A 72,089-nucleotide genomic window follows, 5' to 3' on the forward strand; every position below is an offset into this window, starting at 1 on the left:
TCTTAAGGAATCATACCAACGTTCCTAAAGTGAATGAGTGCTTATTGTTGGTGGTTTTCATGATGGAAAAGCAGAGCACTCTGGCCCATGTGATGTTTTGCAACTGCATTTGCAGCAAGAAGAGGCAGGCACAAGATGCAGGCACAATGCTCTTATATGGCAAACCTGCAGTCAGTCAAAGATACTGCTCTCTAGAATTCTCCTGTGATGACAGACATACTGGTCCTTCTTCTACCGCATAATCTCATGCCTAAGGTTTGGATGAAGGGAAGCTACTCAATTAAGATTCATTCCAGTTCATGGTACTGTGTCAGAATTGCCTGAGCCCATCTGTTATCTCTAATTGCATTCCACAGTGTGACTGGTTGTGACACCATCACTAAGTCCAGTGGTCATGCTAAGAAAACTGCTTGCAAAGTGTTCATTCAACATCTACATCTATTAGCAGGTCTAGGAAGTAGGCCTGATGTTGATAAGGATTTGTACAGTTGTGTAGAAAGGTTTGTTGCGCTGTTGTATCAGCCGTCAATATCTTTGATGACCTTTATGGACATTAGAGTGAAATTATTCCATCAAGGAAAAGCTCTGGATAAATATCCACCTATATACAGCTCCCTTGTGCACCATATATATAAAGCCAATTATCAAAGTCTTGTTTGGTGAGGTGCAATTGAACCTAATCCACCATTGTCATCACCTGACCAGTGTGGTTGGCAAGCTGAAAATGATGGTTATGTTCCTATCATAAACACGCTTGAACCATTACCAGCATGAATAGCAAGTTGCAAGTACAAGATGGAATGACAGGGACCAGTATGCTCATGCCAGCATGTTAATGTGCCATGCACTCCCAGCTGCAAGTGCTGTTTTAGACAGAATCTGTTTCTGAATCCATGTAGTTATTATACAGATTACAACATGCTATGAGACAGCATGTTGCAATCCATATTATAACTATAGAGATTCAGAAGCAGATTCAAATGATGAAAAGATCTGAAAAACTGCAATTACCCATTGTATTGATGTTATATATACTGTTATACTGTATTACCATTAGATTTGACTATTACATTTTCCTATTGCCTCAAGCCAAACATATGTCAGTGTGTTTTGTTGCCATTGAGTTATATATTTTGAGTATCTGACTTATCCATATTCTAAAAGAAAAGAAAATTTGTATGGTCTTATTCAATGTAACTCAAATAAGTAGGCTAGCCTGAGTTATAATGTTTTCACTACTGTAGACCTGATATGAAATTTGTAGTATAGAATTTGTAACGGTTTAGTATTAGGATATTGTTTACTAGGTTTTTTAATTACATTCAGTCAATACACACATACATGCTAATGTGTCAGCCATCTTGGAATTCAATCTAGCTACCACGACAGAAATGTTAATTGATCTCCTTGGTTCATACAATGTTGGTTTTGTCATTGGAATTAATTTTCTAACCCTAGTGGGGGCTGAAAAACTGACCCAAATGTGAATTCACAGTAGCCATCTTGGATTCCAATATGGCAGCTACACGCATTACTTGCCAAATTGGCAACATGACTTTTCTGACATGGGTAGACCACCTCTACCTGAAACACAATGTTGCCACTTGTGGCAATGAGTTGACTACAACAAGATCTAGACACTGTATTAGTTTCTAGTCAATTTATACCCTACTATTAAGGCTCCCACCCCAAGCAGGCCTCTGTTAGTCATAGTCAGTTTCAGATGTTCTGTCTGTGTCTGCCTCTCCCTAAGTCAGGTATTATTATTTTACACAAGTGGGGCTCTACTTTTTTGCCCAGTGGGCTAAATGGATGGTGCCTGATCTGTTCACAGACCAGATCTGACAAGTGGTCCTGATATGGCACCTAGAGTGGGTGTGACAGGGCCCAATCCCACCATGTGGAGGGCTTGGGGAGTGGTCTGGCCATGATCCAACCACACATGGGAAGGAGGCTTGGCTCAGCCTCACAGGAAGAAGGTGTGAATTCTTTCCCTAGCTGTGCAGAGGGAAGGTGTCACAGTCCAGCTCTAACCTGGCCAAGTGTGGGGAAGGGGCCACGGTCCCGCTCCAACCCACCATTCTGGCTTGGGAATTTTGTAGCAAAGGAGGGTGGCAGTATTACTTGTCACTGCTCCCTCCCTGCCAAATTTCCCAATCTGGGGGAAACCAGATAGGCTGGAAGCTATGGCTCAACTGGCCACATGTGATCTGTAGGCCAGAGGTTGAGCATCCCTGGTTTTACACCATTTCAAGTCCCTTCAAGCATGGGTGACTGGTGCCTCCTGAGACTGCGGGGGGGGGCAATTTGTGGGCAGCAGCATCGGTGGTGGCGACAAGCAGCAACCGCCTGCAGAAGCTGGTGGTGGCAGCATCGGTGGGGTGACGAGCGGCAACTGCCTACAGAAGCCAGCGGCAGCAGCATAGCGAGTGACAAGCACCCATAGAAGCCAGTGGCAGCGTCAGCAGTGGGTGGCAAGTGGCAACTGCCTGCAGATGCCAGTAGCGGCAGCCACCAATCTCAGGAGGGGCATGTGCTCCCCGCCCCCAATGTCTCCCCCTACCAGTCTCCTGTGCCTTTAAGTCTATCTAGTCCAATGGATCTCAACCTTTTGAGTCAAGACACCCTTCTATGGGCTCATGGCAACATTTAATAGGCTCAAGGCATCCCTCAGAAAATGCCAACCCTTAGTTTCCTTTCATTTTTTTTTTTTAACAACAGAAAAATAATAACACAATTCTTCTGTTGCAAAGACTTCCAACCACACCAGGGCAGAATGTTTTTGACACTATGGATTCCTCTTTGAAATCTCTGGGTTTATCTAGTGAATCATGTTTGCAGTTGTGGAAGTATAACATTGTATGGCACCCCATGGCACCACTTGAAAGGATTTGAAGGCACTATGCCATCCTGGTTCAGAATTACTGATCTAGTCTGTTTGGCTGTTCCCTGTAGGAGGATGAAACTGCAGAAGGCTTGTAACAGCACTGATTTTGTATTGGAAATTTGCACTAATTACCTCCTGTTCTTTTTTAATTCCTGCAGCAAACCATTGTACCATTTAGGCAGAAAATAATCAACAAGCCAATAAAGCTGCACATAATATTTATAAAGTCAGTACAATAATCTCTGAATATTCCATGGCTCCATTATGTCCATATCTTTACATCATAGTTGTTGCATGCTTTAGGATTTCAAAGCAGCTGTCACAACATGTATTTAGAGTTTTAAAAAGTCCCGTTTTAAAAAGTTTAAAGGAATTCTTGATGTAACTATTTGGCAATATACATTTTTCATTAATATTTACAAGTGAATATTATTTAAGGATATTCTCCTGAATACTCAAAAAAACCCCAATTCTGTACACACAATTGTGATCAGAAAAAAACATTCTGTTAGGTCATGTGAAGGCACCAATGATCATTAATTACTGAAAAAGTAATAATAAGCTGCATTGAATATAAATCATCATTTTAAAATGTAGCTGATTAATAAGAGAAGCTAAAGAAATCTATGAAATATCAGTGGCCAACCAAGTGAAAGATAAGAAGACATTTTTAACATGTAAAACTAAGAAAACACGCTGTCACATCTACAACTATTGCAGGATGCAGATAGTAAAACTATAATTAGTGAGACAAACTGAACTAGAATAATGTATGCATTCCATGTGATGCTGTGTGTGGAACAGAAAGTTTAGCATCCATAACAAAGAGGGATGCAATACAGTAAAGGTTTATAGTAAATATTTGTTAATCAGTAGGACAGATTGTTTGCCTTCAAGAATTTTGGTGAATGAGTGCATAACCAAGCTGTTACAAGGTAAAAGAGACCAGGGGTCCCTTTACAGTAGGGCACGTGTTCCTTGCAAGTGCCTGTGGATGCACTTGTATTCTGCAGTAACTGAAAGCTAATCCAAAGTAATGTATTCCTTTTGCACCGAAGTGTACACTATTGCAACAAGGATAGAGCATGAACAAAGGCAGTTTGTGGACAGCTCATTATGGATCCTAAATCTCCACTGAACTGTCCTGCTTATATGCTATTCCTTTAAAACAGTACTTTACAACCTGTAGTTCATGGGATCCAGCCCACAAAGTGCTTGGATCTAGCCCATGGCTGAACTGGGGAGTGCTGATACACAACTGAGCCTGGTGCACCCTCTTGTCTGCCCCATGCCGTGCAGCCAATTCCCCCCTACAGCATCTGTCCCCTCATCCACTACAGCAATCAGTACACACCATCACTGCCAAATTTGCTTCTTGCCACTGCTGTTGGGGACAGAAATCAGTGGTGCATAGTGCACGTGGAGGCAGAAGTGATTGAACAATGGAGGCAGTCAAAGGCAGCCTGGCTGCCATAGAGTGGGTGCTACAGAGGGGCCAGAGGTCCATGCTGATGAGGTGATAAGCAGCCTGGTCATACACAGCAGCCCATCACTCAAAAATATTGCCAATCCCTGTCTCAAAAGATCTGACTGAATAGGTCTCTTGTTTTTAAACAACTATTGGAAATGGGGAAATTGCACAGAGTTCAAAAACTACCAACAGAGTGCTAATTACAGACCCAGTTACAGGCCCTAAGGAGTTAGAAGCTAAAAAAAAACGTATTTACTGGATGCATCTACATGTTCATTAATGCGCAGTAGTTACTGTGTATTTAGTTTATTACTTGCTTAATGAAGTACTAACAAAATGAACAGTAACTAGTTACTACGCAGTAGCACCTGCACATGGTTTTTTGTGATGGTTACTGCGCAGCAGCCTAATAACACTGCACAGTAGCTTATTAGCATGTTTTTTTACCAGCATGTTATTGCTCAGTGTTATTAAGCTACTACACGGTGTCTCATGTAGACATGCCCACTGAAAATGTACTTAATGCCAGTACACACTTAATGCTTAATGGAAGACAAAACTTGCTAACATGTATCATCTTCTGATAAGACTGCAGTCCTTGTTACAGTCTACAGGGATTTCCCCATTGCTTTTTATGTGACATTTTACATGAGATTCTGTATATACACTACATGGTATTAAGAAGGCACATAATAGACAGATTAAAAATGAATTCACTTCCAGATCTATACTGCATCTGGAAGACTGACCATTTCAAAATGGTTTCTATGAAAAATGTAAGGAGCCAAAATACTAGGTATTAAGACAGTATCATGTTCAACTGCCAGTGCACTGACACCTTGACATTTGAATGGGGCAGAATGATTATATTCTGAGCGTGATTTTGAATATCACATTAGAAAAGAAATAGAGGTTCTGAAATATTTTTCATATATTTAAAGTCTATAAAATCCTTTTTGTGTCTAGGCATTTGATCAAAGAAGTGAGAGAAGTGAGATAAGGATGCCGTTAGTATACATTTGGGAATCTAAGCTCTTGAAACTTTTTTCTCATGATATGTAAGCTGTTCTCCTCTTCAACTGAATCCAGATGCCATTAGTTGGACGAAGAATCAGTTCTGCCACCAAGCCAAGCTCTTCTCTCTTTTGATTTGCTTCTACCCAAAATCGGCGTAAAAGGGTTGCGATGACAGTTTTCTCTTCCATCAGTGCAAAACGCTGGCCTACAGGGTAAATTCAAAGAAAAACAGCTGGAGTACAGTATTAACAGTCCCTACAACTGCACTTCAGCAGTTTTCTCAAAAAGGGGATGATTGGACCTCAGGTACTGTGGTTGGAGTGTTACCTCTTGTATGTCTCCTGGACTATCATGGGTGTGGCAAGGGTCTTTCTGGCCCCTAGCAGATATTAAAATAACGGCACGATACTGATCTGAGGAATTTTAAGCCCCATCACAAAAATTACAGATTCTGTTATGCCAGACACGCGTAGCAGGACACATGATGTTTAGGATGGAACATAAAATTCCACAGATCCCATCCCCTTGGTCAAGGCCAAACTGGGACCTGGAGCTATCCCCTACTTGATCCAGGGACTAGGCAGAGGGTGGCTGCATCTCAGACCTCAGCACTATCCCACACCTGATCACAGGTTTCAGGTGTGAGGGCTGTATCCTATGCCTCGTCCTGATGATCAGATCATTGGCACAGGGTATGCAGCAGCCCTGGGTCTGGCCATGTTCAATTCAAGGCATAATACAAACCAGCCACAAAGAAATTACACATTAAAAATGGTTCACCATTGTATCATACCATAAATCAGCTGAAAATGTAGCACGTTACAACTTATGGTGCCATTTACACATTAACCACATCATAAATGCTATGTCTTCCAAAGCCCATAGTGATATCTTTAATTAGACTAACTGCAGGCCCTCAGGAAGGGTAGCACATGGTTGAAATCTTGTCAAACCCTCTCTTCCAACAATGGAGTTGGTCCAATAAAAATTATCACAAAAACCTTGGCGTCAAGAAAAAAAAAATCAGGTGTCAAGATCAGAAATAAGTATGGACCAAAATTTTGAGATACTACTGAAAATGGAATTTGGCTTTTGTCCGAGTTTGCTTCCCTTACAGGGTTAACTTTATAATAAGTCTGGCTCTCCAGCATGATTGTCTGGCCGCAGCCTCAAATCAGCCTGGTCAACATGGTGCTCTTCCCAGCCTACCATCCTACAACTGATTGCCCAGACTGATCCAGGATGGCCTGAAGCCTCCAGAAGGCCATAACCCTCCAGTCACTCCATCACCTGAGTGGCTTGCTGACCCTTCACTTCCCCTTCCTGCATAGGAATAGGAAGTGTCTGGGCAACAGGGCTCAGCTTGATCCTAAACTGCTTTGCTGTTTTCTCTGGCTTGTGCTCTGACTGCTGTCTGTCCCCTGCTCTCCTGAAGTCCTGACTCAACTTGTTCCTAGACCCTGCTCTCAGACTGATTTTCTGGCTTCCTGGCCTAGCTTGGGCCTTAAAATTCTGCTCACTCCTCCTGACCCCGGTAGATACCTTGATCACCAAGTGGCCCAGACCTGGCTACCTATGATCTGGCATGACAAAGATGAGCTTAAAGATGCCAACTGCACACAGCAGGAGGTTCTGAGAACACCTCCAGAAGTGTACAATGACCCACAATCATCTATTTCTAAACTTTCACCAGTGTTAGGTACTTCAGAGAAACAGCGGAAGACATAATCTTTACACCTTAAGAGCTGGCTAGCTTTGGGAATTCAGTGAACACTCCAGTAATGACTACAGACCAATGAGGGGATGAAGGAGCCCTTAAATTTCCCCTTTACAAGCACTCATGATTTGTATATATGTCACAAGGGAAGAGATTGCCTCAAAATATTCCCCAGTAGGCATCTAGCTGACTTGAAGGTGATTGTGGTCTTGAGGGAACCATGTCTAGCCTCCCTAAGCCACAAGAGGAGTGAGCATGATGCAAAGTGCCAGTGAAACAAATACCAAGAAAAAGGAAACAAGGGTACTGTGGACTCTGAGAAACCCTATGAGAGGAAAGAGAACATTGTGAATATATCACAAATCTAATATGTAAGATACTAATGAGAAGTGCTGTGCTGCAGTTATCAAGCACTTGAGAGCTTCAGTCTCTATTACAATCCTAAAAAACTCTGATATGGGTACTGCAGGAAAGGGAGCACCACCTACACAGCCCTGTATATGGGTGTATTACACTTCAGCTTTATTCTGAACTACCCACCAATGCAGTTTCTAGGTCCAGCAGAGAAGGGCACATATGCATAGGGGTGTCTTCCAATACAGTTCTCAGGGAAGAATCGCTCAGGCCTGAATTCCTCAGGCTCTGGGAAAACGTCTTGTTCTCTGTGCAGTGCATAAGGAGAAACGATTATATCCACACCCTTTGGTACCTTATATCCATCTGCAAGGAAAAGGAACCACACTTGAGTCAAGTAAGTAGCTTTCAGGGAATAGATATAGGGTCCCCAAAATAGCTGATTACTTATGCAATGTATTAATCGAGGAGACGTTTATATTAACTAAAATAAAGAATACAAGCCCATAGCTAAAAACAACATACTAATCCAGGAATCTTGACTCAAGGTCCGGGCAAAGAATGGCACTGAAGGGAAAAGACGAAGGGCTTCCTTAACAACACACTCAAGATACCGTAGTTTCTTCAAATCCTCCATTGTAACATGACGGTCAGAGTCACCTATAGAAAAATCACAATACTTTGAGAGACACAAATATTCTAACTGGACTAAGTGTACTCACCCTTAAAAGGACTCTCAGATACTTTTAACAGCAAAAACTAAGCCATAACTCAAGTGTTGTGATTCAGGGTGAATTTTTCACTAAATGTTCTCTTTTTGTTCATGCTATTCAGCTATTATTATTATTATTAATTTATTACTTGTACTGTTTTTAGATGCCATAATCATTCACCAGGACCACACTGTGATCTTCAGTATGCAAATATAGAACAAAGAAACTGTCTGTCTCAAGAATTTTATCATTTAGATTCTAACAGCTAAGCAATTTCTTACAATTCTCTTGGAACTAGAGGTGTACCGCTATAATCAACAGCATATCAGATTGCCACTGCTAAAAGGAAAATTAACATTATTGGTAATCGGCTATTTTTGGCCAGCATAGCCAAAAGTGTCACTGATAAATGCCACATGCAGGTGTGCAGCTGCAGCATGCATGCAGCGCCAATCGGTAAGTCTGTGGGGTGGAAGGAGTACTACGGGGGATGGGAGGGGTGGGGGTGTATATCAAGGGCCCCCCCACAGTGAGGGAGGGAGTGGGGCAGGCGCTGCCCAGCCAGGGCAGTGAATGTGACCCTTGGAGCAGGGTGGAGCTGTGGGATTCTTGTCTGGGGGGTATGGGTGGGTCAGAAGGGCGGCTCCCCACTGCTATGCCTTCCCCAGGGGTATGCATGGGGGGCATGTGCCCCCCCCCCCCAGATTTGTGTGCAGAGCAGAGGCAGGCTGCCTGCTGCAGGCTTGGGGCCAGGGGCTGGCTGGCCTGTTACCGGAGGGGGAGCTAGCTGGGGCTGTGCTCAGGGCAAGCAGAGATGGGGTGGGTGGGGGTGGCACTGGGAGTAGGGGCTATGGGATGGGCTATAGCCACCCCAAAATTCTGTACAACCACTCCTCCTAGCACCGCCACCACCTGCCCCAATCCTGCCCACTCCAAGCGCAGCCCCAGCCCAGCCCCCCTCCCCCCCCGGGAAGAGGCTGGCGCAGCTCCCAGCCCCCACACAAATGCAGGGGGCACAAACCCCCCCATGTCCCACCCAGGGCTGTGTGCAGTGGCAGGAAGCCCCCCGCCCTTCCCTCCCTTCCACACTGAGCTGCCCATGGATGTGTCCCACTCCTGGCCTCAGGGTCGCATTCACCATCCTGGCTGGGCAGCACCTGCCCCTGCCCCGCTCCCTCCTTCACCATGGGGGCCTCGAGCTGCTCCCCCCCACTCCCCTTCCCTCCCCACTACCACTTCTTCCCCACAGACTTACCAGCTGGATGCTGCTCTCCAAGCTGCCTGGCTGCATTCCTGTAAATTGGCTATCAGATCAGTATTGGCCGATATGGCTGGTTGGTTGTTAGTATCGGCCAAAATAATCTTTATTGTTGCACCCCTACTTGGGACCCAATCCAATTGCCTTTGTTTTTATATTCATAGGACATTTTTAGCAAAGCCAATGGCAGAAGAAGTGGGTTTTTATTCCTTTGTACACAGCAAAGGGACGTGTGTACCACATACAACTATACCAATATCCAATAGAGGGTAGACATTTACCAAACACTTCATCCAATTCCATATCCACTTTCTTCTGGGCTTCTGGATAACATCCCAGTAAGTACATGACCCAGCTCATAGCAGCAGCTGTTGTATCATGCCCCTAAAAAGTACATATTTACATATATACTAAGATTTACATCGTCATTATGCATATAAACAAATATTTATACATGCAAGGCTTATGGGAGATGGCTAGGGCTCTACACAAATTGAGGAGATAGGCGGCTGATTTTGGAGGCAGACTGCAGAGACAGCTACCATTTTTGCAGTCTTATCACAGTGGGGTCCCTCCCACACCTCTGATTGGCTGCGGGGCCCTGGTGGCCCTGCCCATCACCACTGATTGGCTGAGACAGCTGTCTGTCATGCAGCCCCACCTCTCACTGATTGGTGAAGGGGGACAGACCCCTCAGCAGGGAGGGGTTGAGGTGGCAGCCATCTTGCCTGCTCCCCTTCATGTCGGCAGCTCCCTTCCCCCCCAGTGGGCTGTGCAGCTGGGCCACAATGACTGTAAGGACTGCTGGGATCCCAGCTGATCTCTCACACATCACCCAATTTCACGATGTCTGTGAAACTGGTTTAAGCAGGTCCCTAGAGATGACAGTGGCAAAGCCCAACTACAAAAATTTAAAAGTAATAAAAATATGAGTCCATTCCACAAAATACCAAATATCCAAGATACAACAGAGACAAGGATTGTTGTGGGTGATGTTTTATTGGACCATAAATGGCTGGGATAGACGTAGACAAGCTTTTGGGTACAGTAGTACCTAACAACCTGAGGAAAGGTACTGTGTTGTATGTGAGAAAATATTGTGGTATAACTGACATGACATACATGTCTTGACATATCTAAGAAAATTTAACAAGCAAGAAGCCATTTCCATACATCTGCCACTAAACCATTCTAATTTAGCCGAGTCAGCACTCTCTCTGCATTGATTTTTTTTTTTTTCAGGAAGATGTTTTCTATTGAACTGTTATCTTGTCTTAGAGATGAGGTGGTTGCCTGACTGCCTCTCTCTGGAGATGAAAAAGTATCTAAGATTGTAGAACATAAGAACCGTAATTTACTGGGATAGACTGTAGGTCCGTCTTGCCCAGCACCCTGTGTGTCACAGTGGCAGAGAACAGATGCTGAAAGGGAGAGCGAACAGGATATGACCAGGGGTTTTTGCACTGTTCCTCACCCACTTGCAGCCTCTAGCATTTAAGGTCTAGGAACCACTGTTTCAGAGGCTGTGCCCCTAACTCCCATGCTCAATAGCTACTGAATCATCTTCCTCCAAGAGTATGTCCAATCCCTTCGGAACCTGGTTAAACTCACAGCTTCCACAACCATCTTGTGGCAATGAGTCCCACACTTTAATAATATGCTGTGTGAAAAAGAACTTCCTTTTATTAGTTTTAAACTTGTTACCTACTAGTTTCATTTTATCATTTCTAGTTCTTTTATTGTGAGAGATAGTAAATAATAAATCCCTATTTACTTTCTCTTCATTATGTAGTAGTTTGTAAACCCTTATGTACCACCTCAAGTGTCTCTCTTCTAAACTGAATAGGCTTAGCCTCTTTAGTCTCTCCTTGAATGGAAGCCGCTCATACCACTAATCATCCTTGCTGCCCTTCTCTGTACCGTCTCCCCAATCTCTTCCTGGTGTGGTAACAGCTTCAGTTATTTTTGCCCAGGTGCATCTCTTTACACTTATCTACATTGAATTTCATGTGCCATCTAGTTACCCATTTGCTCACTAGTGCCAGTTCCTTCTGTAGTTCTTCACACCCTGCCTTGGTCTTTACCGCTTTGAATAGTTTAGTGTCATCCGTAAATTTGGCTACCTTACTACTCATCCCCTTTTCCAGATTGTTTATGTATATATTAAACAATCCCGGTCCCAGTCCAGATCCTGCCGTTTACTTCTATCCAAAAAATGACCTTTTATGCTCACTCTATTTTCTATCTTTAAGTCAATTTCTAACCCAAGAATCAATCTTCCCTGTAATCCTATGACTACCTAACTTCCTTAAGAGCTTCTGATGAGGAGCCTTGTCAAAGGCTTTTTGGAAGTTTAGATATACTATGCCAACTGGATCACCCCTATCCACCTGCATATTGATACCTTCAACAAACTCCAGTAGCTTGGTGATATATGATTTCCTTTGAGAAAACCACGTTGATTCTTCCTCAGGAAGGCATGTTCAGCCATGTGCTGAACAATTCTGTGTGTTTTATTATTATTTCTACCAGTTTTCCAGAAACAGAAGTTAGACTCACCAGCCAGTATCTGGGGATCTCTCTACAGCCTTTTAAAAATATGGGTGGAAGTAATACTGACAGTCTTCTGGTTCTCTATTACCAAGACTGTTTTAATGATAGTTTCCATACTACGGTTAGTAGCTCAACAATTTCTGATCTGAGCTCCTTCAGAACCCTAGGGTGCATGCCACCAGGTTCTGGTGATGTTCACTGTTTAGTTTACCAATTTTATCTATGACATCATCTATTGACACCTCAATTTGGGTCAATTCTATTGATTTGTCCCTAGAGAGGAGTGGATCTGGTGAGGGAATCTCCTTAACATCTTTCGCCAAGAAGGCAGATGCAAAGAATGTATCTAGTTTCTTGGCAATGGCCCTGTCATCTTTCAGTGTCCCTTTTACACCCTGATCATTCAATGACTCCCAGGGCAGCCTTCAGTTTATAATGCACTTAAAGCAGTTTTTATTATTAGCGTTTATGTCTCGAGCAATTTTCTCCTCAGATTCATCCTTGGCTTGTCTTATTATGGTTTTATGTTAGATTTTCCAGAGTTTGTGCTCTTTTTTATTTTCCTCATTAGGGTTTGTCTTCCATCTTCTGAAAGAAGCCTTTTTTCTGTTTATTGCTTCTGCAACTCTGCCACTAAACCATGCTGGCTTTCCTTTGCCTCTGCTTTCTTTTTATTTGTGGTATGCATTTGCTCTGTGCCTCCAATATGGTGTTCTTAAGCAGTTCCCATGCTGCCTGCAAGTTCTTCTCCTCCTTATGGCCCCTTTTAACTTCTGCCTAACTAGCTTCTTCATTTTGGTGTAGTCTCCCTTTTTAAAGTTAAAAGCTACTGTGGTAGGTTTTCTTTTAGTCTTCCCTCCTACCTGGATGTCAAACCCAATTGTATTGTGGTCACTATTGCAGACCAGCTCAGTAACACTTACCCTTTGCACTAAATCCTATGTACTACTCAGGACTAAGTCAAGAATGGCCTTTGCTTGCGTAGATTCTAAGACTAATTACTCCAGAAAGCAATTTTTATAATGTCGAGAAATTTGATCTCTGCATCCTGGCCTGAGGTTATACTGACTCGGTCTATTTGTGGCTAAATTGTGGCTAATTAAAGTCACTTATTACTACTGTGGTTTCTGCTTTTGTAGCCTCTCTCAATTCTCTTAGCATTTCTAGGTCACTGCTGCCATCTGGCCTGGGGGTCACCAGACATACTTTTTTCTACTGAAACACAGAATTTCTATCCACAGAGATTCTATGGTACCTGTCTTACCAATTGAAAAATCTATCCTATTTGATTCAATGCAGTCTATCAGGTAGAGTGCCCCTCTCCCACCAGTAGGACCGATCCTAGCATTCCTGTATAGTTTGCATCCTGGTATTACAGCATGCCATTGATTTTCCTCATTCCACCAAGCTACTGAGATACTTATTATGTCAATATTGTAATTTACCACTAAAATTCAAGTTCCCCCATTTTGCGTATTAGACTTCTGGCATTAGTATAAAAGCATATGTACCTTTTCTTGTTGCCTATTTGGCTACTTGTGTGTGACTTTTTGCTGTGAGGGTTCAGCCAGGATGTAGGAGGCTAGGTCTGCAGTAGGCCACTAGGAGCAACCTGGGGTTCAGCACTAACAGGGCACAGGTTACGGGAGCCAAGAGACATAGTCCGAGACATAAGCCAAGATCAGGAACCAGGAGCCAGAGAACCGGTGCTGAGTTCCAAGGAGGATCCAAGGTCAGGGTCAAGGAAGACAAGCAGAGGCAGGATGCTGGGGAAGTCAGAGACAGCAGGGCAAGTGTTGAGTGTGGAAGCAAAGGATGGCTAAGGCCTCAAGGGGGGAGAGAGAAATTCCTTAGATAAGAGGAAGATGACCATTAAACTGTCTTGAAAGACACAAGACAGATAGCCCCACGGCAGGAAAAGCTAGTTTAGGCAACCCTTTGTCTTGAATCTATAAAAGGTTAATTGCCCTGGATGTGAATTAGAGAGGCCACAGCAGAAATCTTCCTGTAAGGGTCTCTCTCCGATAGCTATCGAAATAAAGTTTCTACCTGACCTGATTCCAAATTCTACAGCGTGTTTTTTCCACGACAATTAAATGGTGCCGTGACTCGGATCCACAGCCAATGACGTGTTCAGAGGACTGTCAGCCGTTCCCCGCCGAACCCCGGTGCCACCAATAAAGGTAAGAGGCCTTTTAAATCTCTATTGGGGTGTCGGAAGAGGACTGCTCATAGGCTCCCTGCTCGCGTTGGGTAGCTGGATTCGAACCTTTGTTACAGGTCAGTGTAGAACCAAGACCGGTCATACTAATCTGGTAAATTCTGTCTGTCTCTGGAAAGCGCGCCTAACTGGTAGGGAGAATCTGTCTGTTGCACAAGCACTTGCATTCAGCACAACACTGGGCTTTAGGAAGTCTGAGTGCATGATGGGAATAAGATTGTGACCCTGATTGAATGGTGATTTGGAATTGGTCCAGGGCAAATTCTGAAACCACGTGCAACGCCCCGAGACGTACGCAAGCCCGGTTTGGGCGATGACCGGCGCAACTCGAATGCAAGGGTGCGTGGTGAAAGAATAGTCACTGGGAGCCAAGGTTGAGAGATAAAAATCAACCCTTCCCTCCTCCCCAGTGAACGTTTCACTGGTCCCTCACCCTCTTGTTTTGCTCTGTGTCTTGTGTTCCCCCCCTCTATTCATGAGCCGCTATAGATCCGCTGCCTGATGGTATGTAGCCTCGGTCATCAGACGGGCCTACAAGCAGGTTTCTGCGACTTTAGCGGACTCCTTTTGTTGTTCCCTCACCCTTATTCTACCGTGTAGATAAACGGTCTGTTTATGAGGCGTTGCCAAATCCAAAACTCACCTCGGCAGCATTGCGGGCTGAAGTTTGGATTGGCACAGACTTCCTCAATAAGCCATTCCCTCGTCTTGACTTTCCCTGTGTGATTGTGAAATGGGTACAGGACAGTCAAAGCAAGTGCCAGTCCCCTCTAAGGGAACTCCAGCATACTATATGTACACACACTATTCTCCCGAGACTTGCAAGTACCTGGATAAGTGGTACTGGTATACCAGGAATGATCCTTCCAAGTAGTTCCCTGAGGAAGGCACATTCAATCTAGATAAAATAGTGCACTTAAGAGGGACGTTAGAGTCCCGTGGATCCAAAACTCCTCAATGCCAGTGGAATGCATTTTTCGATTGGTATGAAGAGATGTCAGAAAGGCGCACTGAGTCTCAGACCAAGAGCCTGAAAGACTCACAGGAAAAATTTAAACAACAATTAAAGGAAACACGGGAGAAATTGGCCACTCCCCTAAATTCAAACTGCAGTCCATTATACCCAGTATTGAAAGGGGTACCCCCATTAACTGAACCTCCGGAAGACGTATTATACTTTTGTATCAATTCAGCCTTAGCTGAAAATCCGGCCGCATCTGAACCATAAAACAAACCAAGGCCATCAGCTCCCCCTCCAGGTTATTTTCCACCTTCCTCCATCTCAGAACCACTGCCACATCCCAGCACCTCAACGCCCTGGCAAGTCGTTGAGCACACTCAAACTTCAGTTCACCTGAAAAAGGTATTGGGCAAGAAGAACTACAAAACTCCGACGCCCACCACGCCTAAGACACCCTACAATCTCAAGAGCAGCATCCATAGTGGCCAGGAAGCCTTCCAGGCCCCACTCCGACAAATGCCAGGTGTAGGTCAAGAAGGGGGAATGATAGTAACTGTACATGCTCCCTGGAGCGCTACTGATCTGTTTAATTTAGCACAGAGATTCCCTAAGATTCGAGATGACCCTGTAAGATTCCAGGAAGAACTTCAAGTAGTAATTGACTGCTATAACCCCACATGGACTGATGTGAACCAACTTTTACGTGCTGCATTACCCCGTGAAACCTTACAACGTGTGTTAGAAAAGGCTAAATGGCCAGCACAGTATCCCGGCACTGGACCAGAGTTGGGGCTCAGTAGGGAAGACCTTTTAAAAGCTGTCCTTGAAGTTTGCCCCCAAAAGACTGATTGGACCAAAAATTAATGCTTGTAAACAGACAAAGGATGAAAACCCAGCTGACTTTCTGGAAAGACTTAAAAATTGTTTTGATTGCCATTCAGGCATGACTAATGCTGCTGAAAATGCCCGACAGGCTGTAGTGGCAGCTTTTGTTCAAGGACTCCAACCAAAAATTTCAGAAGGAATTCGAACTGTGCTTATAGGCTGGGAAGCCAAAACTTTAGAGGAGGTTTTGGCAGCTACGCAACATTTTTTCCATAAGGCAGAAAGACTTAAGGATAGCAATGAAACTACATTGATGGCCCTCCAGATTCAGCAACTTCAAGCCGGTAGGGGCGGACAACGAGGAAGGGGAAGAGGACTGGGAATGCCAAACAGAGGACGGGGTAAGGGCATAGGCCAGGCTATGAACCTCTCCAAGTATGGCACTCAATGTAATTATTGCAAACAGGAGGGTCATTGGAAGTCAGAGTGGCCAAATCGACCCAGATGTATACCTAAGTACCGAGCACCACAAGGGTCCCAAGAATATTTTTCTGACCGAGTTTTCACTGCACCAGCTGAACTTCAGAATATTCCTCCTTTCCCTACCCAAGCATAGAACAGCCTGGGGGATGTCATCATCGGCCCACTTATTTCACTCGACCAATATGGTCCTTTTCTTAATTGTTCTGTAAATGGCAGGATTATATCTTGCCTGGTAAACACAGGAGCTTCCCTCTCCACTTTAAAAGCCTCTGATTTCTCTAACATACCTCTTTCTGAAAAAATTGTTACTGCTGTTGGCATTAGCAGACACCCTATACCCCACCCTGTTTCCAAACCCCTTTCTGTCTCTATTGGTCCCATTTCTGAGAGACATGCCTTTTTGCTTAGCCCCTCTACCCCTGTAAATCTTTTGGGAAAGGATTTGTTGTGTAAACTGGGCTGTGTCATCTACTGTTCCCCAGATGGCATATACCTAGAAATGCCGGAACCAAGGGAGACCGAGTTTTTGGCTCTGTTACAAGAACAACTGGAGGATGATTTTGAAGCTGACACTTCCTCGTTGCAACAGGAACTGTTGGCTCAAGTCCCTTCACAACTTTGGTCTACTCACGCCAGTGAGGTGGGCCACATGCTCAGCGCAGAGCCTGTGCACATCACTCTCAATCCTGCCAAAACTCTCCCTTGTGTTCCGCAATACCCTATCTCTAAAGAAGCCGAGGAGGGCATTCGACCTGTCATTACTTCCCTCCTTGAACAAGGGATCATCATCTCGACCCATAGCCCATACAACACTCCTATCCTTCCTGTTAAAAAACCCGGTCGAGATACTTATTGCTTTGTACAAGATCTTCGTGCTGTCAATGCTACAGTCCTACCTACTTTCCCTGTTGTTCCCAATCCAGCCACTATACTATCCTGTATTCCTGCTACTGCTACTCACTTTACTGTAATAGATCTCTGTTCTGCCTTCTTTTCTATTCCTATTCACCCTGATAGTCAGTTTGTGTTTGCTTTCACTTACCAAGGTCTTCAGTACACCTGAACTTGACTTCCACAAGGGTATACTGAAAATCCCACCTTGTTTTCCCAGATCCTCAAAAAGGATTTAGATACTATAGAATTCAAGGGGGGCTCCACGCTAATCCAGTATGTGGACAATCTTATGCTAGCTTCACTTTCTCTGGAAGCATGTAAACAGGATTCCCTCACCCTACTCACTGCCCTGGCCTCTCAGGGACATAAGGCCTCCAAAGCCAAGCTGCAATTATGCCAACCCAGAGTTCATTATTTAGGGCATGATATTTCAGCAGGACAAAGACATCTGTCCAAATCCCGAATTAACGCCATTCCCCAAGTCCCTAAACCAACTACCCGGAAACAAATGAGAGGATTTTTAGGGATGGCTGGGTATTGCAGGCAATGGATTATGGGTTATGCCTCCATCGTCAAACCCCTACAGGCCCTTACCCTTGATTCTACTCCCGAACCACTACCGTGGGTTCCAGAAGCCGAACAAGCCTTTATTCAGACCAACCAAGCCCTCACCAGAGCACCCACTTTAGGACTTCCTGATTACAAGAAACCCTTTACCCTGTATTGCGATGAACGAGATGGCATTGCCCTAGGGGTGCTCACTCAGCTTCATGGTGACAAGCAATGCCCCATTGCCTATTATAGCTCTGCCTTAGACCCTGTTGCAGCAGGACTTCCACCCTGTCTCCGATCTGTAGCTGCTGCTGCCCTGCTTGTTGAAAAGGCTGATTCCTTGGTTCTTGGACACCCATTAACTGTTGCTGTTCCCCATGCTGTTATGGCCCTGCTCCTGAAAGGCAAAACACAACATATTTCTAACTCCCAACTTACCAAATATGAAAAACTTCTTCTTTCAGCTGCCAATGCAACTTTAACACGCTGCTCTATCCTGAATCCTGCTTCCCTACTTCCTACCCCATCAGACGGAGAACTTCATGATTGCTTAACTGTAACTACCCAGCTTTTGACTCCCCGTATCAATCTTAAAGATACACCACTAGAGAACCCAGATCTCCTACTATATGTAGATGGCTCCTGCCTTAGAAACTCCAAGGGACAGCTCACTGCTGGCTATGCAGTCTGTAATCAACACCAAGTTTTAGAAGCTTACCAGTTGCCTCATGCCCGCTCTGCTCAAGTGGCTCAACTGGTAGCCCTCACTCGAGCATGTACCTTGGCTAAGGGTCAATCTGCCACCATCTACACTGATTCCAGATATGCCTTCGGTGTCGTACATGACTTTGGTCAACTTTGGAAACAAAGAGGATTCCTTACTTCGGCTGGGACTCAGATTAGTAATGGTTCTTATGTCGATGCTCTTTTGCATGCTCTCCTATTGCCTTCTGCTATTGCTATTGTTAAATGTAAAGCCCATGAAATCCCTAATGATGATGTCACACGCGGAAATGCCCTAGCTGACCATGCAGCTAGGAATGCGGCCCTTTCTGGCCCTCAGGCTCCTAATGATATTTTTCTTTGCCTTTTAGCAGACCAGTCTCCATTGGCCAATCTCTCCGACTTGGCCCTACTCCAAGACCAGGCTCCAAAATTTGAGAAAGAAGACTGGCTGCACAAAGGATGTCAGTTGCATCCTGACACCTTGTGGTGCTCCCCGGATGGCTGCCTGGTAGCGCCCAAGGCTTTGCTACCTTACCTTGCTCGTCTGGCTCACTCGGTGGCCCATACGAGCAAAGGGGGGATGATTGCGACAGTACAACGTGATTGGTTTGCCCCAAATTTTCCCTCTATGGCACAGCAGTACTGTAGCACTTGTCCCATTTGTCTTGCCCATAACATCGGTCAGAAGGTTAAAACTAGACAAGCAGCACACCCCCCACCATGGGGACCTTTCGTAAATTTGCAAATGGACTTTGTTCAAATGCCAAAATGTTGTTCTTTTGAATATATTCTTGTCATTATTGATATGTACTCTGGTTGGGTAGAAGCTTATCCTTGTAAACATGCAGATTCCACCACTGTAGCAAAGAAACTTTTGAAAGAATTCATCCCCAGATTTGGCCTGCCACTCACACAAGACAGCGACCGAGGAACACACTTTACAGGGCAGATTGTTAGAAACACCCGTAAGGCCCTGAACATACACCAGCACCTGCACTGTGCCTACCATCCCCAATCCAGTGGCGCAGTAGAGCGAAAAAACTCTGACTTAAAAACATGCCTGTCTAAAATTTGTGCTGAAACTAACTTGAAATGGCCAGATGCATTGCCACTGGCACTCATGCACATTAGAAACACTGCCAACAGAAAACATGGACTGTCCCCGCATGAAATTCTCATGGCGCGTCCCATGAGAATGGCTACTACACCACCCCCATTTCCTCATCAGACTAATCTTCAGTTGGATGATGAAACTGTTTTAAATTACTGTAAGGCACTAATGAAATGTGTCAGATCTATTCATTCACAGGTTCAGGAAGCGCTGCCACCCGCTGCAGACGTCCCGTGCCATTCGCTTGAGCCTGGAAACTGGGTATATATCAAGGTTCATCAATGAAAAAACTCACTCCAACCCAGATGGAAGGGCCCCTTCCAGGTGCTCCTAACCACTAACACTGCTGTTCGTTGCCAAGGACACCAGACGTGGACTCACGCCTCACACTGTAAAAAGGTTTCACCTCCATTGGACCCCGAAGCAGCTGAATTCCAACCGGACAGAAAGACTCCACAAGCTAGTAGTGAGCTCAGCGCCTGCCAGCAGAAGTATTCAGGAACAGTGTTGAGCATAGCGCCCACTGACGAAGAGGATTTACCACTACAGAGTGAAGAAGATGTGCCCCCGCGACACCACTATGCCCTCCGGGAAAGGAAAAAGGCCTCCACCTAGTTCCTGGTTCCCGAGATGGGATTGGTTGGTCGTGACTTGGGTAATTCTTAGTTTGCTTGTTTGGATCATCCTACATGAATCTAAAGACTCAGTAACTGAAGAAAACATGATAAACAACTTAATATTGCAGAATAGATCAAGAAGGTCACTATTTCATCACCAAAATGTTTTCCTCTAATTATCTTACCAATTTGCAAAGGACTTAAATGTTTCTCAATGTTGGGTATGCAGTCATGCCCCTATTCATTCTACCGGGGGAATACCCATGATATCAACACCTTTAAACTCCACACGAATGTCGGCCCTTTACTATTCAGATTTTAAAGGAGATGAAACCTGGCAGGATATAAAATGTAACCGATTTGATTATATACGGTTAGCCTATGCCACCCTGGGAAAATTTTGTTGGACCTGTAACGGATCTGAATTTTCAGTAGGAATCAGTAAATGTGAGATAGAATTTAAGATAAATGGGGCGTGGTTCTCTAATGGTTCCTGGATATCTAATTATACTCCCAAACAAAGTGGATTTTCAGGTTATTATACACAATGGATGATGAGACCACGCTGTAATGATAGCCACAGGTTTCCTGCACTGGCTGGCCATTATTTCACATGTGGAGACAAGGCCTATAAACACCTTCCTTCTGGATGGGAAGGAACATGCTATGTCTCTGCAATATATCCTGCTATTGCTGTTAGATCTTACTTGACAAAAGGAAAGATTCGCAACATGCAGGAAATTATAGAAACTCAGAGATTTTGGGGAATCATGTTTCCCAACTATGGCGCAGGCTTGGCCATGTCTGAAATAAAGAAAGTTGCAGCATCCCTAGAGAAGATAGCTAATGATACTGCTATTGGTCTTCACAAAATAAATAATGAAATGAAGGAAATAAGACAGATGACTTTACAAAACAGACTTGCTTTAGATTACATGTTAGCCAGCAAAGGAGGAGTCTGTGCTTTAACTGGTAAAGAATGCTGTACTTACATCCCTGATAGTTCCGAAAAAATAGAAGATTTGGCTGAACATATTCAAATGGAAGCAGCCAAATTACATGAGCCAGACGACTGGAATTTAAGTTCATGGTTTAGGTCCCTTTTTGGCTCCTTAGGATCCACCATTATTCATGGATTATTGATATTCTTTATTATTATCGTCCTGATATGTGTAATTTTCATGCTCATATGCTGTTGTCTAAACTACGTATCTAAGCAAACCCAGCCAGGGAATAGATTAATGTTCCTGCAAATATCTGAACAAAATCAGCAGAAGGAAAATGAAAGAAAACACACCACAGAAACTAAAATGATGGTACTAAAAAGATGTGAGCAGATTGAAAGAAGATATAGAAAGATGCAAGATGAAATAGAGAGACTCATGGGAATAGAAATAGAATAAGATGAGACTTGTAAGTCTCAAAGGGGGGAAATGTGGAAGCAAAGGATGGCTAAGGCCTCAAGGGGGGAAGAGAGAAATTCCTTAGATAAGAGGAAGATGACCATTAAACTGTCTTGAAAGACACAAGACAGATAGCCCCAAGGCGGGAAAAGCTAGTTTAGGCAACCCTTTGTCTTGAATCTATAAAAGGTTAATTGCCCTGGATGTGAATTAGAGAGGCCACAGCAGAAATCTTCCTGTAAGGGTCTCTCTCCGATAGCTATCGAAATAAAGTTTCTACCTGACCTGATTCCAAATTCTACAGCGTGTTTTTTCCACGACATGAGGTTCAAGGAAGATCCAAGATCAGGATCAGGGAAAGCCAAAGCTAAGTCAGAAGCCAGGAGAACCACAGAGAAGTGAATACAAAGCTTTCCAGAACAATCTGAGGTGATGGGAAGGCATGGCTGACACTGCACATGGCCACCAGGCAGCCTGGAGAGCAGCTCCCACAGGTATGGGCAGGGAGGGGGGCAGGGGGCAGGCCTGAGGCTTCCATGGAGGGGAGGGAACTAGCCAGGAGCAGGGGCAGGGGTTGGGGCAGGGGCTGGAGTTGCTGCCCAGCTGCAGGGTGGTGCATGGGGCTTGGGGCCCAGAGCCATATGCGCAGCCACAAGGCCCTGGCGGGGAGTGGGACAAGGACATGGGCAGCTCATCTGGGGGGTAGGGGAGAGGGTGCAGCCATCTCCCTGCTGCTGCACACACTCCTGGGGGACCCATGCCCCCCAGATCTGTAAGCGGGGAGGGGGCAGGGCAGGCTGCCTATTGTGGGCTCCAGCGAGGATAGGGGCAGAGAAGCTGCTCCCCACCACTTCACGCACTCCCGGGGGGCAGGGGGACCTGTGCCTCCCATATCTGTGTGTGGGGCATGGGCGCAGGCTGCTCGCTCCCGCCCTGCTGCTCTGCCCCGGGGCCTCCACAGACCAGCATGTGCCACCCGGCCCTGCAAAGAACAACCACACGCTGTCATCCCTCACTGTAGCCCCATGCACAGGGGATGCATCACCATGGCAGCACAGAGCTCACAGAGGCAAGCAGCCTTCCTGCATGGCCCCGCTGTTCTTTGCAGTGCTGGGTCACACACTGGGCTGCAGAGGCCCTGGGGGAGGGCAGCAGGGCAGGAGCCCAAGCCCACAATGGGCAGCCCGTGCCTATGCCCCACACATAGATCTGGGGGGGCATGGGTTCTCCTGGGAGTACACGCCATGGTGGGGAGCTGGCTCTCCCTGCCCGAGCCAGCAGCAGGCAGGGGTGAGAGGGTGCGGGGAGCCAGGCTCCACTTTGCTACAGCAGCCTCCACCTCCTGCCAGAGGCAGGGGGCTGCAGAGCCAGGTCCCTGGCCCCATAGCCTTGGCAGCTGTGGGCCCCCTCCAGCAGGGCTGAGGGAACAGGAGCTGTCAGTGGGGGGTGAGAAGCACCAACAGGGCTGGGGGGGCTGCAGGGGAAAGTGAGGGGCAGGAGCAGGGCCAGAGGGCTGTGGGGGCTGTGAGGGGAAGCGAGGGGCACAGCAGAGCCAGGGGGCTGGGGAAAGGGGGGCTTTCATTTTAATCATGGATTTTGGGGGTTTTGTCAGAGAATTTGTGATTTTTTATCAGGTAAAACCAGGATCCCTGGTGATGATTCACGTGCCTGGCCTAGCTGGGCTTGCCTAATCAGCGGCCCTGATATTTACTCTGTAAATCTTTGTTCATGCTCGTCTTCTCCACATTTCATCCGAGTACTCCCTCCCTGTTTCTTATCCCTGTTGTTTCTTATCCCAACCTTTTTAATGTTACATGCCAACAGTTTGGTGCCATTTTGGTTCAGATAAAGACCACCCCTCCTGTATAGGCTCCTTCTGTTCCAATAGGTCCCCAAGTTCCTAGTAAACCTAGACTCTTCCTCCCTATATCATCGCCTCAGCCATGCATTGAGACTTTGGAGCTCTGCCTTTCTGCCTGGCCCTGTATGTGGTACTAGAAGCATTTCTGGGAGTGGTACCATGGAAGCCCCAGACCTCAACCTCTTCCCTAGAAGCCTAAATTTAGCTTCCAGGACCTCTCTGCTGCATTCCCCCATGTTCTAGTTACCCACATGGACCACAACCACCAGCTCCCCCCCGGCCCCTGCCCAGCATGGACCTACACATCTCATGTGGTCTGTTACCTTTGCGCCTGGCAGACAAAGTCACCATGAGGGTCCTGCTGAATGTCAACACAAACCCAGCTATCTCAGGACTGCTTTCTTACACACTATTTAATTCCTTTATTAGTTCCACAGTCAGGGTTGGCAGGACTTAAATGGAAGTTAATATGACTTTGCACAATAAAACACAATAAAAACATACCTTACCATTAACTACCACTAAGGGGCAAAACACAGTGGCCATTGGGGAACGGGGAACCCGGCACTTTACCGGAAGAAAAGCCAAGTTAGTTTGACCCAGATCTCCAGAGTCTATATAGATTGGGTGCTTCATCATGGCTTTTTGGCACTTTTATCTAATAGCTGATTCAATAAAATAGATAAAAGCACCCAAAAGTCTCACTAAAGCACATGATCTACACAGATGCTGGGCAAGCCAGGTCAATGTACTGCAGTTCTTCTGCGCATGTGCTGCACTTAGCACAAGGCCACACCAAGCTAAAAAATAAGGTGCCATTTTGTTTTTTTTCCACATCTGTCAGCAACCAGTATTGCTAAGATCATAGGTTACAAAACTAGAATTGGTCTAATAAGGGAAGATTCATTAAGACCCTATTAGAATGCGCTTGGACGCAGTGAAGGCAAATGCTCTACAAGGGCCTATAAAGGATAGAATGGAACAGCACATTCATTGACCACAGATTTGGGTATTAAAAAGGAGCATTTTTAGTAATAGCTAGCATTATCATGCTGCCCACCATGGTGTGTAGTTAGCTAAACAGCCTTAGGGAGGACAGATCAGCATAACGCTGAAATAATGTTACTGTGAATCAGGCCCCTTTATTATCAGTTCTGATCACCCAATGTTACAAAAGCCATAAAAGTAATGGAATCTAAATACCCAGCATATTAAGCTATGTAAGGCAATAACTAAACAGGAAGATAAAGAAGAAACTTCTTCCCCTACACAAAATATATATAATACATACACGAATACATTAGGTCCTGAAGAATGACACTGTAAACTGTAACATGGGTATCGATTTCTTAATTTCTTCCTATTTATTTACTGCTGTAGGGATTCAATACTAAAAGTAAAACTTCTTTTCTAATGCAAGGAAGAAACTATCTGTATATGTATATATTTACGGTACCTCAAACATAAAAGTGTCCACTTCCTCTCGAATGTCTGCATAGCTCAGTTTACTCCCATCATCATTGGTTGCATTCAAAAGCATGTCAAGGAAAGCTCTCCGCTTTTTTGACCCACGTTGTTCACAGCTGCCATCAAAGTCACATTTACTTTCTTCACAATTGTTTTGCTCACAAGCCTTTTCCTTAATAACCTTATGAAACAAACATATATAGTTCAGGGTTAGAATCCACAGTCTACCAAACTATACTTTCAAAATAAACTTTAGTCCAGATATTTAAAAAGCAACCACATCCATGACTCTATAATATGTACTTCTCAGTGGCAGGAGATGAAAAACATGTATCCCTTAGTCTTTGGTTTCTTTTACTATCTATTGGGTTTGAAGACAATACTGTTGTGAATCATTTAAAATCTAAATGTTTAAGATCTAAATTTTCACAAAAAAGCTGTTTGGGGGCAAAAATAGGCTGGTGCCATAAACAGGAATACCCTTTTCCTTTGTCATCCTTTGCTTCTCAACTATCAGCACAGGTAACTGTCATTATCAGGCTAATTCACAGAGCAAACCTATGTTGTGATATTGCATCCCAAAAAATACAAACCAACATGCAAAAGATTTCAAATTCCATCAGTGTGATGGTGCATCCAACTATTTTTTCACTTCCACTGAAGTTAGTGTGTTAAAGGGACTTTAACATGCACTACTGAAATTAATGGCTGTTTTGCACTGGATCTCAAAGAGCACAACTGCTGCTCATAAAAGTGAGATGAATCAGGACCCAGGCCTGAAATGGCTCCAATGTTTTGGTCCAAGATGTGGGTGTATACTTTCCAACGCACCCATCTTTGCCACTGCAGTAAATGAAGCCTTAAGTAATAATTCATTTGTATAGAGTGCTCTGAGTCTAAAGAATTAAAAGACTGCAATACTTCAATATTTTAATCACGTTTGCATAATGAACTGAATGATAAGCAGGAGAGATTCATAGAGTATTCATAAAGAAATTCTTATTGGCTGTTGAAACACTTTAAGTTTAGAGTTCCTTTTTATGATCCTTACAAATACCCAAAACACACTACACCTCACATGTTTAACATACTCTTCACTCTAACCTAGTAAGCAGTATTTATATTTATTGTCCTTTATTTTCCTCCTCGGATATAGTTCATTATATCCAGTTCACAAAGTTGAGTTGTTTAGAAGTACTTTCTCCATTTCTGTACAACATTAATGTTTTGCAGTCATTCTTTTTATAGCCCCTATATCGGAGTGATCATGCTCTAATTTCCACAAAAAAAGGTAAAATTTCATTTTCAATTCCAGCTTCCCGCACACTGCTTCTGGGATACACACAATAATGAGGTACTCTTTCAAAAAGTATAATGAGAAACATACATTTTAGCTACTTTAAAAGGGTGTATACAGCTTCTGCTTAAGGAAAATGCAATAGCTGTGAAAAGACTGGGACAGGCAGCCTGGTAGGCCACCAGAGCAGAGCCAGAGACAAGAGCTAGAGTCCAAGGTAGCCAAAAATCAAGAGAATTCTAGGAGCAGAATCCATGTTACAGGCTGAAGCACGGTTTTATAATCAGAGACCACATTACCAAATCCAAGGAAGAAACCTAGGGGCAGAGTCCAAATCACCAATTCAATCAGGGTCCTGGGGTCAGGGATTGAGTTACCACAGTTGAGCCAAGTTCCTAAAACCCAGAGTCCAGAAAGAAACAGAGCTGAGCAGGGTCAGAAGCAAGAAAACCAAAGAGTACTAGATCCAGGGACACTATTTTTTAATTTTTATTTATCAGAAAAGTAACAAACAATTCATCTTGAATTTTACATGTTCCAATTTACTCCTTCCAACCCCCAGTACTCTATATCAATGTTTTCAAATCTGTCCCTCACTTCCATGTGCTCAGAGAGCTGACTCTACAATAGTGCGGTGGGGAGGGAGCAGTACTTAACCCCTGGATTTATTTTCCCCGCGGTAGCAGTGGGAAGGGGACAACTTTAAGGCAAATCTCCAATAATTAGATTCCATACCTGGAAAATTGTAACAAATTTATACATTTTCCACATACAGAATCCCATTATCGGAGGGTCATCTTATGTTCAGGGTCATCTTAGATTTGAGTAAATAGAGTAGCTACAGTAAAAAATCTTTACCAGTATACCAAATCATAAAACCCATTGTCATAAAACATGTACAAACATGTAACACAGTATGACAATAAAATGCCTTAAAATCCATAAAATAGGTACTCAACATGCAACAGGTAAAACACTCAAGTCCTAGAAGTTGGGTGTGAATAAGAGTCTACGGTCTTTCTCCATTTCTTCACTTCAGTTGTCTCCAAGGTCTTCACGGTCTTGGCTGACATGAAAACATGGTTCATTCAGTCCTAATTGTACTCTCTGTTCCACTTCTTGAACAATAAAACAGCAATGGCAGATGTAAAATCCTTCCTCTTCAACCTCTTCTCTAAATCTTTTTAAACACTTCCAACAATATGGCCCTAAAAGACTCCAGAACCTTATATTAAATTCTACCAACAGTCCATCCTTGCCCAGGTTCTTTCCATTCTTAAAGTCTTAAGGCAGCTTCCCATTTCTTTTAATGTCACCTCTTCCTCCATCCTCCAGGCATCTTCTTCCCCCACCTTCCTTTCCAGTTCACCCAATAACTTGCGAGTCCTCCCTTCATTCACCTCACTCTTCTCGTGTAAATCCTCATAAAATCTTCTTGCCGCCTCTGGTATTTCTTCCTACCCTTCCATTTGGGCTCCTTCCTCCTCCTGGGCTGCCTTAATCTCCCCTCTTTCTGACTTGATCCAGGCAGAGAAGTATGGAGACCAGCCCTAATTTCTTTCTGTCTAAGGGGCATGCATTAAAAACATCTTCTCTTGCACCTTGCTTAAAAACCATGCCTCTTCCATCTTGTCTTTCATGGGCCATCCCCTCTCTGTTTCCTTTAAAAGCCACTGCATTCTCTGTTGTAGCTTCTTAAAACCCTCTTCCATCTTACTTGCCTCTTGCCTTCCTGAAAAAATACTCCCCAGCCCTCCTCTTTACCACTGCTCCTGCTTCATTGCTTAGTTTCTTTAAAAGATCGTTTCTCTTTCTGCAGAGGCATACCCATTAACAATTCAGTCTCTGTACCTCAAAACTAACATTGTGTTGCAACTAACCATGTATAACTTCTTCCACTTTTACCACCTTAATTGTGGAGCTCCTTATTAGCATTGCCACCCCTGCAGATCTGTTCTCATTGGACCCTGACCAAAATGAGGCACCCCACCTCCAACAGCTTTTGAATTGTCTGTATTCCTCCTCACCTGGAATGCCACTCTTGTGCAGACATCCTATATCCTCTTGCATCTGTGCTAAGGAGGGCTTAGGATTTAAGGGCTTAAATCCACTGTTTTCTATTAGTGCTTTGTTAAAACACTGAACATTTAAGGATGCAACCACCAACATCATAAGAAGAAATATTCTTTAGTTATACATCTTCCTCAGTATTTATAGCTTGGGAAGTCCATTTCACCCTCCCCCCACTCTCATTCCTTTACCTCAATCAGATTATGAACCTCCTAAATGTCAAGAAAACCCTCAGTCTCTCCACCCCCTTGATGCTCTAGCACCTCCATGGCCCACTCAGGGATAGCACCAAGGAGGACAAGGGGGGAAAGCTGGGCTTCTCTTCCCAATCTCCCTCACATATTTTAGTTTTCTTTGTGTCCCTCTATTTAGATTTTTTCCTTTTGTCAAAAGGCATCCCACCTCTCCTCTTCTTTATCTACTTCCTCTTGCCCCTCATTTACCTCCTCTTCTTATTGCAGATTCCCACTTTCTTCCCTTTTCTCCTACTTCTTGCCCATCATCGCCTCCCCCTGTGCCACTTCTACCACCAATACACCTGTCATCTCTTTCTCCTCTTCTGCATCACTTTTCTGCAGGGTCTTCCGTATCACCTCCCTTTTTTTCCCTGCCTCCTCCCCTCTCCTCTTGCCTCTCTTCATATACAGTCTCCTCCAGGGTTTCTTCGCGCTCCTCCCCTAGGGTCCAGACTCTAGTTGCAAAGGACATAGGACATGTTCTAAAAACATGCCCTTCTTCCCCACACAAATTACATTTGCAAGCTGCTTTGCAGTTATTAGCCACCTGGTGCCCCTCCACCCCATACGTGTTGCACCTCATGGGTTGTTCAAAACAGATAATGAACCCCCAAGTATAGCCCTAGCGTAATTACCAGTAGAAGGTTCTCCACTAGTAATTACACTACAGCTACCTACCCTCCACTGGTAATTACACTAGGGAACCTACTCTCTCCTGAGTCTTCATTTAAAATTACTCTTGCCTTGCTCAACATTGTTCAAACTTATCCCTAATTTTAACACTTTTATCACCTTTTTGGTGCGACATTCCAACCTTGCTTAATATCTTCTGATATTATTAAATCCAATAACATTCTTAATTACATTCTTAATGTAATTACTCTTTCATGGGCTGCTTCAGCGGACAAGAACCTGATATGTTTGAGCCCTGGGGTATTGCTTATCTCATTATAGGTTTTCCAAAATCAGTCATACCCTTTCTTCAGTGGTGTAGAATGTAAACGTCCACATTCAACGACTCGTAAAATCAATAAAGCTATTTAAATCTTCCGGATGCACTTTGAAAACCTCAAATAAAACATCTGCTTTAAAACCATAGCTGCTCACTTCACTTCTGTTATTGTAAGAAACCAAAATTACCTTTACCAGTAATGTCTTCCCTCTGTTGCTTTAAACGTTTGCTGCCATCCAAGATCTGCCTGTTGTACTGAGTCCACCATTCACTGAGCTCCACTTCCCCATCACTGCTTCTCATCTACCACGCACCTTTATCTGTATACCACTAGTAAATTTCATCTGCCATCCACTGCTGTCTGCACGCCAATCTCCCACCTCCCCATCCTCCATCACCATCTTCCTCTGCCAATGACTCACCAGCTCCAATCCACTGTCCAACCCCATACCACTGACCACCTCTGCAGCCCATCTTCCATTGCTACAGTCAGTCACCATCAGTCAAATCAGAATCAAAATGCAGACTCCTCTTGCCCCCATATTACCACAGTAGACCTTCAGAAATAACTGCTGGCTGGGCTCCAAGCTGCAGCCACAGCTGGAGTTAAATGGACATACTGCTATTCCCAGCAGCCAATCAGGAGGCCTTAACAATGGCCAGCTAGCTCATCAGCCAGGGTGGGGCTGCTTCTGCCAAGTCTAAGCAACTGGGCAATTGCTGCTGACTGTCAGATCATAATAGCTTGTCAGGGACCCTAACCATTGTTAGTTGTCTGTTAACTGAATCTCCCTAACTCTCATCCCAATTAAAGCAGCTAAAGATGGAATGGTTCTGCTATATTTGCTATAAAACCATGCAGACAGAACAGTTGCATCATAACATCTTATACTGTCATCCTTTTCTATCTATACAATCGGTACTTCTGTTGTTACAAGTGTGGCAAATGTTTCACTCCAATGTAAAACAACCAGGATGGGCTATTTGTTCTTTCAGAAAACTATTTTATGAAGGTTTCATTCATTGTGTAAATGGGATGCATTTTCCTACAATAGGCATGTCTTCAACTCTATGTCTAGCACTCTAATTTGAAATATTTTCCCATTAAAGCCTAAAGTGCTTGGATCACTGGAGAAACTCAGTAGCCTCCATATTGCAAGGAATTAAGATGATTTACAGTGTTTTTCTGTTTTGTCTCATCTTTTATCACTAGTCACAAATGAATCCTACTAGTACTAAATTAGTGTCACGCACTGACTAAAGTCTGGGAAATGTAGTATCAAGTCAAAGCATTTCTTTTGTTCTCTCCTCTTTTCCATGTTCTGCTGGAGTCTAAGAACCATACCCATTTGGTTGCTGTGTCAAGTATCTTTCTGAGATAGCTGATGTTCCCCATAGTTGTACAACCTACCATCACATTCACAATTTGCAATCCTAGACTACAAATTTTGTTGTTTCATTAGTTATAATCTACTTGAAACACAAATAAGAGATTACCTTATCTGTAAAATTGTGAAGGATCCTGAGACTTCTGTTATGTTCCCTTCCTTCTTGAAACATAGGGTATAAAAATTCAGGCCAAAGCCAAGGAGACTTCTGTCTATGATGAATGACATCACTCATCCTAACAAAACAAAAACATGCTCTTACATTTATTTCTAAAAACAACTTGACAATACTTCCTCAAGAACAGAAGAGTCTCAGTATCTTAGCACCCAGCGTGTGGTGGTGGACGAGTCTTATTCGACCTCAGGGGATGTGGGCAGTGGGGTTCTGCAGGGCTGTTCAACATCTTCATCAGCGACTTGGACAAGGGGGTAAAAAACACCCTGTTCAAATTCACAGATGACACTAAGATGTGGGGAAAAGTGGGCACGCTAGCCACGCTAGGAGGAATAGGCTGCACTCGGACCTGGACAGGTTACAGGGGTGGGTTGATGAGAACAGGATGGGTTTCAACACTGACAAGAACCAGCAGCATACCTACAGGCTGGGGAACTCCCTTCTCATCATTGCAGAGGCAGAAAAGGATCTTGAAGTCATTATTGATGCCAAAATGAACATGGGCCGACAGTGTGGGGACACTGTCAGGAAGGCCAACCATACCTTGTCATTCATCCATAGATGCATCTCAAGCAAGTCCAAGGAGGTGATCCTCCCCCTCTATGCGACACTGGTCAGGCCACAGTTAGAGTACTGCGTCCAGTTCTGGGTGCCACACTTCAGGAGGGATGTGGACAACATGGAGAGGGTCCAGAGGAAGGCCACCTGCATGATCAGGGGGCAGCAGGGCAGGCCCTATGAGGAGAGGCTAAAGGACCTGAATCTGTTCAGCCTCCCCAAAAGAAGGCTGAGGGGGGATCTAGTGGCTGTTAGTCAGGGGGGACCAGCAGGCAATGGGAGAGTCCCTGTTCCCCTGAGCACTACCAGGAATGACAAGAAATAACAGTCACAAGCTGGCAGAGGGTAGATTCAGGCTAGACATCAGGAGGTGCTACTTCACTGTCAGAGCGGCTAGGATCTGGAACCAACTTCCAAGAGAAGTGGTGCTGGCTCCTATCCTGGGGGTCTTTAAAAGCAGGCTGGATGAACACCTTGCCAGGGTCGTTTGACCCCAGTACTCTTTCCTGCCATGGCAGGGGGTCAGACTTGATGACCTGCTCAGGTCCCTAACGATCCTACCAACTATGAAACTATGGATGGGAGGATGCAATTTGATGTTTCAAAGGGAGTCTTTTTATTTAATCTTTGGGCGATGCTAAGAATCCACTTAATCAGAATCTCAATATCTGTAACTTTTTAAAATCATTTTAAATGCAATCCAAAAATGAGATACATACATGTATCAACTACATATGAACTTGACCTACGTATATACATATCTGTGTCAATAAATACAGGGGAGAAGAAAAAGAGAAAAACAGCATGAGCAAAGAGGGAGGCTTAGAAGAGGAAAACAAGCATGAAAAAACTAATATTTTAATTACAGTATCAGCTATTGTATTTGTCCAGTTTTGAAGAGATTTCTTCAATTGGTTCCCCACCCAGCAGGTCCTGCTAGCTGTCATCACATTTCACCAGCTTCCCTGGATGAGGAACTAGATAAACTTCCTAAGGTCAGGCACTTGTAGAAAAAGTTTATCCTCAAGTAGTATCTCTTAAATACCTTAATAGTATTCCCCCCATCATAATTTTTCAATTCAGTTCTTGGCAAGTATGTGTATTATGTGGTACTGCATCTTCCTGATAGTTTATTTGTTCTTCCCAATTCAAAATCACATTCAAGAAAGGTATCAGTATTTTTCCAAACCCTTAATTAGATTTCTCTTAGCCACTATGTATTGGAAAGGGAAAATATATCCCCTCAGCATGAAACCTCCTTTGGAAATGTCACTGTCCTCTGTTTGGCTTTGAAATGTAGTCAGCCTTTGTTTTGAGACTGATGCCTCTACTCAGGCAAACACTGACAGTCTTGCCACTTTCCTAACTGATCAATATGCCTACCAATTCTAGGGGTAGGTACTTTAATCAAGGTGAGCGGGAAATTTGTGCTCTGTGTAGCCAGTGTTGCAACCTTTCTTCCTTTGGCCCTGTAAATCAGGGACATAGGACATGTGACAACCTATTTCAATACCTGTTAGCTATGAAGTGCAACTGAGTCACAGGTTAGAGTAGCCCACTTTCTGATGCCATCACAAATTTCCTGGAGCCAGCACAGGTTATGGAGGCTCCTCTACTGCATTCTACCTCTGTATATGCACTCCCCCCACTTCGTTTCAACCAATGGGCAACACAGGTTTGAAGCAGTGCAGCGTGGCACACTGTGCTCAAATGAACCATTCTCCTTGCAGAGGCCACAGTAACCTACAAAAATGGATTCTGCTCGTCTAAACTCCCAGGCACTACAGATGGCATTGGCATTCTCAATCCAAAAGTAACAAACTATAAAAAGAGACTTGAAAGTGTTACACTTACTTATAAATAGCACGGACATATTCAGAATCCTTGTTGTTCTGTGCACCAATGTTCTTGCCCATTGCAGTTTCTAGAAAGAGAAATTGACTATGTTCACCAGTTCATTAGGAGGATTACATGAATGTAAATGGCAGTTATTTACAGTCTCCGTGGACAGTATTATTTTCTACAAGATAGTCTTTCTTTCTGAAACAGGTCATAGTGTTTCAGTTCTTCTTTCCCTCATTTTAGATTCTCTAGCCCTCTCTCATCCCATGAAGAGGGGGTTCTCATAACACAATTCACTGTCCAGGCAGCTACAAAAAAGAGCAGAACACTTGGATCAAAATAGATGTGGTCAACCTTGATGATATGGCATTTAGTTTAAGAAGATAAGCAGAGCTGGGTTATGTCAACCACCTTGAGAACCGAAACTATAGCACTGGAACAGCTCCTAATTTATTGCAATTCCCAAGCAATTGTTGAATCATACCTAAGACTTACCACAGATTATATCCAAGGCACACAGTGTGATGTCTAGAAAACAATTAAACGGTTCTTTGTCAACACATTTTTCAAATTTATCTGCCAAAACATTGGCCTGTTCATTCATGACTTCTAGAAAATCATTCAAAATTGTGAAGTGGAAGGTGGGTGTTATCATTTTTCTCCTGGTACGCCACTTATCTCCAGTGCTACAAAGTAAAAAGTGGGAAATTAAGTAGCACAAATTCATTTGACAAAAGAAATTATAACATTTCCAAGTGAATATACACTTTGCAGTATAACAGCAGTTACAGCTGGTAGCGTGATTCTTAATGCTGAACTTTAAAAAGTTGCCAGTAGCTTGAGTAATCTTTGCTGGCCAATATGCACTGATAATTCTAAATGACAGCTCTAATGATCTGTAACATTTCCAAATGTATAGCACTTACAAGAAGTGGCAAAGTGGAAGTATCCAGAACTCTACTAATCCTACATTGCCTTCTATAGGTGGTATAATATGACTACCATAGCTGACACTGAGAAGGCAACTGGGGCAGTAATGGGCAAAAAGAAGTTTAAATAAGAATCCATTGTTAAATATTGAGGTTCCAAGCACAGCCTTGCCCAGACTGGAGGGCCATTTAAAAAGTTTTGGTGAGCTGTTGAGGGCTGCACCCATAAAATCTTTCAGAAGATATTTTTTAAATTATACATTTAAAAAATCATACACTAAAAATCAAATATCTACTATAACATATTTTAATTTTATTTTTTAAAAATAATTTTGTCCTGATTTATGGTTTTGATTAGTGTATACAGGGGTGATTGCAAAATAGTTCAAAATAAACTCTTACTCTTGTATACCATGGGGGAAGGGCAGGGAGGGTCGGGGGTATGTGTGGAGTGTAGGGAGGTGTGGGGTGGGCAGGGGTGGGGAGGTGTCTGTGTGTGGGGTATGAGCAGAGGTGTGTGTACGTGTGTGGGGGGGACTATCTGCATGCTAGGAGCCAGCTGGGGGTGAGGGGAGAGTGCAAATGGGACATGTGCAGAAGAGCTCGCCCAAGTGAGCAGCCCAGGTGCAGTCCATGTCCTTCCTATATGGCCTGCAGATGCCCTTGCAAAGCTCCACACAGGGCAGAGCCCTGCCCGCTCCTGCCCAGGGCAGCCTGCACTGCATTCCCACTTGTCCCCAAGTCAGGACCCTGGCCAGAGTGCACAGTGCTGCTGCTGCAGCTGCCCAGGTACTGCTTGGCTCCCCCCGCCTCCAGCAGCTTCTCCTTCTGCCCCTGCTGCACTGCTCTGGGCAGCAAGTAACATGGGGAAGCAGCAGCAGCCATGGGGATGCGTACTGAGTACCACAAACCCAGCTAGGCAGGGGTGAAGCTGCTGCCAGTAGACTCCCTCCCCAGCTTGAGGGGCTCCAGCTCCTGAGTGAAGGCTTGGAGTTGGAGCTGGAGCCTCGCAATCTGAGGCAGAAGCTGCCCAGCTACATCTTCCTCCTCACCTGACTGGGCATGTGGTGGTTTGCACACATCCCCACGGCTGCCGCTGCTTCCCAGCACTACCTCTGACCAGAACAGTGCAGCAGCGGCAGGAGGAGGAAGAGGAGCTGCTGGAGGCAGAGGAAGTTAAGCAGTACTTGGGCAGCTGCACTTGTACTGGAAGGACCCACTGAAAAACACTGCACAATGGTGGGGGCTGGGGCCATCAGCAGGAGCACAGCACAGGCTGCCCCAGACAGGAGCAGGCAGGGTTTGGCCCCTTGCACAGCACAGCAGTGGCAGTCACAGGCCAGATCTAACCAGTTAGCCAGCCAAATCCGGCCCATGGGTCGTATTTTGCCCACACCTGGCCTACCCCATCTTCACTCATAATAACCCTCATGTTTCCCTTACTTAGAAAAGTGAAGGATAGGAAAAATTATAATGAAACAGAGGCCTGATTATTACATGACTACTGAGTGGTACTCAGAAAAGAAAACTTGTATGCTGTGATTCTGGGAAGGAGCTGGCCAAGCACCTGGCTCTGAGTTTCCTCTCCTGGGCTGGGTGCCCCATTCAGACCTGTCTGCATGCAGAAAGAGCAAACAAGCAATGTCTTCTATTATGCTGAGAGCAACAACTGCCACCTAATGGGGTAGGGTGAAAATTCATTACCAGGAAGCCTCCAAAAGCTCCTGAACCTCCTTTTATATTTTTAGGACAGTGGTGCTCAACCTTTTGACCCAGGCCAAATGAGTGGTGTTGGACCCCTCTGCAGGCTAGATTGGGCCCTGGGACCAAGCACCACCAACTCCCATCCCCCTGTCTCCCTATGCCAAGGCTAGGTCCCAAGGGGCCTGACACTATCCCCTCCCATCCCTTGCATGCCAGGTTTGGTTCCTGGGGACCTGGAGCCACCCCCTACTGCCCCCTGTGCGCTGGATTGCATCCTGGAGCCCGGCACTGCCCGCTTCAAACTTCCCTGCAACAAAATTAGGCCCTGGGGCCTGGCACCACCCCCATTTAGCCCTTGGCACTGGGATTAGGTGCCTGATTTAGTGTGCAGGGCCAAGGGCTTCCCATGGGCCCAGAGATTTGGCAGCAGAGAATCAGTATCACCACTCCCCATCACCAAATTTCTAGACCTGTGGGGCACTGTGGGCCCAATTTGGCCTGAGGGCCAAAGGGTGAACACCCCTGTTTTAAAACTTTCATGCTGAATGTTCTTTTAAAACCTAATCCTCAGTGTTCTGAGGAGTTCAGCACTGCTGGGAGATCATGCTCAAGTGATCCAGCCTCCGTTTAGATTTATCCTGAACTTCTAAACAGAAAGAAAAAATAAATATGGGAAAATTGGCAATGAAGTGAAAAATATTTGAAATAGCAGGTTCTATCATTAGATTTGTACTCTCCCTATCAGAGGGCTTCAGGGAAATAAACTGAAGGGAAAGAGCTGGTAGACCAAGGGTAAGGACATGCGTGCATTTGCAGCTGTTGCAAAAGGGCAAGGTTTCAAAAGGGCAGAAGCTGTAACTTTCTAACTGTTACATGTATACAAGCTGGGAAGGATACAAATGAAGCAAATCACTACAACTTTAACACTTTTTCATTCAGGGTTAAAACTGAAGTAGTTTTGTTACATCTGCATCCTTCCCTACTTGTCCACATGCAGCAATTAGACTGTAACATTTTGAAACGGTCTCCTTTTGAAATAGCTTCATATGTACTTGTGTCCTTACCCTGACAACCAGAGGCTGGATGGCCCAGGCTACCCTCCTCCCTCCCCTCCCAGAAAGCATCCCAAACAGGGAACAAAAAACATGGATAAGACTTTCTACATTTCGGATAAGACTTTTATCTTCCAATTCAGGCTATTAGTTCCAATCCCCTCTTTACATAATTGACACTTAAAACTTTTCTCTGTCTCCTTCCCCCATCCTTTGCCCCTTGGTTAGCAAATCTCTTGCTAGTTACCAGTCCTCCCTCAAAAATATTGCAATGATCACAGAACATATGCTGCCTTTATGGTGTTCTTTCCTCACCCTGTGTCGGATTGTAAGCACTTCAAAGTTTATCCCAGTAGAGTCTCTAGAAATTTTCTTTAGTCCCTCAGTACTACTGTAATCAACATGATTAATAATGTCAAGAGCCTTTACCTTCAGCAGTTGTGATAAGTGTGCATACAGAATAAACATACATATAATCCACCACATGTACTTTAAGTTGCTGTGGACTCTGATCATTCATTACACCTATGTAAACACAACTAAGGCAGTAATATTCTAAGATGGGGTGGGCAAAACACAGCCCCACAGGCCACATCTGGCCTGCAAAGGGATTCCATCTGGCCCACAGCAAGTCATTTGGCCCCATCCTGCCCAAGCTCAGGGGGCAGCCTGGGCCATGGTGCATGAGAGCTGTGCAAAAGTCTGCAGGGGAAGAGACAGAAGGAGGGAAAAGGGCCATGGCGGGGAGGGAGTGAGGCTGGGACAGGGATTGGGTTTAGGACCAGGGTCCACTGCAACCATGTAGCTGCCCCTTCCCCCATGCCAGGGATCATTACCCAGCACCAGCGTCCACCACCCCTCAGCCCTGGACCAGTCCTGGCTGCCTCCCCGCACCGACCCCGGTCCAGCCCCAGCCCCACACTGCCCAGGGGGGCCCAGAACTGGAGCAGGGCCAGTCTCAGCTGCGCCACCAGGCCAGAGGATACAGAGCCCCCAGGACCACTGCCCTGTCCTGCCCTGCCTAAGTCATCCCCAGGAAGGGCTAGCACGCCACCATGTGTGTCCTGCCACTGGGTGGGCCGGGCAGCGAGGCACATAACGCTGGCTGCACCACTTTCAAAGGCTGCAGCAAGGCACAGAATAGGCAGAGCACCCCCCGCCCCTTGAAGCTGTAGCCCACCTTTGCCACATGCAAAGGCTGGGGGGGGGGGGGGGGGAGCACGAGTCCCCCCTTGGCTCCCCGGCACTGCAACTCTACAGGAGCCACCAGGCTCCGCCTGTCCCACGACCTGGCCCAGCCAGGGATGCATTCACTGTGAATGAGGCTCTGATCGGGCCAAGTCGTGGGGCAATCAGAGCCCAGCAGCTCATCCAGGCCACAGTGCATTGGAGCCAAGGGGCTGGGGGAACATGCCACCCCTTCCCCAGCTCCCCCTGCAGTGTGAGCAGTGGCTCCCCCCACAGTGCAGCTGGGGGGAGGGAGGGAGATGAATGATTTGGCCTTGCCCCTACCCTGCTCCCTCCTGCATTATACGGGGTCTTGTTCTCTACACGCACACCCCCCAAGCCCAGAAACTAAAGGAACAAACCTTACCTACCTGCCTGCCGTGCTGGGCTGGCTGTGAGCCCGGCGCACCCCTTCCCCCTGCTGCAGCAGCCTGCGGCCAGGTTGCCCTGGCGTTTGGGGTGCTGAGCCCCATTAGCCCCCCCTTCCACCATCCCTAGTGGCTGATCCCCACCGCCAATGGAAGTGCCACCGGCACTTCTCTCAGGGGGTCATGGCCAATCTCAGGGGGTGTACATGCAACCACGTGCACTCCCTATGTATTGCCAATGCAATTGCTCTGCCCCCAGGCACATTCTGCCCAGCTGCCACTGCCAGTGTCTCCACTTCCACCGCCGGACCCAGCTCTGCTGCCCAGGTACCCCAGCCTGTCCACCCTGCATGTACTGCCCCCATCACAGGGATGTGTGGGAAGTGGATTGTGGCTCTGCCCAGGGCCCTGGCCTAGTGCTGTCACCATCCCACAATCCCGACCATGCCCACCTGCCCCACTCTTGGATGCCACTCCCTGCTCACACATGGGCCCATCCAATCCTACCAGCTGAGCATGCCTTGTACATGTGGTCTCAAGCCAGTCTCCATGGAGACCCCACCTGCCTATTCCATCCGGTGCCCTCATCCAGTGCCCTTGTGGTGAGTGTGGGGTGGATAGGCCTGGGGCCAGATAGGATCATTTCCCCCCCGCTGCCTCCGTTGCACTGGGCTGGGTCAGTACCTCCTCCCCACCCCCAACAGCAGCACATCAAAATTCCAAAAGTAGCCCTCCAGCCCATATAATTGCCCACCTGTTCTAAGAGTACACGTGAAAGCAGAATATAATGACAGTGAGGATGATTATGATGATGTTCATATAAAATACTTTCTATCCATAGAACACAGAGTACTTTGCAATAGTTTGGCTTCATTGTTCTTCTTTTACAAAGCAAAAGGTAACTAGCAGGGCCTTCGCAGATTAGGGGCAAGTCTATAATGTACACTGGTGTGTAGCATAGGGATGCCCAGCCTATTTCTAAGAAGAATGGCTCAAGTACCAGTAACAGTATAGCTATATTACCTGCAGCTTAATCTACCCTGCTTCTCTGCTCTGGTAAATTAGCCCTCACATAGCTAATTTGGCTAAATCCTTTCAGATACACAAATAACAAGATAAATTATTTAAAATGATTTGCAGCTGACAGGGCAGTAGATTCAGGAGAACAGGGCTTTCCTCACCCCTAGCAACAAATTTAAAGCAAAAAGGCAACACAGAATTAATAATTCATAATCAAGTATTAGATTGGTGCTTGAAAAAAGCAAGTTAGACAGACACTGCCACACCACTGTGAAAAGGAGAAGGGGGAAATGGAGCCCCAGTGGATTCTTATCTGGAGAGTGGTAACTCATAAGGTAGTTGCAGGACATCATATCAGAAAAGCCATGTAAACATACCCTTATTTTGACTTGATTCTGAATAGCAATATTGACTTTGAACCAAACAAACTGCCCAAAAAACACACATAATGAACCTATATAACTCTGAAACAAATCAACCTAAACATAAAAGAGGACAGATATGGAAAAAGTAATTAACAAAAACAGAACAGAAATACTTTCAAGGTAAAATATGGCAAGGTATTTTATTCTGAAAAGGGAGAAGTGCCCAAGTCTCTATGGTAGCCAGTAGGAATTGTACAATTGCTGTATAAACACCAAACACATTTAGATTCTAATGATCAGTTAGGTCTCTCATGGGGTAAAATTTGCATTGTTTTCTTTTACTGAGGTTGTGCAACCCAGAAGAGTACAGAAGGTAGCTCTGTAGAGGCTCCATATGTCTATTTGGGAAGGGGTTAGCAACAGGAGAGAGAAGATGAGACGGTCTATTCTACCCCTACATGGATCCTCAAGTTCTTCTTAACCCACTACTGACAGGACACTGGAGAACATCGTGCAATAACATTAGAACTACTCTTCAAACCTTCCAGTAGGAAACAAGAAATCTTCAAACCTCATCAGCCTCTTCAAACCTTGTCTCATTTCACATCTCCCTACCCACTATAACTATGAAAACAGCCCTGATGTCCTATTTCTTGCTTTCTCCTATTCCTGACTACTACTACTACTTTCTTCTGTCATTAAAACCTCCATTTTTAGAATGTGATTAAATGACACAAAGTAGGTGCATCTACACATACAATTAATGCAATGTGATAAAATCCAGTGCCATTTGAGCTGGAGTTAACTTCCCACAGATGCTCCCAGGAGTCTACATGTGCACCCAGGACAGTAGCACCTTGTGCTAGTCTATAGAGTAGCCCCAGGCTGGCAGAGGCCATGAGGGGTCAACCCTGGGCTCTGGGTGGCAGCAGAGGGACTGGCTGGGGAACAGGAGGGCCCACAGTGCAAAGCCATGTGGCTAGGCAGTAGGCAGCCCCCACACGTTAGTTTCAGTGCATGTAATGACTCCACCATAAGACAGTACGGTCCTACAGCAGAGTTAATTAATTTACTGCACCGTAATACCAGCACACATGTAAATGGTGATGCTTTACTGCAGAGCTAATTAGTCAACTGCATAGTAAAGCACATGTGTAGATGCACCCAGTCAGAATTTCCTGTCTTCTGAACCCAAATATTATCAAATTCAGGCAACTTGTTCAGGATTTAATATGACTCTGCTGCCAAGAACACAATTCAATAAACAATAATAATTATTGCTAACTTGAGGCTATAAAATACAAGGAAACTGCTCTGAGGAGTAAGGGAGGATTAGTCTGCTCCATAAGCAAAGTGCTCACCATGTGCATGCTTGCCCTGATCACGGGTTCCATAATTGAGAATGAGCTAAGTGTACTGTGCCAGTTGATACTAATTGAACTTGTTCTGCTTACAGATAGCAGCATATCTACTGACAGATAGCAGCATAATCCATAAATAGATAGACAGGTGGAATGCACTGCCTGTCAGATTATATACCTGACAATCTCTTCTTATATATTAGCAGTAAACAAATATAATAATCCATACAGCCTAGAAATGAATTTCCACTAATTCAATTAAAAAAGGGTTGTACTGCAACTTTCTAGGCCTATCAGTGTCCTTTTTCCTGGGGGTGAAGCTAGGATCATCAGTGCAGCTGGATCAGTTGCAAACCATTACTCAAAAGCAGTTATCAGTATGAGTAGAATTCAACCAGCTGAATTCTGACATCAGGGATATGTGGTTTCCCCTGAAGTGCATATTGCCGAGTATGAGCACAGCTGAAAGCTAAATCAACAAGATTTCATTTTGGTTAGTTAAACTGGACTGAAAGTCTTCTCATTTGAGAAGATAAAAGTAATGCATAGCTTCTGTGTATGAGAGAGTTATATGCATGCAAATGAAGTCACTCCTACCCACCATGCTTACATACCAGAATCCTTTCAAGAGGATTTTTCTCATCTTCCTACTGTTGGGAGACGCACCCCATTTTAGGTCAGACTGTGTGGGCTTAGAGCTGCCCTCTGGGTGTGTGTATTTATAGGAAATTAGGGATTACAGGAAATGTGTCATAGCGTAATAGCCATTACAACAGTTTGAAAACAAAGCAGAGAGATGAACCTCACACCCAGATTATCTTTACCCAAACAGAGTCTGGAATCACTGCTTATAGAATCAGGAGTAAAAATCCAACAGTGAAAGTACATCAGTTTTGGTGTTGCCTGTCCATGTCTATCCCTAAGTAGCTGTTTACCATAGCAAACAGGCTAGCTCCTGCCCCCAGCACCTAAAAGCAAACAACAGCCAAAGCTACATCCAGCACACAAAGAATCAGAGCTTGTGGTAGAGATGATATCTTTTATTAGACCAACTCGAAGTTGTTTGGTGTTAAGCAGGACATAGAGTCATATTTCCTTCTGGTTATGATGTTTTGTATTTCACCACACCACATAAGAAAATCCTGCCCAAAAGAGCATTCCAATCTTTTAACTCTTCTGTGAAATACGAAACATCATAACCAGAAGGAAATATGACTCTACATCCTACTTGCCACCAAACAGCTTTGAGGTAAACAGACTATTCCAACTTTTCTCTGAGCCTAATCTGCATAAAATTCACTGTTCCAAACAGGAAATTTTACCAGACCTTCAACTCTCCTATGAACTATCAACTTTCATTTCTACCTAGGAGAACTTTTACAATCTTTTTCTCCTTTGCCTCAAGAAGGGTGCTTGTGCCTGAAAACTTGCAATTAAAGACCTTTTTTTGCAAAAATCTAGCTGGTCTAATAAAAAAATATCACCTCTACCACAAGTTCTGATTGTGTGCTGGATGGTACAGCTACAACCGCTGTACCATCCAGCACACAATTACCTTGAAATAGCTGCTTATCTGTTCATTCCAGGTCTTGATGACTGCCTGTTCATAAGCATACCCTTAAAACAGGCAACATGTATAATAATCTTCAAGTTCTGCAAATTTTAAGTAGATTGAATCACATTTGCATTTTACTATACCTTGTTAAAAGTCCTGTGCCAAGCCATGGATGAAGAAACTTGTATGCAAAGGATTTATCTATGTGCTTTGAACTGCTCAGAATAATCTAAAAATGAAAGAAAAGATGGATGAAAAACAATTCTCTTTAGGGAGGAGGGACGAGTATCTCTCTGTTTTTGTCACCCACTTACAACCACTGTTTTTTTTTCATCCGTTTTTTATCTGCATCTATCTAATTGTTGTCTTATATTAAATTGGGAGCTGTGCACTGCAGTATCTGGGTTTCTTTCCCTTCATTTACACAATACCTAGCACTGTGATGGCCACCCCTAACTGCGATGGCAAATCAAATAATAAATTTAAATAACCAACTCATACTTAAAACATGGTATCTCTTCTTGCAGAAAGGAGCTTACATAACATATTTATGTCTGCTGCTCCATAAAATGGAAAAGCCATTTACAGTCAGGAATTCCTTTACATAGCACACTCCAAAAAACTTTCATCAAATAATTGTCCATCAAAATCAGAACACTACAAAAATGCATCGATTTCACAAGAACTTGTAAAAAAAATTAACATTTTAAACTATTTTGAAGTGTCCAATTTTGACTTAAAAATATATATATAATGCTTTCATTTTCCAGATTCAAATGCTATTTCACTTTTTGTTGCATTTATTATCATGTTATTAAACCATATAAAATAATAAATGCCAATCAAGAAAACCCATACAATATACTTTTTAACTACATTTCAAAATTAAGGGGTTTTGCTCTGAGTTAACAAAAATTAAAACGCCCACTGTATTACTAGTCTAACTGGAATATAGCAATTGCTCACAAAACTCCCTCCCCTGACTCCTGCTGCCCCTTCCCCCCCTTAACCTTCTTCTCCACTCCAGTCTCTCCAGCATCAACCTGGCCTGATTGGGAGCTGCCACTGCTACTCCCTGGCAGGGCTGAGCTGGATCCAGGCTGGGGCCATGCTACTGCCCACTGCTCAGGAGGAGCAGAGCTGCAGAAGGAGGTAAGTGGGTGTGGAGGAAGATAGGCTGCAGTGAACAAAAGGGGTACAGGCTGAAGGGGAGACAGGCAGTATGGGAGGCGGGTTGCGGGACGGAGGCAAGTTACAGAGGAGAGCAGGGGCAAGAGAGGCAGGCCACAAGGGTGGCAAGGGGTGGGGAGGCAGGGTGTGGGGAGGCAGATATAGGCACAGCAGGGCAGGCAGCAGTGAGCAGGCACTGATATGCAGAGGCAGGTAGCAGGGAAGCACATAGTAGCACAGGCATGAGGTAGAGCAGACAGCTATGGAGCAGGGAAGGAACAAGGGAGCAAGGGGTCTGGGTTTAGCCGCCCAGCCTCCACCACTGCTTTCCCTACCATAGCAGTGGGGGAATTAGTTTAAGATGATCTTTCTCTAATTACATTCTGTACATGGAAAATTATAACATATTTATACTTTTCTATGTGTAGAATCTAATTATTCAGGGAGTCATCTTAAAATTTGAAGTCACCTTGGATTTGGGTAAATAGTATATCAAACCTTAATACCGCACAACTGCTGTACAAAGGCATGATCTACAGCAGGGAAAGAGAAGAGATTAACAGTTTGCAGACTCAGGGAGACTCTGTGCTCTCTGCAAATCCATTCATACCATCAAGTTTGTCTTCCTGAAAGAGTTAAGTTTCTACGGTGCCACTCTGCCTTATTTTCTGCTCGACTTCAAACTAACCTGGCTAGCTACCTCTTTCTACTCTTTAAACTCCCAGGTCAAGCTTCCATAGGGTCAGTATGAAGGGGAGAACATGGAGTAGAGACAGTTTTCCCAGTTATACTACATTGTAGTTACTAAATTCAATGAATAAATAGAAATATTATCTTCAGGACTCAGACTGATATTTTGTGTGCATCTCAGTCACTAATTTAAAACAACTATATCTATGATGATAACACTGGCAGCTGTTGCACTGAAGTTTTGTAACTAGTGGATCATTAACATGGCATCTGCATTATAAAACCCTGTTATCATGAAAATGCAAAGTGAAGTTCAAGGCTTTCTACAGGCCAAACAGATCAAAACATTTGATCTCATTCAGTACAGAATTAAGCACAGAAACTTGTTTTTATTCAATTGTCATTAAACAGAGAATGCACCTGATTAAAGGAGATGACTAACACAAAAAATGAAGCTCTCATCCCCAACACATGGTTTTCATTACTGGTCTCACTGCACTATGACTAGTCACTATGAATGATTAGTGTCAAACCTAGAGATTAAATAACTTCAGACATAAAATTTAAGTATAATCCTCATGTTTAGTAACACATGTCCATATTTAATTACTCAAACTGGGAGGAACCAGGGTTTTGTACAAGAGGGAAATCAGATGGCCTCACCTAGCGGTTTATTGTAAAGTATTGTACCACTGCACAAATACTTTCCATTATCATTTCCAGTAGGCACTGTACAAGCAGATAAAAGAAAAAGAAAGAAAGAATCATGGTAAAAATATTAAGTGAATTTTAAAAAATATATCCTATTTATGCCTTAAATTCTAATACTAAAATATTTGACACTGAGCCTTCAGTAGTTCTAGTGCACATACGGTTGCCTGTGAACCCTGAGAGAATACCAATCCAAGTATTTTGAAGCTTCTGAATTACAAGAGAAAATGAAGTAATTCAGGGACTTGGTACAGAAAAATTACACTGTAGAATGAAGGATATCGAACACATTTTATCATATTAGGGTGACTGGTAGAAATAGATTGACAAAGGCAGGAGCACTCACCTCCACATTCTCAGGGTGAAAACAAAGCAGAAAAGGCAATGGTCCTATCCAAAGTTTTACCAACGGTTCATTCTTGAGTTGTTCAAAATGGAAGATTATTTGTTTAAAGAAATCTGTAAAAGAGAAATCTATTGGAATAGGCCAAAGACAAAATTTCTGTATATTCATAGATGTTAGTGTGGAAGGGACCTCAATAGATCATTGAGTCTGACCCCCTGCATAAGCAGGAAAGAGTGCTGGGTCTAGATGACCCCAGTTAGATACTCATCTAACCTCCTCTTGAAGACCCCCAGGGTAGGGGAGAGCACCACCTCCCTTGGGAGCCCGTTCCAGACCCTGGCCACTCGAACTGTGAAGAAGTTCTTCCTAATGTCCAGTCTAAATCTGCTCTCTGCTAGCTTGTGGCCATTGTTTCTTGTAACCCCCGGGGGCGCCTTGGTGAATAAATACTCACCAATTCCCTTCTGTGCCCCCGTGATGAACTTATAGGCAGCCACAAGGTCACCTCTCAACCTTCTCTTGCAGAGGCTGAAAAGGTCCAGTTTCTCTAGTCTCTCCTCATAGGGCTTGGTCTGCAGGCCCTTAACCATACGAGTGGCCCTTCTCTGGACCCTCTCCAGGTTATCCGCATCCTTCTTGAAGTGTGGCGCCCAGAATTGCACGCAGTACTCCAACTGCGGTCTGACCAGCGCCCGATAGAGGGGAAGTATCACCTCCTTGGACGTATTCGTCATGCATCTGCTGATGCACGATAAAGTGCCATTGCCTTTTTTGATGGCTTCGTCACACTGCCGACTCATGTTCATCTTGGAGTCCACTAGGACTCCAAGATCCCTTTCCACCTCTGTGCCACCCAGCAGGTCATTTCCTAGGCTGTAGGTGTGCTGGACATTTTTCCTCCCTAGGTGCAGCACTTTGCATTTCTCCTTGTCGAACTGCATCCTGTTGTTTTCTGCCCACTTGTCCAACCTGTCCAGGTCTGCCTACAGCTGTTCCCTGCCCTCCGGCATGTCCACATCTCCCCATAGCTTTGTGTCATCTGCAAACTTGGACAGAGTACATTTCACTCCCTCGTCCAAGTCACTGATGAAGACATTAAAGAGTATCGGTCCAAGGACCGAGCCCTGCGGGACCCCACTGCCCACACCCTTCCTGGTCAAAACCGACCCATCTACCACGACTATCTGGGTGCGACCCTCCAGCCAATTCGCCACCCACTGGACTGTGTAGTCATCCAAGTCACAGCCTCTTAACTTGTTCACTAGTATGGGGTGGGATACCATATCGAAGGCCTTCCTGAAGTCTAAGTATACGACATCCACCCCTCCTCCTGTGTCCAGGCGTTTCGTAACCTGGTCATAGAAAGAGACTAGATTGGTCAGGCACAATCTGCCTGCCACAAACCTGTGCTGGTTTCCCCTCAGCATAATTTGCCCTCCTGGGCTCTCACAAATGTGAGCCTTGATAATTTTTTCAAAGACTTTGCCAAGGATGGAGGTGAGACTGACTGGCCTATAGTTGCCCGGGTCCTCCTTCCTCCCCTTTTTGAAAATGGGGACCACGTTGGCCCTTTTCCAGTCCTCCGGGACTTGGCCCGTGCGCCACGAGCATTCGAATATTCCCGCCAGTGGCTCTGCAATGATGTCGGCCAGTGCCTTCAGCACCCTCGGATGGAGCTCATCCGGGCCTGCCGACTTAAAGGCATCCAGTTCTTCCAAGTGACTCTGCACCATCTCAGGGTCTACGCATGGTAGTCTGGCGCCTTGCTGCTGCCTCTCTACAACCCCAGTGAGAGACTTGTCGTGCCCCTCACTTAGGAACACTGAGGCAAAGAACTCGTTGAGGAGTTCAGCCTTGTCCCCCCTGTCTGTCACCAATTGTTTCTGCCCATTTAGCAGGGGTCCTATTCCTCCCTGGGTCTTCCTTTTACTCCCTATATATCTAAAAAACAATTTCTTGTTGTCTTTTACTTGGGTTGCCATCCTCAGCTCCATGGTAGCTTTGGCCCGTCTAACTGCCTCCCTACAAGCACGAGCAGAGGAGGTATATTCGTCTTTGGTGATCTCTCCCTGTTTCCACTTTTTATGTGCTCCCCTTTTGGCCCTTAGGCTGCCCTGGATTTCTGTGGTCAGCCAGGGAAGCCTCCTGGCCCCTTTCCCTCTTTTGCCTCGCTCGGGGATCGTCTCGCTTTGTGCCTGAAGGATCGTTTCCTTAAGGCACAGCCACCCTTCTTGGGCTCCCATCCCTTCAAAACTCCTACTCATACATATAATTCATGATGAGTTCAATATAGCTTTATCTTTGCTAATTTAGCAAAGGAGGGTTATTTTACATAACTTTTGTTAGACTCAGAACGAGTTTACCCAGCACACACAGGTGTAGCACTCAGGGTTCCAGCACCTGAACCAGTGCACTGAAGTGGCGCCTGTAGCATGGGCCTGCAGGAAGCAGATCGTAGATCTACCCTAGGCCCTGGCCCTGTGCTGTTACCTCCCCACAATCCCAGCCCCACCCACCCCTTCCTCTCCCAGATGCCTTTCCCCTCTGCCCACCACCCTATCCCATCCTCCCACTCAAACGTGCCCTGCCCACAAGGGATGGGTTCAATGGCACCCCCTCCTCCCTCTGCCATGCGGGCCCAGGTCAGCACTCCACCCCTCACCCCCTCCCCAGCCTGCAACAGCTGCGAAGTTTCTAACTTGGCCTTCCAGCCAAAATCATCGCCCACCCCTGATCTACTGTCTCTCACAATATAAGAATTAGAGATCACAAAATGAAACTAATAGGGAGTAAGTTTAAAACTAATAAAATGAAGAACTTTTTACACAGCAAGTAATCAAAGTATGCGATTCATTGCCACAAGACACTGCTGAAGAGGACACTTTAGCCAGATTTGAAAAGGGACTAGATAATTTCTTGGAGGAAAGGGGCACCAGTAGCTATTGAGCATGGGAGTTAGGGGTACAGCCTCTGAATCAGAGGTTCCTAGACTTTAAGTGCCAGAGGCTGCTAGTGGGTAACTCTCCCTTTCAGCATTGACTTTCTACCATTGTGACGCAGGATACCGCGGTGCAAGAGGGACCTATAGTCTGACGAAGAAAACAGCAGTTCTTATGTCAAGGTTGAAAAGGCCCTTTCAGTTGGTCTGATTTCTCTTAGCGTGTTCCAAAAAGCACGGTGCTTTCATAGCACCACAAATGCCACTTCAGGGTTTCAAATTCAGTACAGCAAACACTTCCAGAGTTTGTTCTGACTTTGCACTAACCCAGCAGAAGGTCAGCTGGTCGCAACCTGGGATGGCTCAGCTGACCTCTGTGCTAAAGTTCTGGGCAATGTCCATTTAGTTAGGGCTACACACTGCACACAAGTACACACTGTGCTTGAGCTGCTTAAGCGTAGACCAGCGTTAGTGCTAGCTCAAGTTCGGGGCAGTTTTAAGGCTAAAAACCTTCTCCAACTGTTCCCCACCTGCCCAGCTGTGACCTGCCACTAGAGGGCTGCCAACCACAACCCTAACTAGGAGCTACAGCTGTGAGTTGCCAGTACAGGGCTGGTGAACCAGGACAGGCCTCTATCCCTGCCCAGGGAGGGGCCGCAATAACATGATACTGGGAGGCAGAGAGTTAATAGGATGGGGCTGAGTAATGAAATGGGAGGTGGAAAGGAAAAGGGGGTGGGGGAAGGGTGGTGAAATGAAGGATGTCAGCCACAAAAAGAAGTTAAAAAAAAAAAGACTTTCAAAAGAAATAAAGAGGAAGTAAAATAAAGAATGTCACATGTTTTAATGAATTAGGATTTGAGATTGGGGGGGAGGGATGGGCTGGTCCTGCTTCCTGGGGAGGTGGAAGCAGTGAGGGAGGGCACTTCTGGGAGAGCTGCTGCCCCTGTCGGGGGAAAGAAGCCCCAGCTCCGAGGGACAGTTTCGCCCCTTCTCTTGCTCCTGCCCCTCCCCACACCTCACGCCCGGCCCCACGCGTGTCCTATGCATGCACGGGCCCATGCAGCCTGTTGGCAGCACCGTACCTACTCCTGGCGCCGCCGGGGAACCTTTTACTATCAGGCCCCACTTCGCCAGAGATAATGATCATCATTATTTTCACTGTTTTCGGGCCCCCTTTGTGTCCAGCCGCCCGGCTGGCCGGTGCCTGTGCCCGGGCCTGCCTGTCTGCAAGGGGGCACAGCGCTGGGCTGGGCAGGTCACAGCGCGGGGACAGCTGGCTCCGTGCCAGCACCACCACCCCCCCCAGTTCAGGGGTGCAGTTTGTCCAGGCAAACAGGAGAGTGGGGAGGAGGACTGCACCTTGGGGTGCTGGAGGGCTGCCGCGTGGGCGGCCGCACATAACGGGACGGAGGCGGCCCCAGAGTTTTCAAGCGCCGGCCCCTCCCCGCAGCGGGCAGCGCCCGAGGGCCGGGCCGGGCTCCTACCTTCCCCCTTGGGCTCGAAGAGCAGCGCGTTGCCCAGCAGCGGGTAGCAGGGGCTGATCCCCGGCACCACCCGCAGCTGCCGCCACCTGCCCAGGGCCGCGGCCAGCGGGCGCAGGACAGAGGCTGCCCCCAGCGCCACGAGCAGGGCGCCCGCCGCCGCCGCCGCCCAGTACAGCAGCCGCGCGCCCCCTGCCGCCTCCGCCACCGCCAGCCCCGAGCCCATGGCCGCCGCCATCTGCCCCGGGGGGACGGGGACACTGGTGCAGGGCAGCGGGGACAAGGCGGGGCCGGGGAGGAGCCACAAGAGCGAGCAGGAAATCCCGCTACTCGCGCCTGCCAGGGGGCAGAGCCGCTGCCCACACGGCGCCCGCCCGGCTGGAGCGGAGGGGACCGCCTCTGGCCCCCCCTTGCCCAGCTGTGAGCCTCCGCCGTGCCCGCCTTTGCGTCGCGGGACAGAAGCGGCCCAGAGGCCTTGCCTCACACAGCAGCGTTGGGGCTGGACCCCAGGACCCCGGCTGTGCTCTCCCCCAGGGACTCAGCCCGCAGGGGCAGCCTGAGGCAAAGGGCATGGCTCCCCAAGCCACACCAGGGCAGTGGTTGCCCCCAAACGGTACCAGGGAACCAGCAGTGCTCCAGCCCGGCATCTCCATCCCAGCAAACATTTTGCAAGAGGGGTACTGCTTTTTGTAACCGAGTCCCCCCAGACAGCTAAATAACCCAGCGGGGAAAATGTTTTGCCCCGCCTTGGCTCCTGACACTTAGGCCCACATAAGAAAAACAAACCGGCAAGTGCTCCAGTGAAGGGAGTGCAGAAGCAAACTATTAAAACCATGAAAACTAGCACAAGGAAGTTGTTTTTCACACAGCATCTCATTCAAGTGTGGGACTCCCTGCCACCAGATGATGCAGAAGGGGACAGTTTTACCATATTCAAAAAGAGATTAGACAAATCCTTGGAGGAAAGGGGCACAGGTAACTATTGAGCACAGGAGTTAGGGGCTGAGCCTCTGAATCAGAACTTTTTAGGCCTTAAATGCTGGAGACAGCAAGTGAAAGAGGAACAGCAGGGGAAAAAATTGGTCATACCCAGTTCTCTCTCCTTTTCAGTACCCACTCTGTGCCACTGTGTATGGGCAAAATGGACCACTAAATAGCCATTCTTATGTTCATAAAGTTCTCCAACTATGAATCTTGCTACCAAATGGAGGATGAAGAATAACACAATGCATCCAATCGTACTTTTATGGTCCAATACTTAGCAATTTAACAGAAAGAAGCAGCCCTGCAACATAGACTTACTGCATCTTAAAACACTGATGCTGAGCCTGGTTCCTGTACACAGACCCCTGAGAAAGAATGTCTTGTGTTCAAAAGGCCATGCAACTTTATCCCAACTACATAGTTGATCCAGTAAAGGATACCACCGTCCTGACAACCCAAGAAATCCTTGCCTCACGCATGCATCTTAAAATCCTGAGTTCATAATAGGTGGCCAACCTGTTAGTTGTGCAAACGTGGTTAAAAAGCCTCCCTAAGTTCAAAGAAGCATGGGAGCTTCATTATGGTTGCACATAGGAATCTCAGCAAAGGATGCCAGAGGAACACACTCGCAGAGCACTGACTTCTAGGCAACAAGGAGCTACATATAGCTGCTCATCCCCTAAACAGCCCTCTCCAGTGCTTCGTCTTGCTTGTGCTTACTTCAGCTGCACAGAGGCCAAACATCTGCACTGAAGATAAGTGCAGGCGGCTAGGATGTTTCAGGGGGGCAGAGATTTAAGGCCCACAACAGGGGGACAGGTTGTAAGCTCCAACCCATGGTGGCAAAAGGTTGCCAGCCCCTGCTGTTGTGTCATATTGGCTACAAATAGAGGTTTTATGTGGCATCAGCTATGCCAGGATGTCTCCCAGCACAACTCTTCTCACTGATCAGCAGAAATATACACAAATGTTTACAAAGTATAGTATAGCCAGTGTAGATTGCATTTCTTCTAATATACAAAAAACACGATGTGGTTTGTATATTACTTAAATCATTATTAGATACAAGCTTCAGCTAATTTTTAAAGTTTGTAAAACAAACATAAAAAAGGGAAAAGGAGGGGAATGTAATGTGTAAGGGGTATAGCAAAAGATGGCAAAGAATCCATGAGAAAGGCAAAATGTGCCGCATGTTTTGGTATATTTTACTAAGTTATAGAAATGCAAATGGGATGGGAAGATGAGTAATAGCTGTGGAAAAAAATTAATCCCAGGCTATTACCAGCACAGGCCCAACTGTACTGCATGTGGCCATATGAACTTCAGCAGCTCCTTTTGCAGTCAGTTTTGGGGAAGCAAATTGCAGCATAAGCCCACAAGATCTTTAGGCAAGGGTGGTATAGAGCAGGGGTAGGTAACGTTTTTTGGCGGGAGTGCCAAAAAAACCACAACGTCTACCTCGGAAGGTGCCGGAGTACCGACATGCTGGAATCCGGAGCAGCTGTTTGCAGCTTCCCAGCTGCAACCAGCCCACGGAGCCCGGTCTGCTTGCAGCAGGGCTTGCAGCCTCCCAGCCGCCTGCTGGGAGCAGCCTGGGCTCCGTGGCTGGCAGCAGCTGCTGAGAGCTCGGGCTGGTGGTGGTGTGCCAAGCAAAATGGCCTTGCGTGCCATGCTTGGCACATGTGCTGGGGGTTGCTGACCCCTGGTATAGAATGTAACAGGGAGCCTAGGGTTCCTGTTACTTTACAGATGAAAGAGCCACCAGAAGTGCCTCAGGAGGGGAAAGCTGCTTATTATGAGCTACTACTAGAGAATAGGTCCCAAGGGTTCTACCTGCTATGAGTACCAATTGCAGAGGTAGTTGCATGTGGAGACAAGACTCTGCAGCAATGACCAGCAGCAGTAAGCTACCCTGGAGTACAGCCAATAAACTAAATCAGGAAGCACTTGTATCCAGCCTAGGGCATCACCTTGTTGCCAAAACGGCTAGTTTTGTTCCCCTGGAGGCTTGTTCAATTACCCTCAAGGAAAGAGTCACACATACAGGCTGGGTCCATCTAGGTTTATTGTTTGCAAACAGTTCGACCAAGGAGCAGAGAGCTCAAATCAGGGTCGACGATGAGTCCGGCCTGGAATCACATTTTTATAGCTTACGTTCAACAGAGTCTTGACGTACTAGAAGTTTATTGGCTGCAGTACCAGTTCCTAATTGTGACGTCTTATCTTGTAGGCTGTACTTAACTAGTTATTGGTTAATGTGACTTATCAGGGTTAGTACGTGCGCACTCAAAGGTAGAATTGCAGCATGCTCAGAAGAAAAGAGCAATTTCAACAAAGTTAGTTAAACTTTAGTAACTTCTTATCTTAACGTAACCTTAAGGCACTGGACAGAGATGATTTCAAAATGCAAGGCAAGCAGTAAGAACCACAGCTTGGACATTAGACCTCCTGATCTTTACACAAAAGGGTCATAAGATGGTCATAAGACACTTCTATCATATGGTTGTTGCTCAAGCATTACTGCAAAATTATGGGGGCTAACGTCTTTTTACTACAACTCCCCCCTCAGATGCTTTCTTACTCTAAATTTTTAATAAGTGTCTGCAATAGCCAATTTCTGATAGTGTACAAACATTTCACGGTTAACAACTGATCGAACAGTCCGTCTCAGAAGGGTCATGATGCACGGTAGCCAAAAAAATAGATTAGAGTCCACATTTGTGTAAACGTAACTTCAGATCTCCTACTGGTTCACTTGTCTACTTGTCGGCTTCTTGTTCCCGGGTGTTGTCAGCTTCCGGAGTGACCACACCCTGGGAGTTGGTGTCCTCCAGATGAAAAGGCTTCACTCTTGAATAGTGGGTCCACTTGTCGCTGTTTAATAAGCGGACAGCCGTGTGCGTAGTCAGCAACACCTGATAGGGTCCTTCCCACTTTTCCGCAAGAGGATCTTTTTTCCACTTCTGTACCAGGACCTGGTCACCCGGTTTGAAGTTGTGGGCTGGTGCATCAAGAAGAAGGCTCTGGAAGGATGCAGCAAACCTGTGTAGAGAAGACAAAACAGACTGCAAGGCAATAACGTGTTTCCAAATTTGAGATTTACCAAGTTCTACAGTAACTAGTTCCCTCCATCCTGCTGGCAAGACCCTGGGAGGCATACCAAACATCAATTCAAAAGGTGATAATTTAATTCCCCTACGTGGTGTACTACGAATACAAGTTAAAGCCAGTGGGAGTGCCTGTGGCCATTTCAAATGAGCCTCAGTACAAATTTTTGTCAACATAGCCTTCAGTGTCCTATTCATGAGTTCCACCTGGCCTGAACTCTGGGGTCTCCATGGAGCATGGAGTTTCCAAGTGATATCTAAAGCTTTGGACACTTCCTGTACTATTTTCCCCACGAAACGACTGCCTTGATCTGACTCAATAGACTCAGGTAACAGAAATCTGGGTATTATCTCGTGGAGTAGCACCCGTGCTACTGTAGATGCGGTAGGTGTTCTCGTGGGGTACGCTTCCACCCACCCAGTTAACTGGTCAACTAGTACCAACAGGTAATGGTATTGGCCGGATCTAGGAAGTTCAGCAAAATCAATCTGCCAAGCTTGTCCAGGATATTGAGCCCACGGTCTTCCTCCCATGGGAGCTGGTGGTCTGGCAGATTTTGGATTCACCTTCTGGCAAGTCGGACACTGAGAGACCGCTCTCTGGGCATCCAAATAAAGTCCAGGGGCTACCATTTGACGAGTCAACAAATCTCCCATTGCTGTGCTTCCCATGTGAGTGGAAGAATGCAATCGGTGGAGTATCTCTCCCAGCAGGGCTCGAGGTATCAACACTTTCCCTCCCGGTACGATCCACCATCCCTGTGAATTTTTACTAGCCTTGAGTTCAGCGGCTAGCTTATCTGACCCTGGACCATATTTTACTTCACAATTTTCTAAATAGGAAGACACTTCATGGGCCGTGCCCTGAAACGCTGCCTCTCCTCCTGTTTGTGCTGCCTCTTTAACTGCCATGTCAGCCTTTGCATTTCCCCTTTTCTGGCGTTCATCTGCAGCCTTGCCATGGGCTCTTACATGTACCACGGCCACCTCCTTTGGTAGCCGGAGGGCTTCCAATAACATTATTATTTGTGGGCCATTGGCAATCTTTTGTCCAGAGGCCGTGATGAATCCCCGCTCTTTCCACAACAACCCATGGGCATGAACAGTGGCAAAGGCATAACGTGAGTCTGTAAAAATGTTTACCCTTTTATCTTTTCCCAATTCTAGTGCACAAGTTAGGGCCATAAGCTCCGCTGCCTGTGCTGACCATGTCGCAGGGAGCTTTTCTTTCCATACCGTTTCTGTCAATGTCACCACAGCACATCCGGTATATCGCACACCCTGTATCACACTGCTTGAACCATCTACAAAGAATTCCTCCTTCGGGTTCTCAATTGTGTCATCGTTCAAATCAGGGCGAATTAGTACTGTCTGTGTCAATACTTCTAAACAATCATGACCCGGAGGCCCCGGCTCCGGCAGTAGAGTCGCTGGATTTAAGGCAGTGGTGTGCTTGAAGGTAAGACCTGGATTAGATAAAAGAAAGATTTCATATCTCGATTGTCTGGAGGGGTTCAAAAATTTCCCTCCTTCTCCTCCGAGAATCTGGGGAACCCCATGTGGAATGTGTATCTCCATGTCAGCTCCCATCCCATTCAAAGGCAAACAATTTCTGACTATCTTCATGTAGTGGAATAGAGAAGAAAGCATCTTTTAAATCTAGCACAGAGAATACCTCAGCATCCGCTGGAACCTGGGTTAAGATGGTGTGGGGATTTGGGACTGTATGGTGGTCCACTAAAATCTTTTTGTTTATGGCCCTTAAGTCTTGTACCAGCCTAAAAGAGATTCCATCTGCTTTGGGTACACCCAAGATTGGGGTGTTAAAGGGGGATGATCCCTCTATTAACCACCCATACCTCTTAAATTTTTCAATTAGTGGCTTCAAGCCTATTCGAGTGGCTTTCTTCAGAGGATATTGTTTGACACACACAGGACCTTCTCCTTCCCTCAGGGGAATTTTTACAGGGTGTACATATTTTGCTCGGGCAGGAGTTCCGTCTACCCATACACAGGGATCCACATTTTCTAAAATCTCAATCCCTTTGGGTTCTGATCTTGTCTCAACTGTCCGTAAAGCCATCTGGTAGTTTGAGCCTTGCTTTACCAGTAATTGCACTACGATTTGATCTTCACGGAAGAAGATTTCCGCTTGCAGTTTTGTTAGCAAATCCCGTCCCAATAGTGCTACTGGGCAGGCAGGTGATACTACAAATGCATGCTCCAGCTTATTATTCCCAATCTTCATGAGGAGGGGCTTATATACAGGCAATCTGATCCGTCTTCCCTCTATCCCTTCTACCATTACATACTTTCCACTTCCTTTAGCTAAAGGGGGTTTCACAGGAATCATTGAAAAGGTGGCCCCAGTATCCACTAGGGCCTCATAATCTCTGCCACCTACCCTAATCTGTACCATGGGATCCTTCCGGGCGTTTGCCCATAGGGCGGTGGCCTTGAATCCCTGGACCCTTCAGCTAGAATCTTCTCCCGAGGATTCCGCTAGCATCTGGCGGTCCCCTTGTTGGGTTTCCCTCTTCTTATCCCATAGCTTAGGACAATCTTTTTTCCAATGTCCTTTTTCCCAGCAATATGCACATTCATCCGGCTGCGGCCGACCTCTTCCTTTCTTCTGCCCCCCCTCTGGTTGCCTTTCCATCTTCCATTGCCATTAGTACTCTTGCTTAAGGCGGCAGCTAGCATGGCCATTTGCTTCTGTCCACGCTTCTCCTCCTTCTTTTCTGCTATTTGATCCCGGTTCCCATAGACTTTATACGCAATTTCCACTAGCTCTGAAAGGGGTTTCCCTGGTCCTCCTTCAACTTTTTGCAACTTCTTCCTTATATCTGGGGCCGCCTGCCCAATAAACAGCATATTGACCATGCGGTGATTTTCTGAAGCCTCAGGGTTTATTTCACTAAATTTCTTAAAGGCATCATACAACCGCTCGAGGAAGGCTGAGGGAGATTCATCCTTTCCTTGGCAGACCTCGCATATCCTGGAGAGGTTTGGTACCTGTGGTACTGCCTTACCCAGAGCTTCTACTATAATCCCCAGATATTGACGATTCAGATCTCTCCCTTCCTCTGAGTCGTTATCCCAATTGGGACTCTCAATAGGACATACAGCACGCAGGTCCCCTCCAGGGGCTATTACCCGCTCCTCAGCTATCTTATCCGCTACTCCCTGTACCATCCGCCTTTCTTCAGAGGTCAGGAGGGTATGCAGCATCATTTGAACATCAGCCCAGGTAGGACGGTGGGTTTGCCCTACTGACCGAAACAGATTTTGCATCTTATCGGGGTCTTCTCTAAAAGAAGGATTTTGATTCTTCCAATTAAACAAATCTGACGTGTGAAAGGGTACGTAAACGAAGGTTGTTCCCCCCCCTTCTCCTGGAGTCACTACTTGTCTCATGGGACAATTGTAATTGGTGTATTTGGGGTTCTTGTTACGGGTACTCCGGGGGATTTTATCATGCCAGGATTCCACGAGCTTTAACACTGATTTGAGCTGAGCCAGCCCCTCTGGGAAGCTGTCCGTTTCCTCATAAGGGGGAGCTGTTGGTGGGAGATTCTCTGGGTCTTTTCCCTTCTTTTCTCCTGAAACCCCGAGGCCAGTTAGGGGTGCTACTGAGGGACTTTCTGACCTCTCCCTGCCCAACAAGTCAGGATCCTCTCGGAATGATGAGGACGATGGTGATGATTCCTGGCTCCTGGAGCTGGGGCTAGAGTCCGTCTGAGATGATGATGGTGACTCCTGACTCCTGGAACTGGGGCTGACAGGTGACTGTGTTCTAACTCTGTGTCCTGGTCCCTGAATCAGATCTCCCTCACTACCAGAATCAGGAAGGACTTGGGCTGTTCTCCCAGTGTCTTTTGCCAATAACATCTTACACATTTTCTTTTTACACTTCTGAACCCATGGGGGAACAGGATTCATTATAGCACTTATCCAACAATCTATATACGGCCACTGATCCCAGTGGCCGTCCCGGGTTATCACATTTGAAACTGCATTAGCTAATTTTACATTGTAAGAACCAACTTCCGGCCATCCAACCCCGAAAGTGGGCCATTCCTTCTGACAAAATATAATCAAGTCATCCTTTGTCATTTCTATTCCATAGTCTCCCTTAAATTTACCAAAATTCCTCAGCATGCATCCTAATGGGGAAGCAGAATCTTCTTCTCGGGAGCTACCCGAACCCATTGTGTCGACCAATATACAAATGCACTCAGGTCCCTGTCCACTGAGTCACGAGGTTCCAGCTGAGCCCCCTTGCGTTCGACTCTACCTTGCTGGGCAGAATCGGTGCGGCTAGGCTCAGCTATAGTCTCAGACTTGGTCAGCGGCTCATTTTTCTAAAGGGATTCCCCGGATCCAAAATGCAGACCAATATGCTGGATACCAAAACCAACACTTAAATCCTCAGGGCTCCCCAAATTCCCTTAGAGACCATTCAATTGACACAAGGAAAGCGAATACTCACTCTGCTGGACCCCTGGCGCCGTCTCTTCGGACCCACTCAGCCTGGGTGACTCATTCAAAGGAGTGCCTTTGACCTTTCAGGTGCCCGACTCACGGACCCGGGGGTCGTGATGGACTCCAAGATCAGTCCGGTGGCCACTTCACGACTCCGCTTTGCCGATCTCGTCGTGCCCCGAAGTAGTCCAGAGGGCTCCTGGCTGGCTCGCCAAATTGTTGCCAAAACAGCTAGTTTCGTTCCCCTGGAGGCTTGTTCAATTACCCTCAAGGAAAGAGTCACACATACAGGCTGGGTCCATCTAGGTTTATTGTTTGCAAACAGTTCGACCAAGGAGCAGAGAGCTCAAATCAGGGTCGACGATGAGTCCGGCCTAGAATCACATTTTTATAGCTTACGTTCAACAGAGTCTTGACGTACTAGAAGTTTATTGGCTGCAGTACCAGTTCCTAATTGTGACGTCTTATCTTGTAGGCTGTACTTAACTAGTTATTGGTTAATGTGACTTATCAGGGTTAGTACGTGCGCACTCAAAGGTAGAATTGCAGCATGCTCAGAAGAAAAGAGCAATTTCAACAAAGTTAGTTAAACTTTAGTAACTTCTTATCTTAACGTAACCTTAAGGCACTGGACAGAGATGATTTCAAAATGCAAGGCAAGCAGTAAGAACCACAGCTTGGACATTAGACCTCCTGATCTTTACACAAAAGGGTCATAAGATGGTCATAAGACACTTCTATCATATGGTTGTTGCTCAAGCATTACTGCAAAATTATGGGGGCTAACGTCTTTTTACTACAACCTGACCAGAAGAAGGCAAGGTCTAGGAGGCAGATAAACTCAGGTCCAGACCTGGAGCTGGCAGTCTGGCCCCAGAGGCTTGAATGGAAAGATCCTTGTTGTGAGATGGCTGTTGCAGGAAGACTGAGAACAACAAACAAGGAGCTGGGGGCTGGTAGGGAACAGAGGTCACTTATACACATGCAGGGAGCCTGCCCTCACATGCTGGAAATCCAGTGTGTCAGAGCAGACTTGATTAATTGAGTCTGCTGGAGCACGTAAATTGATGTGCTTTGGCAGCCTTGTGAATTATGTGCATCAGCGGCACAGGGCACCTCCGTGCTGAGATAATGGCAGTGGTGTGTTTTGAATTAAAACATGCTCAGTGCACTTTAGTTCAAAGCGCACCGCCATTTTGTCAGTGTGGAGGCGCACCGTGCTGCTGATGCATGTGCACCTGGTGCCACGTCAGCAACACACGTAAAAATGCCCACAGACACTAAACTAATGGAGGTTTTAGTAACTAGCTAATGGACTTAGATTTAAGTTGCAGTCAGTGTGCTTATGGTCTGTTTAATGTTGGACCGGTGGTCTGGGTTGGAAGTATTAGGGGTGAGAAGAGGTTCCAGGAATGCCTGAGGACATTTATGTATGTTTGCTGTGAGCTTTCCTAGAGGCTGGGGGCTTAAGGCCAGAAGCAGCTTGGGTTAAATGGGCTGGTAGCTGAGAGCAAGGCTGAGGCCTAAACCAGGCTGAAGTTAGACAGGGTCAGTGGGCCCAGTGCCCTGTGCAGGGTGAAGAGAGCACCCAGAGCAGTGTGTGGCCAGGGTCCTGACCAGGATGAGAGCCAGGGCCCTGGGTCTGCAGCCCAAGTGGGCCAGGAGCCCAAGAGGGGTAAGAACTAGGCCCAGGGGCCCACAGCCTAGAGGTGAGAACCAGGACCAGTGCCAGAGACATATAGCCCAGAAAGGGCAGAAACTGTGGCCTGGGGCCTGTAGACTAATAGGAGGTCCCAGAGTGCCAGGGAGGCATATCAGACTGGAGCTTGCCCCAGGACAGTGTGAGAGCTGAAGTATAGAAGAAGAATGTCCTCATGAACATTTGTGTAAAAAAATTAGAACTTTGCTCTTCATGCTTTCAGTTTCGCAAATTCAGAAAGAAGTTCTTTAAGACAAAGTTTTTCAGCTATTTCATGTTCTATCGACATGGTAGCCAATCCAACAAGTCTCTCTTGCAGCATAGAAGAACAAAGGTGTGTCTTCATCAATTTTAGCTTTGAGAAGCTACGCTCCCCACTAGCAACAGAAACTGGGAGAGTCAAGAGAATGTGGAGAACAATGAAGATGTTGGGAAAATTGTCTGTCAGTTTATGTTCAGAAATAAACTTCAGTACATCTTGAGGTATAAATCGTGAAATAGCCTGCAGTTCACTGCACAAATCTGCAGCAACAATATTTTTAGAATTTCCAGGCTGTAGTGCTGACTGCAGCTTCAAGCAATGTTCCATTATCTGTTTTGATGTCTTATTTTGCAAGCTGGACATTGTAGACAGAGATGACCTGAGCAGGGTGTGGGGCCCAGGGCAAATCGGCCAGTGCGGGGCCCCATCCCCGGATGCGAAGAAGCCAGTGGTGGAGTCGGGGGAGGGGAGGTGATGAGCAGCCAGACATGCCAGATTTGGCTGCAGATTTGGAGGCAGGAGGGAGGGGGTGCCAAGCAGCCAGATGTGAAGCTGGCTACAGCATGGAGTCACTGCAGCCACTCTGCCTGGCTCTGCAGGGGCCCCCCAAAGCACGGGGCCTGGGGCAGTCACCCTGATTCGCTCCCCACCCCTACAAGGGACGGACCTGATTGTAGAGGAAACCAAAGCCTGAATCAAGCTGCTGTATCTGTTCAAATCACTCTTTAACTGACTGTATTGCAGTATCAAGGACTGCAAAATAGAAGTTTATTTTGAATTTTTGTTTTGGGTCCTGAACTAACTTGTCTTTTGCTTCATATGTGAACTGCTGCTTCTTTCTCCAAATACGTACTGGTTCTGGTTCAAAGTTTGTTGGTAGCTCTAACTCTTCAGCAAGCTCACAAGCATCTACCAGTGTCTTTTCAAACCCTTTATCACTCCTGCATTCCTCCAGAAACTTTTTTGTTTGACATACATTCTGCTATCCAACAACTGAAACAAAGTCCTTTAGCTGAAGTTATTTACTAGTAAGGTTGATCTCAAAAAGGATGTTATACCACAAAATGAGTGAAATCACAAATTTGAACTTGGAAAGGCCATTTGTAAGAGTTTCTGCATCAGCACGTATCATATTGCCAGATGATCCTGTGAGGGTAGTACCATCAGAAATTTCAATTAGTGCATCATAGATATTGCCAAGCGCATAGCAAAGAGGCTACAAGGCATCAATTTGACTCTTCCATCTTGTTTCACTCAATGGTTTCACAGTTAGAGAAGGCACATGGTGACTAAGAACTTCCCAACGGCATGTTGAACCTGAGAAAAAACATATAACTGTGTTGCTCTAGGTCAAAGAAACTACTTGCCTCCAAACAACATCTGGCAGCAGCATTGACAACCAAATTCAGAGCATGTGTACGACAAGGAACAAAAAAGGCCCAAGGATTAATTTCTACTATTCTCCTTTGTACGCCATTGTCTTTACCCTTCAGATTACTCCTTTTGTCATAGCCTTGGCCATGTAAGTTCTCAACAGATAATGACATTCCTTCAAGCTCTTGTAGAATGCTTTCAGTCATAACAGCATCAGTCATCTCCTTCAATGGTACAAGCCCCCCAAAAATGTTCCTTTATGATCACTTCAGCATTATCCACATCTGCAGATTTTGCTACATCTACAAAGTGAATGATCATTGTCAACATGACTCACATCTTGTGTATAGTCCAGAATTATTGAAAAGTATTTTTCAGAATGGGCAGCTTCTAAGAGTTTCTCTTTAACAGTATTTGCTAGGAGTTGAATCAGTTCATTCTGCAGCCTTTTCTCAAGGTAATGAACATGTGTTTCATGGTCACTTATTTTATGCAGATGCTCCTTCATGACTGAATCAAATAAAGCCAGATATTCAATAAATTTTAAGAAGTTTCCATTACCAACAGTGTATAATTTTTCATTGTCCCATGGAATGCCAGGTTTTACCCTCCAAGAACTCTTACTAAAGCAATCAGTTGCTCCAATATTTGCTGCCAGTATTCTTCTTCTTGCTTGATCCCGCATAAATTTTCTTCATAAATAGTTTTCTGTTTTTTTCAATTGCAGTTCAAGTTCTTTCCAGTTTTGGAAATTTTCCAAATGTTCATACAACTGTTTCCTTACACAACAATAATGCAGGCATTATATAACAAACTAATTAAAGAATATCTCTTGAGATTGCAAGCAACTAATTAGCACCCATTCTGCATTAACACACATATTCTAAATGCCTATGTATCTCTCACATAAACATCCAATCATAATACGTACACAAAGGCTTACCCCTAGCTCGACTTTGCCCTGGGCCAGAGCCCTCACAAAAGTGCAGTGGACTCCATAGTCAGAACAGGTTTTTCAGAAGCTCAGCCATGACTTCAAAAGAAGAGGGGAGGTGTGTAATAGGGAACCAGAGACTCCTGTTACTAAAATGAAAACCAGAGAAAGCTAGCCTCCTGTGTAGGCATGAGACAAGGGCTGCATGCAGCAAACCTAAGCTGCAATGGGGAAGAGCAAGCTGCCCATTAGACTAAAAAGGGAACTGTGTGGGCTAATGAGTAACTTGACTGCAGGGGCAGCACCCTGGGGTAGATAAGCCAAATGCCTTGGGTGAGAAAGGAGGAGGACTGGTGATGAGAGCTGGGGTCTCCAGAGAGCATAGCAGCACACAGACCCTTTTGCAGGTACCAAAGCATTCTGAAGGCAGCATGGTGAGAGTCCAGAAGGGCTGCTCTAGTGTTTGTTTACCTGAGCGGGGGAGGTTTTCATTAAAGTAATAACTTGCCTTTTTCCCCCTAGAGTATATTTGCCCAGAGCAGGGAGGTTTCTGTTAAAATGATAGCTTGCCTTTATGTTCCAATTTATGCTGGCAGATTGGGTGTGGCTAAAAGGGGTGAAGAGGAGACTACACGAGTGACCAAGAGGCATGTGAGGTCTTGAGTCCTGCTAGGAGCTAAGGCACAAAGACTGGCAGATGCCAAGAGGACAAAAGCTTGCACCATGTCAGACAATGTAGAGGCAGTTGAAAGGGCCAGGGCCAGAGCCCAAGGAGCAGGGCCAGCCCACAATTTTTGGGGCCCCCTGCAAGAAATAGTTTTGGGGCCCCCTGCCCTGAAGAAGCTGCTAGCAGGGAAGGGGAGGGGGATGGCAAGTGGCTGGATGTGAAGCCAGTGGTGGCAGCAGCAGCTGGAGGGGGGTGGCAAGTGGCTGGATGCAGGGGACCCCTTAGCTATGGGGCCCCCTGCAGCTGCAGGTTTCGCAGAATAGGACGGGCCAACCCAGCCGAGGAGGGTGCCCAAAGGCAAAAGCAGGAGACAGGGGCAAGAACAGGGGACCAGAGCTTGGGCCCAGGACACTGAACCTTAGGCTAGGGGACCCAGCTAGAGAAAAGGGCCCATAGCTAGGAAGGCTGATGCCCCGACAAAGGCTTTGAGGCCTGATGTCCTAAGGCATCCATAGGACCAGAAGGGCCATGACAGATTGGGCAAAAGCAGCTTGAGTGGACTGGACTCTCGCAGAGCCTCAAGGCAGCTTCCCAACCTTTTTCCTTTTACAATATCAACACATGGCAGACAGGCAGAAGGCAAGGGTACTCTGAGGGATGGGGAGAGTGGAGATGTATGTCCACCAGAAGGCGCTACAATGCCACTGAATGCAGGCCCTCTCACAGAGATCTTGGTTAGTGATCCAAGTTGGCACAAATGGCATTGGATCAAACCCCATTCCACAGGTCCTTAAAGACCTCAGGGATCTGGGAAAGTTGATGAGAAAGAAGAAAATCCGAAGTTCTCAAACTCCTCTGGCCCCTTGAATGAGATGTGAAGAAACTGGATATGAACAGCTGGGGAGGTAAATGGTACAGGAGAAAATGTTTGCATTTTATGGAATATTTATGCACCTACCATAAAGAGAAAGGTTGAATGGTTTTTAAGGCCTCCAACTTAGTAGTAGGTGTGTCAATCAACGGGATGACAAACTAGTAGGAGAGCGGAGATGACTTTAGCCAGCAAGGGGGAGTATATAAAATAAACAACCAAGTTACAAACAGCCAAATATGTAAAGTAGTCCCTAGACATCACAAATATGATAAATGCAAGAACAAAGAAGCATGAAAGAAACTCCTTTTTAGTGTGGGCTACTACTTGGAGAATAAATGGGAAGTGGAAAGCATTCAAGCATGAGAAGAAATATAATACAGTTTTCTAAAGCAGGAACCTGGTGGGATCAGTTTTATGACTGCAGCGCTACAGAATCATGCATGATCCAGAACCACAGCATCTTAAATGCATAAAGATTAAAATTTAAGCTTCATTAAAACCTAAAGTGTGGGTTGCTGGTAGGCATCTATTATGGACCCCAAGCTGAGAACAGGTTAAACAGATCCTAGAACATCTGTCGGGGGGGGGGGGGGGGGGGGGGGAGGGGGGGGCAGTGATCATGACTTCATTCTGACTTGGTAACAACAAAACTTTGTTAAATTTTCTGAAATAATCAATTATACTTTCTTAATATAAAAAAAATGCTTCTCCCAACATCAGGAAACAATACTGAACCTCAATCTGATGGGCAGAGAAAAAGTTAATAATTGTGCTAAAATTTGTCAGCTGGCTAGGTACCAGTAATCAATCTGGTACATTTATTTAGTGTAAACAAAAATGGAACTAAGCAATAAAATGTGTCACAGTTGCTGCATTGATATCACCTGTGACCTCTTCAGTGTCTAGCATCTAGCTGCCTCCTTTTCAGATCAGAAACCTGCCATTCTCTTTGCAGATGAGACATTAGGCTGTAGTGTCCTGAAATATGCTGCTGTCCCTCATTGGGTCTGGCTTCAGTTCAGCACTTGGAATAGTCTCAGTGGCAATAACAGGGTTTTCCAGTGACAAAGCAGCTTTCTTAATCAAAAATATTCATTCAGAAAAAAAGGCATTTGGGAGAGAAGGCATTTTTGAACAGTTAACATCTTATAAGCATGCCTATTTTACCTCATGATAATTCCTCTTCCAGTTGGAGACTGAAATATCTTGGGTACTTCAGCACCCTTTACGCCCATTTCTATTCATCACAATATTATGCTTGTCAGGTTCAGACTTTCACAATATTTTCATAAACATTTCCCACTAAAAATTGTTTAAGGATAATCTACTGGATGCCCTCCCCTAAAATATAAACAGAACTATAGTTAGACTGGGGAAAATGCATCCTGATTTAAAGCAGGTGTGGAGGTGGCAATGAAACATTAAAAAAAAAATCAGTATCTAATGACTAGAATGATGGGGGATATAGAAAGGAACAAAAGTCACAAACTAAAAATACAGATGATGGATAAGAGAAGCTAGAGGAATTGACAAAACATAAGTGGTCTATTAGGTGAAAGATAATAAGAAAACTATTTTATGAACAAGTCTGGAATCAAAACAATATCGTAAGCCATATATATGGGCACTGCTGGATGAAGATAATAAAATTATAATTAATGGTTCAGAAAAGGCAGAAACATGCCGAGAATATTTGGAATGAAGAGGATCTATCCCTCCTATAACATGCTGTGGATAGAGAAGCAAGCTTACCATTTTTAATGCAGGAGACCCACTTCTATGATTAAATCTTTTCTGATCAACAAGCCTGGATACTTTACACCTTAGTATCTCAGGGACAAAACATGTCACCTGATGTCTCATTTGTGCTTCCATAAAAATGATGGCAGCCCACATTGTGAGCAAATAAACATCACAACCCTTTGTCAAAACACAAAGGAAAAATCCCTGGGGAGACAAAAGACAGTAATAGATTCTGCTGCTTATTTGAAGCAGACATCTGGCAGCTCTGTTGGGAGGGTTGGTGGGATGTGGGGAGTATGGGCAGCTTGAGCTGATTGCACTCTCCAGCCACCTTGGGTAGGTGCTCTGAGGGCTTCAGGCTGGCTCAAGCCTCAAGAGCACTTTCCTAGCTTTCCCCTTTATGGACAAGCACCCCAAGGAATCTCAAGGAGCCTCTCCCTAAGTGCAGAAGTCAGGGTTCCCCATTCAGCCCAATCTGTCCTCCACGATCACAGGAGCAAGTCTGGCTGAGTAGGAAAAACCCCACACTATCAAGGGATACAATGCAGCACAGCTGATCCACTTCATCTGGCAATATCCACATCTAGCTGCTGGGAATGAATACACAGATAAGTTACTGCAAGTAAAAGGGGCCATAAATTTACATAGAGCAACATGAATACAAATCTCAGAGATGATGAAAGGTGACAAGATAATGGGTAGTAAGTGTAGGAATTAACAGCCAGTAAAATAATTAGAATGTATTTACATAGCACAATTAAAGACCAGTTAGTGTACATTGTGGGGCTTTTGTATATAGAAGAAGTGCAGTGTGATTTCAATATTGCCTGACTTCGGGCTAACTACCTTCGGGCTAAATAATTATGTATTTCAAGTACAAGCTTCAACTAACTTAAAAGTTATGAGAAAAATATAAAAAGAAAAGAAAATAGGATTTTGTAAACCTTATTGAGGCATAACAAAAAGATAGGAAAGAACTTCAAAAAAAGGCAAGATGTGTGGCATGCTTTGGTATATTTTCGTGAGCTAAAGGTATGCAGATGAAGGTGCAGGCGTGAGGCACCCAAGGTCTCTGGATAAAATTAAGAGCATAGATTTGTATGTTGTTTCAAACGCCTTCTTCATGCAGACACCTAGATACATAAGCATTTGCGGGGGATGACATATAAAAGGGTATAATTAGAGGCCCACGTGGCTTCCTTTGCCCTGGGGAAGAAAAGCAAGATCTTACAAGAGATAGAGTAATTAAGGTTGAGAGTAACTTTGTAGTGAGCATGTTTGTTATTACCCTAAAATAAAATAGTTTTCTGATAGCATACTGTTAGGTTAACAATAATTTGGATTATTAAGAAGTATTAGCTTTGCAGCTGAATACAAGGCATGACCTGTGGCCTAACAATGCCGCTGACCACAAGGCAAAATGATAGCTAAGCCTTTGCTTGTGTCAAGTAACCATTTTAACTGTATTAAGCATTTTCTGAATAAAATGCAACAAGTGGATCTGTGTCTGTGTGCTATAAAATCAGCTACAGCAAAGAACAAGATAAGACAAAGAAGCCATTGTTCTAAGTACAGTGATCATGTCCTTAAAAAGTATCTACTACTACAAGTTCTTACTAACGTATCATAATGTTACTGTTACTTAACTTTTAGCTTTTAAAAAGTGCTAGTTCAGCTTAATAAAAATATGCTGTTAAACAGATTTATAAAACACCGCCCAAGTATTGCTTTTGTTAACCCTGTAGTCTTACCTTATTATAAAAAGTATAAAAGATCGCCTCACCCTTGAGGGGGGGCCATTTTGCTTCTTTGCTGGCTTAATGGTCTTTGCTCGAACAAATAAATGACTATCAGTTCTTTACCCACATTGTCTGGTCCCTATTACAGCTAGATAACGAACTTTAAAGAGTCTTCTCCCACCACAATTTGGCACCCCAGATGGGACCCGTCTAGCTTGGAGCCTTTAGAGACCTCCACCCCCTGATACCCCAGCGCGCACCAGGTGAGTTCACCTATTTGGGTCAGTCTCGGGAGGTGGATGGTCCCCTCAGGACCAATAAGGCGGGATCCTCAAATCGGGTAAAGGAACGGTACCGGCGAGTACCTCAGGTCAGGTATGTTTTTGGTTTCTATCTGGTTTCTGGTTTAACCTCTAAAAGTCTCTAAAAAGTCTTTGAGGGTATCCGTCTGCTACTTTAAACACTGTTAGAGCTGGCAGCCTAGCTGAAAGACAAAAGACACGGATATAAGATAAAAATGCTGTTATAACGGCCAATAACTAGGGTCTCGGACTCAAGACACCCCTCCTCACAGAAAAAGCCAGTGAAGTCCGAGAACACCGGCTGTTGTACGTAGACGAAACAGCTTCTAGGCAGGTAAAACTTAGAAAAATAAGACTGCTTATGCTTAGATATAATCATGGGTTCCGGTCTAGGATAAAAAGAAGTTATTCCCGATTCACCCCTTGATTTTATGATTAGGAATTGGAAACATTTGGAGAGACGGGCAGAACTTTCCAAGTCTCGTATGGCAGAACTCTGTTTAACTAATTAGACATCTTTTACATCTCAGTTAGATTTGAGAAGACAATGGCCAGAAAATGGATCATTTGACCCGAATTGCCTAGCTGCCTTACGAAAGATCTTGGAGGACCTCTGCCTCGACCTAATAAATTATTGGTATTTATAAGACAATGTTGCTAGTAAGCCTTCAGTAACCCCGACCCTATACTTTTCCCGAATTTATTAGCTCCCCTTCAATGTCCAAAACCTTCTACACCACCTTCATATTCAGATGATGATTATCAACCCATGCCCAGACCCCCTATCCCACCTGATCCGTTCATTCCCGTGCCGGCAGGGGACTCGAAAAATCGTGGGGAGGCATCACCCCGACTGCCTCCCGGCAACCACCCAAGTCCTGAGCCTGTAGATGGATCAAGGCATCCCTCTCCAGACTCAACTTCCCCGAACACTGATCCGACTTCCATAGCTAATCGTACCCGACAACGAGTACCTGCCCCTAGCCTTCTGGCTCCCCTAAGAGCATACCCTGTGCCTGGCGAGGATAAAAAAGTTATCAGTCACTAAAAACATGCTCTGTTCTCCACCACCGACCTCTTAAACTGACAAGAGAACACCCTTCAGACTACTTTAAAAGACTCTATAAAGCTAAACACGTCAGTATAAAAACATGGACCCCGAGACACCTGCCACTTTGCCTGTGTTAAGACTTGTATTTATAAGTCAGGCTAACAGAGATATTAAAAAGAAGCTCCAACATAACACTGAGAATGTTGAGAATAAATCCATGACAAAAAATCTTAGCCATTGCTACTAAAACTTTTAATAAAAAAAAAAAAAAAGATGCAGAAAAACCAGTCTTTTGAGATCATAAAGCTGCCCGCAGCTTACTTCTCTACACAATTAGATCCAGTGACAAAGGGGAGAATAAGCTGCCTTCGCACAGTGACAGCAGCTACAACAATAGTCAAAAAAGCCCAGGAATTAGTCCTCGGATACCCCCTTATCCTGAAGGCTCCACACACAGTAGCCCTCCTCCTCCAGAAAAATACTCAACATTTTTCTCATCAGAGAATAAACAAATAAAAAACCACGCTTTTAATGACTATAAACCTGATCATAAAAAAATACAATACCCTAAATCTGGCTACTTTATTACCTCTACCCAGTGATAAAAAACCACACTCCCACGATTGCCTTCAAGTCACAACATTTTCAGACAAACCCAGGGCAGATCTCAATAACTTACACTTAGACAACCCTGACTTAATTTTTTATATAAATAACTCTTCAAAAATAGTCAACAAAGTTAAAAAAATAGGTTATACAATAATAACTCCATTTAAAATACTTAAAGCTAAACCACTGCCTGAGCAGTTCGACACAATAGCGGACTATGACTTCCAGCTTGTGCCATGCCCTGGTCCCTCACCAGGCTACTTTTGTTTTTTCTCAAAATAAAATGCCAAAAGTTTTTACATGTGTTCTATGAGACAGAGAAGAATAAAACTGCTCATTTCTCGTGAGCTATATAAAATGTTAGGCATGATGTATATTACTACAAAAGTGTTTGTCACGGTATAAAGTTCTAAATATCCTAAAATAGTTTCTCTTTAGTGAGATTGAGGGGTTGTTTTTTTTCTTTCTGTACCTGATCTTTTATAAAATAAAGTAGTTAAAAAAAATAAAATATGACGATTGCCGGACAAAAAAATAGTACTACCTAAAACAGCCCTTAAACCTTATCTACAACAACTTCACCAAAACAAACTTTGAAGTTACAAAAAAAATTTGCTGCTATCACTAACAGACTGTTCTACACACCCGGAGTCTACCAAAAAACAAAAAAGCTTTTAAAACACTACAATATATATAAAAGTTTAATATCAAAAAAAAAACAACAAATCAGGACCCCCTGGAGCCCGCCCCTGGGCTTATACTCCCTTTAAAAGACTACAAATAAATTTTACAGATATGCCTAAAGACAATGGATACAAAAACCTCCTAATAATTGTTGACCAACTCACGGGATAAATAAAAACCTTCCCCACCAGAAGAACTACAACACAACAAATAATAAAAATACTCCTTAACAAAATTATACCCAAGTTTAGTCCTCCACGTATCATTAAAAGTGATCAAAGATCACATTTTACTGCTGACTTAAATAAAACACTGACTAGCTGCCTAGGAATAAAATAAAAATTCCATACCCCTTGACACCCAAAAAACTCAAGACAAATAAAAAAAATAAATCAGACCCTAAAACAAAAAATTAAAACACTATGTGCTGAGAGCAGGTTAAAATGGACTAAGACTCTCCCACTGGCTCTTATGTCCATCAGATCAACCCCCCCAAAAAAACTAAAGCTCAACCCTTACGAGCTACTGTTTAGACACCCTGTTCCCCAACATTTCCCCTTACTACTGGCTCACACTTCTTCTCTTTTAGGCGATAAAGGACTCACCTCTTATATTTTATCTCTACAGTCTCAGTTAAAATCTCTCCATAAATATGCTGCTTTAAGCCAACCTTTACCTGCCGATGTCCCAACACATCGCATCCAGCCTAAAGACTGGGTGTATATAAAAACTTAAAAACGGTCTTCCCTTAAACCTAAATAACAAGGACCATATCAAGTCCTCCTCACCTCCCACACCGCCATAAAAATAACAAAAAGAACAACTAGATTCATTATACTCATACAAAAAAGACAAAAATTTCACCAAAGCTCAGGATCAACTCCAACACAAGCTTCCCTGACCTAAAAAAAAAAAGCCAAAAAAAGACAACTGTGGACTTCACAAAAACACCACACACCCACCTGAGCACAACAAAGGTAAGCCAAAAACAGACAAAAAAATAAAAACAAACACCTCCTACAGCCCATTAGATAATATAAAACTCA

At 45.1% G+C, this 72,089-nt stretch overlaps 1 protein-coding gene across 1 annotated transcript; it reads right to left on the reverse strand.

The window, feature by feature from the left end:
• Window positions 1-3,088: 3,088 nt before the first annotated feature.
• LOC132243177 (cytochrome P450 4V2-like) lies at window positions 3,089-50,794 on the reverse strand. The gene is made up of 11 exons (XM_006274204.4): window positions 50,533-50,794; window positions 46,108-46,220; window positions 43,334-43,419; window positions 34,105-34,295; window positions 33,622-33,691; window positions 31,144-31,270; window positions 25,081-25,272; window positions 9,699-9,801; window positions 7,972-8,106; window positions 7,633-7,812; window positions 3,089-5,580 (listed from the first exon to the last, which is right to left on the reverse strand). Exons 1-11 carry the CDS (start codon window positions 50,765-50,767, stop codon window positions 5,408-5,410), a joined length of 1,605 nt encoding a protein of 534 aa, XP_006274266.1. The 5' UTR covers window positions 50,768-50,794; the 3' UTR covers window positions 3,089-5,407.
• Window positions 50,795-72,089: the final 21,295 nt, after the last annotated feature.

Source organism: Alligator mississippiensis, chromosome 2, assembly GCF_030867095.1.
Source record: "Alligator mississippiensis isolate rAllMis1 chromosome 2, rAllMis1, whole genome shotgun sequence".
Taxonomy (NCBI): Eukaryota; Metazoa; Chordata; order Crocodylia; family Alligatoridae; genus Alligator; species Alligator mississippiensis.

Coding starts and splice junctions, on each gene's coding strand:
- LOC132243177 (XM_006274204.4), bottom strand. CDS start 50,767: ATGGCGGCGGCCATGGGCTCGGGGCTGGCGGTGGCGGAGGCGGCAGGG. Junction 33,692..34,104: donor TGCCTTGGATATAATCTGTG/GTAAGTCTTAGG, acceptor TTCTCTTTCTAG/AAACTGCAATGGGCAAGAAC. Junction 8,107..9,698: donor GGAATTGGATGAAGTGTTTG/GTAAATGTCTAC, acceptor ATTTTTCTATAG/GTGACTCTGACCGTCATGTT.